The sequence below is a fragment of the Myxine glutinosa genome, chromosome 3 (genome assembly GCF_964187855.1).
Source record: "Myxine glutinosa chromosome 3, kmMyxGlut1.1, whole genome shotgun sequence".
In the NCBI taxonomy this organism is placed as follows: domain Eukaryota; kingdom Metazoa; phylum Chordata; class Myxini; order Myxiniformes; family Myxinidae; genus Myxine; species Myxine glutinosa.
In genome coordinates, this window is record NC_136263.1 from 134,007,698 (window position 1) to 134,079,786 (window position 72,089).

Here is a 72,089-nt window from a genome sequence, read left to right on the forward strand (position 1 = left end):
GTGGCGTTCATACGCACGGTGTTGCAGGTTGTGCAGTGCCGCTGCAGTGATTTGATGAGCTCTTCTTGTGCGGGTGACGTGGGCAGCTCGCAGGAAGGAGTCGGCCGTCCCTGGCGTTGCAATCTCAGCTTGCAAATCTGCAAAATCTGCAAATCTTGCAAAAATCAAATCTCTGAATCTGAGATGGCCCAATATGCAGATCTTTTCATAATATGAAAGTCTACTAGTGTGCCAAAATTTGGTGCTTTCCTCCCAAAATGCACAATTGTTATGCTATATTTAGCTTAGCTGCCGGACTACCATGCCAATCTTCTCCATTTTGCCCTATTTTCTGCATCTCCCCTTGTTAACCCCCTTGCCCGCATTTCTTCTTCGACCATCTTTAGCCGAGTCTTTCTCGGTCTTCCCCATCCTCGACTTCCTTCTACATTCATTTCCATCACTTCTCAACCAGTCACTTTCATCCTTCCTCAACACATGACCAAACCATCTCAACGTGTTTCTCTTCACAGCATCCATCACAGGCTCTATTCCCATCATCTTTCGCAATTCATCATTTGTCTTCCTCTCTCTCATCGATACTCCACACATCCACCGAACCATTCGCATTTCCACCCTTTCCAGCCTTCGTCGCTGCTCTACGTTCATTACCCATGTCTCGCTCCCATAAATCATAACACTTCTCACACATGCAGCATACACCTTTCCCTTCAGCTTCAACGACACTCCCCTCCTCGTCAGCACGCCACTCAGTTCCCGAAACTTCTTCCATGCACATCTCACTCTAGCAACCGTTGCCTAGTCTGATCCACCTTCTCCATTCAGCATGTCTCCGAGGTAACAAAATGTTTTCACACCTTCCAGCTTCACACCGTCTCCAAGATCCAACTCAACATTTCCTCCATCTGCAGCTCCCTCTGTGCACACCTTACATTTGAATGTAGCTGCCACACTGGTTAATGACTCTCTCAAACCACTACATTTTTGATGAACCCACTCAGCGCACATTGTACATTGAATGGAATTCACTCTGACACCCTTCCTGCACACAGCACACGGCCACTTCCCAGTTCTTTCCACCCCACCACATGCTTTACCACTTGCCATCACCTTCGTTTTTACGATATTCACCTTCAGACCTTTTGTCTCCATACATTCCTTCCACTTGTTCATCTTCTCCTTCAGTCCATCCATACTTTCTGCACTCAACACCAGATCATCTGCATACAACAACTCCCACGGTAAACCCTCCTTTATGTTCTGAGCCAGCAACTCCATCATAGCTACAAATAGTAGTGGACTTAGTACCGACCCATGATGCACTCCCACCTTCACCTCAAACTCACCACTGTTCCCGTCCTTCGTCCTCACAGCTGTGCGCGCTCTTTTGTACATTGCCATCACTACTCTGTTCAACCATTCCTCCACTCCTAACTTCCTCAATGCCCACGTCACTACTTCACGTGGAACCCTATTGAATGCTTTCTCCAGATCAACAAACCCAAGAAACAACTTCTTCCTCTTCTCCATGTAATTCTCCTGCAACTGCCTCACAATAAAAAGCATGTCTGTCATTCCTCTTCCTGGCATAAATCCAAACTGCATTTCGTCAATCTTCACTTTCTTCCTTATCCTCCTCTCCAACACCCTTTCCAATACCTTCATTCCATGCTCCAATAACTTTATCGCTCGATACGAGCCACAGTCCAGAGGGTCACCTTTCCCCTTGTATAGAGGGACGAGGGTACACCTTTCCCAATCCACTGGAATGTGGCCTTCTTTCACCACCAGATTACAGATCTCTGTCATTCTCTTCACACCCCAACTTCCTGCTGCCTTCAACATATCTCCCACAACTCCCGTCGGCCCTCCCGTTTTTCTACTCTTCATTGCTTTTCTCGCTTCCTCAACTTCCTTCTCAATTATCTTCTCTGCTGGTCCTAAAACTGGGTTACTCTCTATGTTGCCATCCCATTCATTCTCTGCATTCAAATGTATTTCCATAAGCTCTTCCATCTTCCTTTAATTCCATCTGGGTCCACAACGATTTGTCCCACTTCATCCTTCAAGCAACTCACCCCCATCACATCACACCTCTCTTTCGCTATCTGCTTTACAATCCTGAATACTGCTTTCTGACCCTCTTCCGAATCCAAGCGTTCTCCGAACATTTTCCTACATGCCTCCTGCGTCTTTGCCACCTCTTTCTTTGCAGCCTTCTTGGCTGCCTTATAACTTTCATCCTCTGCCTTTTCTGCCCCCGTACCCTTCACCTTCTGCCACTCCTTGAACTTCTTCCTCTTCTCGTCAATCTTCTTTCCAACTTCATCATCCCACCACCATGTTTCCGAGTACCTCGGTGGTCCTTTTGTCCATCCACATACCTCACCAACGGCTCCCAACAGACTATCTTTCATTGGCATCCAATCACTTTCAAGCTCAACCACATCATCCTCCACCATACTCAGCCTCTCTTTTAATGCGTCCCTCACTGTCTATGCTCTGTGGGGAGCCTTAATAAACAACAACAAGCCTTCCCATATGCTGTAGGGGGAGTTCTAATAAACAACAACAACAAGCCTTCCCATAATGTGCTGTAGGGGGGAGTTCTAATAAACAACAACAACAAGCCTTCCCATATGCTGTAGGGGGAGTTCTAATAAACAACAACAACAAGCCTTCCCACATGCTGTAGGAGGGAGTTATAATAAACAACAACAACAAGCCTTCCCATATGCTGTAGGAGGGAGTTATAATAAACAACAACAACAAGCCTTCCCACATGCTGTAGGAGGGAGTTCTAATAAACAACAACAAGCCTTCCCTCATGCTGTAGGAGGGAGTTATAATAAACAACAACAAGCCTTCCCATATGCTGTAGGAGGGAGTTATAATAAACAACAACAACAACAAGCCTTCCCATATGCTCTGGAGGGAGTTATAATAAACAACAACAACAAGCCTTCCCATATGCTGTAGGAGGGAGTTATAATAAACAACAACAACAAGCCTTCCCATATGCTGTAGGAGGGAGTTATAATAAACATCAACAACAAGCCTTCCCATAATATGCTGTAGGGGGGAGTTCAAATAAACAACAACAACAAGCCTTCCCATATGCTGTAGGGGGAGTTCTAATAAACAACAAGCCTTCCCACATGCTGTAGGGGGAGTTATAATAAACAACAACAACAAGCCTTCCCATATGCTGTCGGAGGGAGTTATAATAAACAACGACAACAAGCCTTCGCATATGCTGTCGGAGGGAGTTATAATAAACAACAACAACAACAAGCCTTCCCATATGCTGTTGGAGGGAGTTATAATTAACAACAACAACAAGCCTTTCCATATGCTGTCGGGGGGAGTTCTTATAAACAACAACAACAAGCCTTCCCATATGCTGTCGGATGGAGTTATAATTAACAACAACAACAAGCCTTCCCATATGATGTCGGGGGGGAGTTCTAATATACAACAACAACAAGCCTTCCCATAATATGCTGTCGGAGGGAGTTATAATAAACAACAAGAACAAGCCTTCCCATATGCTGTCGGAGGGAGTTATAATAAACAACAACAACAACAAGCCTTCCCATATGCTGTAGGGGGAGTTCTAATAAACAACAACAACAAGCCTTCCCATATGCTGGCAGAGGGAGTTATAATTAACAACAACAACAAGCCTTCCCATATGCTGTCAGAGGGAGTTATAATAAAGAACAACAACAAGCCTTCCCATATGCTGTCGGAGGGAGTTATAATAAACAACAACAAGCCTTCCCATATGCTGTCGGAGGGAGTTATAATAAACAACAACAACAAGCCTTCCCATATGCTGTCGGAGGGAGTTATAATTAACAACAACAAGCCTTCCCATATGCTGTAGGGGGAGTTCCAATAAACAACAACAACAACAAGCCTTCCCATATGCTGTAGGAGGGAGTTATAATAAACAACAACAACAAGCCTTCCCCATATGCTGTAGGAGGGAGTTATAATAAACAACAACAACAAGCCTTCCCATATGCTGTCGGAGGGAGTTATAATAAACAACAACAACAAGCCTTCCCATATGCTGTAGGAGGGAGTTATAATAAACAACAAAAACAAGCCTTCCCATATGCTGTAGGAGGGAGTTATAATTAGACAACTCTTGTATGGTGCTGTTCTCTATTGCGTTCTCATCTTGTGTAATACTGCGCATTGTTATTTGCATATTCTGTATCTATTATCTTATTCTAATATCTACCATCGCTTTCTTTGTCTTGCAGATTGATTGTTCATCGTTGTTGCTAATAAACCTGCATTCAATTGATACATTCTTGTTTATGAACAATCAACTCATCTGAAGATGCCTGCTGCAGTCTGCCCCTTCCCGAGCTGTGTCTACGTTACTGACAGCACTGACAATGCCGTTGCTGCTATCCAGCTCTCCATCCACGCCATGACCCACACGTCCATTGCACCAGCCAAACCGGACAAAGTCAGCCGTCCTCGTATCCAAACCGGCGGTACCAGCGAAGATTGGCAATATTTCACCAGAAGATGGGATGGTTACAAGGCAGCGACCCAGATAATCGGCAATGATGTTCGCGTTCAACTCCTTGAATGTTGTGATGATAATCTACGACGTGACCTCCACCGCAGCAACCCACGCATTGAAATCAAGGACGAGGCAGCTATACTACAAGCCATTCGGTCCCTTGCTGTCCGAGAGGAGAATACCATGGTGTCCCGCGTAAACCTCCACAACATGCGACAGGACCGAGAAGAACCAATTCGTACCTACGCAGCCCGTCTGGCTGGTCAAGCTGAGATCTGCAAGTTTTCTGTTGTATGCTCATGCAATCCCCCTACTGATGTCAACTACACCAAGGACATGGTTCGCGATGTCCTATGTCGGGGACTCGCCGATCAAGATATACAACAGGACATTCTCGGCGATCAAAATCAGAACATGAGCTTGGAGGAAGTTCTCATTTTCGTCGAGGCCAAGGAAGCAGGGAAACGTTCCCAGAATGCCTTGCTCGATAGTGAAGGCGCTCATGGCGCAAGCCAATACAAAAACTGGAAGAACAAAAGAGCCCTGATCACTACCGACAAGCAGGCGGCCATTTGTAGTTATTGCGGCAAAACTGGTCATGGCAAACAGCCGAACATCGACCAAAGGCGTCAATTCTGCAATGCCTACGGGAAAACATGCAGTAAATGCGCCACTCGCGGCCATTTTGCACATGTCTGCCGGGGAGGCACGAAAAAGGCGGACAACAAACCTACGGACAAATCAATGGATGCTCATGATGTGGAAGAAAGCAGCCAGGTCCACGATCTCCTCTGCTCTGTCACGGAACGAGAAACGGCCATTTGGAAGCCGCAAATTAAAAGGGCCATGGCCACCTTGTCAACTCCACTACACCTCGACCACCATATATTTGACCACCTCTCTGGCTGGACCAAGAAGAAGTCTCAACCACAGCCGTACATAAAACTCATAGCACGGATCGATAAGGAATCTTATGACCATTTCGGCCAGCCACTGTCATCCCGACCAAAATCGGCCAGGCTCCAGGCCATGGCCGACACTGGCTGTCAAAGCTGCCTCACAGGACTTAATATTTTCCACAAACTCGGGCTGCGTAATGAAGACCTGTTACCTGTCAACCTGAAGATGAATGCTGTTAACAGTGGAAGGGTCCGGATTATCGGCGCCATGCTCCTACACCTGTCTGGTCGCACAGCCAATGGCGACATTATTGAAACCCGACAAATCTGCTACATCTCACCTGACACACGGAACATGTATCTCAGTCGTGAAGCATGCGTCGATCTAGGCCTCGTGTCTAGTAGCTTCCCAACCATTGGCGAATCCAACACAGTTGGTGCTGCAGTGGCAGCAGTTATCGATGCAAATTGTAACTGCCCGGAAAGATCGCTTCCCCCTACACTGCCTACATCTATCCCATTTCCGGCCACTGACGAGAACCGAGAGAGGCTGGAGAAATGGCTACTGGAGTACTACAAAAGCAGCACATTCAATGTCTGCGAACACCAGCCACTACCCCACATGGAAGGTCCGCCTCTCACACTGATGGTTGACCCCGAGGCAACACCAAAAGCGGTGCACACCCCAGTGCCTGTCCCCTTACACTGGCAGGCAGAAGTCAAGGCTGGTATCGATCGCGACATCAGGTTAGGGGTCCTGGAACCGGTGCCAATTGGTGAACCAGTGACATGGTGCAGCAGAATGGTCGTCTGTCCAAAGAAGGATGGGACCCCACGGAGGACAGTTGATCTGCAACCACTGAATGCGCACTGCACACGTGAGACCCACCACACCCAGTCACCCTTCCATCAAGCAATGGCGGTGCCACATAACACCAAAAAGACGGTAACAGACGCCTGGAATGGCTATCACAGCGTTCCAATCAGAGAATGTGACCGCCATCTGACAACGTTCATCACACCATGGGGCCGATACCGTTACTGCACCACTCCCCAAGGTTACATCGCTTCAGGTGATGGATACTCCAGACGATTTGACGAAATTGTATCGGACTTCAAAAACAAGTCCAAATGTATTGATGATACCATCATGTGGAGCGACACATTGGAAGAGAGCTTTTTTCAGGCATGCAACTGGCTCGACCTGTGCGGCCGTAATGGGATTACGCAAAATCCGACGAAATTCCATTTTGGTCAGGACACGGTCGAATTCGCTGGATTCGAGATCACCATGGACAGTGTACGACCATGCCAAAGGTATCTCCAAGTGATACAGGACTTCCCCACACCAAAAACAATTACTGACATTCGCTCCTGGTTTGGGCTAGTCAATCAGGTAACATACTGCTTCAGCATGACCGAGAGGATGCGACCTTTTCGGGACCTCCTAAAACCATGCACCCCCTTCTACTGGGATGCAACACTACAATCCCTATTCGAAGAATCAAAACGACTCATCATATCTGAAGTCGCAAATGGGGTCCGGATCTTTGACAAGGAACGGACAACATGTCTCGCAACTGACTGGTCGAAGGATGGGATTGGCTTCTGGCTCCTCCAAAAACACTGCAGATGCCCTGGTGAAACCCCACAGTGCTGCCCCGATGGCTGGAAAATCACCCTTGCTGGAGGCCGCTTCACCCATGCAGCGGAGTCGCGCTATGCTCCGATAGAGGGTGAAGCTCTAGCAGTGGCGGACAGCCTGGAAAAAGTAAAGTATTTTGTGTTGGGATGCAAGAACCTGATTATTGCCGTCGATCACAAGCCCTTAATCAAGCTTCTTGGTGACAGACGATTAGAGGACATCCATAACATGCGGCTTGCCAACTTGAAAGAAAGGACCCTAGCATATCGTTTCCGAATTATCCACATCCCGGGAAAACGACACTGCGTACCAGATGCGATTTCACGACATCCGTCGGGTGCCAGACCATCGGAAAGACTGCCACTGGTGGATGACATTTCCTCCATTATGGATGTGGCCACATCGACTACACTAAGACAGCACACCTTGACTGGGCTGTGGACCACAGATGACGACACTGGCATGGAAATGGCTATTTCTATGGCAGCCATCAAGACACTCGATTCTGTGCGGTCCGTCACTTGGGACGATGTTCGGGACGAAACAGCAAGTGACACTCAGATGCTGCAGTTACTCAATTCTATTGAGCAGGGTCTACCTGCCAGTCGGGACGATTTCCCTGTGTCCATTTTGGAATACTTTCCCTTCCGTGAACACCTCTACACTATTGATGGCATAGTGGTCTACAAGGGGAGGATTATCATCCCACCGAAGCTACGGAAGCTTGTCCTTGAGAATCTTCATGCTGCTCACCAAGGAGTCACGGCTATGACCACCCGGGCCAGCAGCTCGATCTTTTGGCCTGGAATCACTCCCCAGATTCATGAGATGCGCAATCGCTGCTCACACTGCAATCGGATGGCCCCATCGCAACCAAGCGCTCCACCTACAGCCTCAGCTGAACCTGCCTACCCTTTCCAGTACGTTTGTTCAGATTACTTTCATCACAAGGGTCGGAGTTATTTGGTCACCGTTGATCGTTACTCTAATTGGCCAATCATTCAGCTAACAACTGGCGGGGCACAAGGCCTAGTGAAATGTCTGCGGTCGAACTTCGCCACTTATGGTATCCCCGACGAATTGGCATCTGACTGTGGGCCAGAATTCACGGCACATGACACCCAAGACTTCTTGCGTCGGTGGGGCGTTAACCATCGGTTGTCATCCACTGCCTTCCCACACAGCAACTGTCGTGCCGAGATCGCAGTCAAAACATCGAAAAGATTGATCACCGATAACACTGGTTCCAATGGTGAACTAGACACTGATCGGTTCCAACGTGCAATACTCCAGTACCGGAATGCACCGGATCAGGACACTAGGTTGTCTCCAGCCATGATCATCTTCAAGAGGCCAGTCAAGGACTTCATACCCATCATCCCAGGCAGATACTTGCCATCGGACACCTGGCGGGAAACACGCAACAATCGTGAGGAAGCTTTGCGCATTCGGCATGCCAGGGAGATCGAAAGACTCTCTGAACACACGACAAAACTACCTCCACTGGCCGTCGGGGACCATGTCCGGATCCAGAACCAGACCGGCCTGGAACCACGAAAATGGGACCGGACCGGAACCGTGATTGAGGTAAAACAATTCGATCAATACGTTGTCAAGGTGGATGGCTCCGGAAGAATCACTCTCCGGAATCGTAAGTTCCTGCGACGTTTTACGCCTTTCAGCATGACAACTCCCACTACGACTGGCAAAAGTGGCATGCTGCCAACCGTTATGCCAAGTGTTATGCCAATCGTACCGAAATACTTAATGTCTGGTACCCAACCCATCGCCGCTCCAAGAGTCTGTCTCAATCCTGTTACCACTCCCCAGAAGGGTGAACCCCAACATGTCATTGCGCCGGGCTTACCATCACAGACACTCCGCTCCACCACCGCGATGACACCACCTGCGAGAGTCGCTAACCAACCACATGTGCAGACCACCGCCACACCTCCACGGTCACTGCCTATTTCTGCCCCCTTGACGGTTCGGGTGATGATGGACCAGCTGGAGGGGACTCCGGCGTCGGACAGGGCGATAGTGAACCACCCACCGGAGACTCCCACAATGGACCAGGAAATTACGAACTGCCCTCAGAGGACTCCGACGATTGATCGGGTGGTGACGGGCCGCCCGAAGCGGATTATCAAACCACCAGCCCGATTCAATTCAGAAGAATATCAATTATAAACTCATGTGATCCTTTTTCTCGGTCTCCAGTTTCGTTCTATTCTGTGTCACAATTGAACGTTTTTGGGAAAGGGAGATAGACAACTCTTGTATGGTGCTGTTCTCTATTGCGTTCTCATCTTGTGTAATACTGCGCATTGTTATTTGTTATTTGCATTTGCATATTCTGTATCTATTATCTTATTCTAATATCTACCATCGCTTTCTTTGTCTTGCAGATTGATTGTTCATCGTTGTTGCTAATAAACCTGCATTCAATTGATACATTCTTGTTTAATAATAAACAACAACAACAAGCCTTCCCCATATGCTGTAGGAGGGAGTTATAATAAACAACAACAACAAGCCTTCCCATATGCTGTAGGAGGGAGTTATAATAAAGAACAACAACAAGCTTTCCCATATGCTGTCGGAGGGAGTTATAATAAACAACAACAACAATCCTTCCCATATGCTGTCGGAGGGAGTTATAATTAACAACAACAACAAGCCTTCCCATATGCTGTCGGAGGGAGTTATAATAAACAACAAGCCTTCCCATATGCTGTCGGAGGGAGTTATAATAAACAACAACAACAAGCCTTCCCATATGCTGTCGGAGGGAGTTATAATAAACAACAACAACAAGCCTTCCCATATGCTGTCGGAGGGAGTTATAATAAACAACAACAACAAGCCTTCCCATATGCTGTCGGAGGGAGTTATCTATCTATAATTCCAGTAATCTCTGTGTGTTTGTTACTTGCCGGAAAAGATTCCGGCAAGTATGTTGATCTGTTCGTTTGTTACTTGCCGGAAAAATTTCCGGCAAGTATGTTGATCTGTTCGTTTGTTTGTTACTTGCCGGAAAAATTTCCGGCAAGTATGTTGATCTGTTCGTTTGTTTGTCTGTTTGTCTGTCTGTCTGTTTGTCTGTTTGTCTGTCTGTTTGCAGCACTGCGTCTACACCGTTGCACGGAGAATCGCCAAACTTTGCACACATATTCGTCTTGCCCTGGAATAGACTGTGCCCAATTTATGACGTCATCGGTCAGGTGTTTCGGCCGCCATCTTGGAAAAACCGAAAACCTTTGCACCTCCATATCTCCGAAAGTCCTGAATAGAAAAAATTGGAACGTGGCTCATTGTAAAGAACTCTCCATGGGGAATAAAATATGTTAATGATTACGTCATTGGTCACGTGGTTCGGCCGCCATCTTGGAAAAACCTGAAAAATTTACACCTCCATATCTCCGAAAGTCCTGAATAGAAAAAATTGGAACGTGGCTCATTGTAAAGAACTCTCCATGGGGAATAAAATATGTTAATGATGACGTCATCGGTCACGTGGTTAGGCCGCCATCTTGGAAAAACCGAAAACTTTGCACCTCAACATCTCCGAAAGTGCTGAATTGAAAAAATTGAGACATGGCTCATTGAAAAGAACTCTCCATGGGGAATAAATGTTTATGATGACGTCATCGGTCACGTGGTTCGGCCACCATATTTGTCCTAAATGGCCGATAAAAATGTACATTGCGGCAAGTCCTCGGTCTCTGACCGATTTTTCATCTGTCTGTCTGTCTGTCTGTTTGCAGCACTGCGTCTACACTGTTGCACGTAGAATCGCCAAACTTTGCACACATATTGGTCTTGCACTGGAATAGACTGTGCCCAATTGATGACGTCATCGGTGACGTGGTTCGGCCGCCATCTTGGAAAAACCGAAAACATTTGCACCTCTATATCTCCGAAAGTACTGAACAGAAAAAATTGAGACAAGGCTCATTGTAAAGAACTCTCCATGGGGAATAAAATATGTAAATGATGACGTCATCAGTCACGTGGTCAGCCGCCATCTTGGAAAAACGGCAAAACTTTGCACCACAATATCTCCAAAAGTGCTGAACAGAAAAAATTGAGACATGGCTCATTGTAAAGAACTCCACATGGGGAATAAAATATGTTAATGATGACGTCATCAGTCACGTGGTCGGCCGCCATCTTGGAAAAACGGCAAAACTTTGCACCACTATATCTCCAAAAGTGCTGAACAGAAAAAATTGAGACATGGCTCATTGTAAAGACCTCTCCATGGGGAATAAAATATGTTAATGATGATGCCATCGGTCACGTGGTTCGGCCTCCATCTTGGAAAAACGGCAAAAACTTTGCACCACTATATCTCCAAAAGTGCAGAATGGAAAAAATTGAGACATGGCTCATTGTAAAGACCTCTCCATGGGGAATAAAATTTGTTAATGATGACATCATATGTCACGTGGTTCGGCCGCCATCTTGGAAAAACCGAAACCTCCACATCTCCGAAAGTGCTGAATAGAAAAAATTGAGACATGGCTCATTGAAAAGAACTCTCCATGGGGAATAAAATATGTTAATGATGACGTCATCGGTCACGTGGTTCGGCCGCCATATTTGTCCTAAATGGCCAATAAAAAAGTACATTCCGGCAAGTCCTCGGTCTCTGACCGATTTTTCATCTGTTTGTCTGTCTGTCTGTTTGTCTGTTTGTCTGTCTGTTTGCAGCACTGCGTCTACACCGTTGCACGGAGAATCGCCAAACTTTGCACACATATTCGTCTTGCCCTGGAATAGACTGTGCCCAATTTATGACGTCATCGGTCAGGTGTTTCGGCCGCCATCTTGGAAAAACCGAAAACCTTTGCACCTCCATATCTCCGAAAGTCCTGAATAGAAAAAATTGGAACGTGGCTCATTGTAAAGAACTCTCCATGGGGAATAAAATATGTTAATGATTACGTCATTGGTCACGTGGTTCGGCCGCCATCTTGGAAAAACCTGAAAAATTTACACCTCCATATCTCCGAAAGTCCTGAATAGAAAAAATTGGAACGTGGCTCATTGTAAAGAACTCTCCATGGGGAATAAAATATGTTAATGATGACGTCATCGGTCACGTGGTTCGGCCGCCATCTTGGAAAAACCGAAAAAATTTGCACCTCCATATCTCCAAAAGTACTGAACCAAAAAAATTGAGACATGGCTCATTGTAAAGAACTCTCCATGGGGAATCAAATATGTTAATGATGACGTCATCAGTCACGTGGTTCGGCCGCCATCTTGGAAAAACTTTGCACCTCTATATCTCCGAAAGTGCTGAACAGAAAAAATTGAGACATGGCTCATTGTAAAGAACTCTCCATGGGGAATAAAATATGTAAATGATGATGTCATATGTCACGTGGTCGGCCGCCATCTTGGAAAAACGGCAAAAAATTTGCACCACTATATCTCCAAAAGTGCTGAACAGAAAAAATTGTGACATGGCTCATTGTAAAGAACTCTCCATGGGGAATAAAATTTGTTAATGATGACGTCATATGTCACGTGGTTCGGCCGCCATCTTGGAAAAACCGAAAAACCTAACACCTCCATATCTCTGAAAGTGCTGAATAGAAAAAATTGAGACATGACTCATTGTAAAGAACTCTCCATGGGGAATACAATATGTTAATAATGACGTCATCGGTCACGTGGTTTAGCCGCCATCTTGGAAAAACCTAGCACCTCCATATCTCCGAAAGTGCTGAATAGAAAAAATTGAGACATGGCTCATTGTAAAGAACTCTCCATGGGGAATAAAATATGTTAATGATGATGTCATATGTCACGTGGTCGGCCGCCATCTTGGAAAAACGGCAAAACTTTGCACCACTATATCTCCAAAAGTGCTGAACAGAAAAAATTGAGACATGGCTCATTGTAAAGAACTCTCCATGGGGAATAAAATTTGTTAATGATGACGTCATATGTCACGTGGTTCGGCCGCCATCTTGGAAAAAAATTGCACCTCCATATCTCTGAAAGTGCTGAATAGAAAAAATTGAGACATGGCTCATTGAAAAGAACTCTCCATGGGGAATAAAATATGTTAATGATGACGTCATCGGTCACGTGGTTCGGCCGCCATATTTGTCCTCAATGGCCAATAAAAAAGTACATTCCGGCAAGTCCTCGGTCTCTGACCGATTTTTCATTACTTGCCGGAAAAATTTTCCGGCAAGTATATTGATCTGTTCGTTACTTGCCGGAAAAATTTTCCGGCAAGTATGTTGATCTGTTCGTTTGTCTGTCTGTTTGTCTGTCTGTCTGTCTGTCTGTTTGCAGCACTGCGTCTACACCGTTGCACGTAGAATCGCCAAACTTTGCACACATATTGGTCTTGCCCTGGAATGGACTGTGCCCAATTGATGACGTCATCGGTGACGTGGTTCGGCCGCCATCTTGGAAAAACCGAAAAACTTTGCACTTCTATATCTCCGAAAGTACTGAACAGAAAAAATTGAGACATGGCTCATTGTAAAGAACTCTCCATGGGGAATAAAATATGTTAATGATGACATCATCAGTCACGTGGTCGGCCGCCATCTTGGAAAAACGGCAAAACTTTGCACCACGAAATCTCCAAAAGTGCTGAACAGAAAAAATTGAGACATGGCTCATTGTAAAGAACTCTCCATGGGGAATAAAATTTGTTAATGATGACGTCATATGTCAGGTGGTTCGGCCGCCATCTTGGAAAAACCGAAAAATTTTGCACCTCCATATCTCTGAATGTGCTGAATAGAAAAAATTGAGACATGGCTCATTGTAAAGAACTCTCCATGGGGAATAAAATATGTTAATGATGATGCCATCGGTCACGTGGTCGGCCGCCATCTTGGAAAAACGGCCAAACTTTGCACCACTATATCTCCAAAAGTGCTGAACAGAAAAAATTGAGACATGGCTCATTGTAAAGAACTCGCCATGGGGAATAAAATATGTTAATGATGACGTCATCAGTCACGTGGTCGGCCGCCATCTTGGAAAAACCGAAAAACCTAGCACCTCCATATCTCCGAAAGTGCTGAATAGAAAAAATTGAGACATGGCTCATTGTAAAGAACTCTCCATGGGGAATACAATATGTTAATGATGACGTCATTGGTCACGTGTTTCGGCCGCCATCTTGGAAAAACGGCAAAACTTTGCACCTCTATATCTCCGAAAGTACTGAACAGAAAAAATTGAGACATGGCTCATTGTAAAGAACTCTCCATGGGGAATAAAATGTGTTAATGACGACGTCATCAGTCACGTGGTCGGCCGCCATCTTGGAAAAACGGCAAAACTTTGCACCACTATATCTCCAAAAGTGCTGAACAGAAAAAATGGAGACATGGCTCATTGTAAAGAACTCTCCATGGGGAATAAAATATGTTAATGATGACGTCAGATGTCACGTGGTTCGGCCGCCATCTTGGAAAAACGGCAAAACTTTGCACCTCTATATCTCCAAAAGTGCTGAGCAGAAAAAATTGAGACATGGCTCATTGTAAAGAACTCTCCATGGGGAATAAAATATGTTAATGATGACATCATCTATCACGTGGTTCAGCCGCCATATTTGTTCTAAATGGCCGATAAAAAAGTACACTCCGGCAAGTCCTCGGTCTCTGACCGATTTTTCATTTGTACGTTTGTACGTTTGTACGTTTGTTTGTTTGTCTGTGACCGCTGTTTCTCGACAACCACGGGTCCGATATACTTTAAACTTGCCAGGTATATTGCTGGGGACCCGAGGATGTGCCTTTTCAAGGTTTGAAATTAATCGGACAAGTACTTACCGAGCTATGGCGATTTAGCCGTTCGCCGTTCGCTTTGGCGTTGCGAATGGACCAAACCATTGCATGTAAATAGAGGGGGGGGGTTCTGTGGTCGTTGCGAATGGACCAAACCATTCATGTAAATAGAGGGGGGGGGGGGTTCTGTGGTCGTTACTGCCACGTGGTTTCAAAGTTTTTTTTTGTTGTTGTTTGCACGCATGTTTTTTTGCACCCACGTACGGGCACGCCCTAGGATGTTTACACACACACACCCCTACACAAATTTTTTTTTTTTTTTTTTTTGGCAAGGAACGGGCACCCACGTACGGGCACGTCCTAGCTTATATATAGTACGGGCATGCCCTAGTAATAAACAACAACAACAAGCCTTCCCATATGCTGTAGGGGGAGTTCTAATAAACAACAACAACAAGCCTTCCAATATGCTGTAGGAGGGAGTTATAATAAACAACAACAACAAGCCTTCCCCATATGCTGTAGGAGGGAGTTATAATAAACAACAACAACAAGCCTTCCCATATGCTGTCGGAGGGAGTTATAATAAACAACAACAACAAGCCTTCCCATATGCTGTCGGAGGGAGTTATAATAAACAACAACAACAAGCCTTCCCATATGCTGTCGGAGGGAGTTATAATAAACAACAACAACAAGCCTTCCCATATGCTGTCGGAGGGAGTTATAATAAACAACAACAACAAGCCTTCCCATATGCTGTCGGAGGGAGTTATAATAAACAACAACAACAAGCCTTCCCATATGCTGTAGGGGGAGTTCTAATAAACAACAACAACAAGCCTTCCAATATGCTGTAGGAGGGAGTTATAATAAACAACAACAACAAGCCTTCCCCATATGCTGTAGGAGGGAGTTATAATAAACAACAACAACAAGCCTTCCCATATGCTGTCGGAGGGAGTTATAATAAACAACAACAACAAGCCTTCCCATATGCTGTCGGAGGGAGTTATAATAAACAACAAAAACAAGCCTTCCCATATGCTGTCGGAGGGAGTTATAATAAACTAACAGCAACGGAAGTAGAAGCTGCAGAATCTCTCAAAGCGGAAGTGATGCTGTCGGAGCGCGCGCGTATGCACATGAGCAATGGCGGATAAACGGCGCAAAGGAAGAAGTCATAAAGTTGAAACGGTGACGCGAGTCGCTGCGGAGCGGTCTGAAGGCGCGAAAATCGCAAAAGTTGAAGTGGAACCGGTACCGGTGCGGATCAAGGTAGGAGAGAACTTGTCAGTTTGGTAACCGGTGGAAGGGCACGAGCTGAGTACGAATTCCGAATGGTAAATCAATCCAGTGGGGGCAGGTTCATGAAAGGCCTATGGATGAAAGAACATGAAATGTACACTTTCCACACGTTAAAGCTTACGCACCGATAATTAACTCGTATACTATGTAGTGCTGGATTTACTGGTTCGTAGCGCAGAAATGCTTTGTTAATTGTTGTCATCGGTTTTTCTCCACCAGTTCGAAGCAAGCTTTCACAAGTTTAAGTTACCCTGTGTATTACACATTTTAACAAAGGTCATGACCAAATGATTCGTTCTTTGGGGTGACGTCAGTAGCTAGACCACGCCCATATCATGACTATATTTGCTACATTTTCAAAAACGTTTTGGGGTAAAAAGATGAGCCGTCAGTTTTTTTACATTCTTTGGCATAACTATTTTACCATACATTAAAAACACCAGAACATGCAGAAATCACTACAAATCAGTATGGAATAGCTCGTCCATTTGCTTCCTTTAAATAATCCAGTCTTTTGGTCAAACTTTCGCAAAGCTTCTTGCACCGAGAAATGTCAATATTGTCCCATTCATGTTTGACAGCTCCCCAAAGTTGATCGGAATTTGCAAATTTCCTTGCAATAACTTTGTGCTGAATATCGGCCCAAAGATTTTCCATGGGGTTCAAATTGGGACTCTGACCAGGTCAGAACATAAGTTTCAGGGACTTTTTCTCCAACCACTTTTTGGTGGCTTCTGCAGCATGGGCAAGGAGGGGCGTTATCTTGTTGAAAAATGATTTATTTGCTTTTCTCTCCAGGGAATAACTTTTAGAGGCTGGGCAGTCATCCTTTCTCTAATATTTTCTGGTATTCCTTGGCAGTAATTGTCTGTTCACACCTTATCAGCTCACCAACACCAGCAGATGAAAATGCACCCCAGACCACGATTCCACTCCATGATTCACAGTTGTTGAAATGCATTCATGGTTGAATCTCTCACCAGATCTGCGAAGGCAACGTTCTGGGGCGTCACTGCAAAGCTGAAACCTTGATAAATCACTCCGAAGAACTCTGAAACCAGTCTGAATGACGGTTCCCATATTTGGCCAAAAAGTGCAATCTGTCCTGAATGTTTTTCTCGGATAAGGCCCCATAAAAAAGGTATTATCTTATCACCCTATCCAGGCTGGAGAAGTGATGAGGGAGGGTGGTTTTTTTTTTTGGTTTTTTTTGCACACAAAGGATCGAACAGTCATTGTGGTAACTGCGCATGCGCATAAAGTAAAAACTATCGATCCGATAACTTCCGGAGCGCGAAAGGAATCGTTCGTTATTCGGAAGGAATCGTCCGCTTTTCGAGAAAAAAAGTCTGCTTTTCGAGAAAAAAAGTCCGTTTTTCGAGAAAAAAAGTCCACTTTTCGAGAAAAAAAGTCTGCTTTTCGAGAAAAAAAGTCCGTTTTTCGAGAAAAAAAGTCCACTTTTCGAGAAAAAAAGTCTGCTTTTCGAGAAAAAAAGTCCGTTTTTCGAAGAAAAAAAAGTCCACTTTTCGAGAAAAAAAAAGACCGAAAAGATGATCGGGGAAAAAAAAATCGGAATTCTACCAAAAGTGATGTGCGCGGGGGTTATAAGATAATACTTTTTTATGGAGCCTAATAGAGGCTTCTCAGCACATCTGCTTGAGGCAAAATCGGCATCAGTCAACCTTCTTGTGATGGTCCTGGAAACTCTTGTTTGCAGCAGTTCTGAACTCCCCTGACAGTTTCCATAGGTTTTTCTTTCTTTCCTGGAGAACTAAGAATTTCAGTCGCCTGTCATCTTTACTTGTAGTGGCTCTAGTCCTGCCAGATCCTTTCTTCCTGGCAGTAGAACCATTTAGAACCGTGTGTGTGTGTGTGTGTGTGTGTGTGTGTGTGTGTGTGTGTGTGTGTGTGTGTGTGTGTGTGTGTGTGTGTGTGTGTGTGTGTGTGTGTGTGTGTGTGTTTGTTATCTTGCCAAAACGAAGTTTTTGCAAGATGTATTAGTCAGCTTGTATGTTTGTTTTTTTGTTTGTTTTTTTGTTTTTTTGTTTTTTTGTTTGTGGTTAATCATTTTTTTTCCACGTTTAGATCACTCTGTAGACCACAGTTATTATTGGAAACTCCTGTAACTTCGCATATCAGAGTCCTATAGAGATACCCTTCAGCACACAAAATTTTGAAGGTCAAGGTCAAAGGTCAAGGTCACTTTGTGGTCAATCATGGAGGTCGACGAAACCCTTATTTTTTGAGTAACTTTGATCGGATCGTCTCCAAACTTCATGGGAATCTAGTATATGGTCCGGCGCTCAGCTGATTAGTTTTTGGTGGCTATCGGCCTTGACCTTCATGGTTAGCGCTGGAGGTCGAAAATTATTGACCCCAAGGTCAAATGTTGAAACCCTTATTTTTTGAGTAACTTTGATCGGATCGTCTCCAAACTTCATGGGAATCTAGTATATGGTCCGGCGCTCAGCTGATTAGTTTTTGGTGGCGATCGGCCTTGACCTTCATGGTTAGCGCTGGAGGTCGAAAATTATTGACCCCAAGGTCAAATGTTGAAATCGTAGGTACCATATCTTCGCATATCTTCGCATGTAACTTCGCATATCAGAGTCCTATAGAGATACCCTTCAGCACACAAAATTTTGAAGGTCAAGGTCAAAGGTCAAGGTCACTTTGTGGTCAATCATGGAGGTCGACGAAACCCTTATTTTTTGAGTAACTTTGATCGGATCGTCTCCAAACTTCATGGGAATCTAGTATATGGTCCGGCGCTCAGCTGATTAGTTTTTGGTGGCGATCGGCCTTGACCTTCATGGTTAGCGCTGGAGGTCGAAAATTATTGACCCCAAGGTCAAATGTTGAAATCCTTATTTTTTGAGTAACTTTGATCGGATCGTCTCCAAACTTCATGGGAATCTAGTATATGGTCCGGCGCTCAGCTGATTAGTTTTTGGTGGCGATCGGCCTTGACCTTCATGGTTAGCGCTGGAGGTCGAAAATTATTGACCCCAAGGTCAAATTTTGAAATCGTAGGTACCATATCGAGTAATACCTCATATGAATGCCCTTGATGAGTGCTTCCCAGATCTGTAAACAGTTTGACGCTATGACGTCATTTGATGACGTCATGACGAAAAAACGGAATTTTCATGAAACAATTATTTCCTCAGTTCTCATCAAAATCTTTCAATATCTCGTGGGCAGACATTCCTCAAAGAGTCGCTTCTAGTGGATAGCAGTTCTGTTCACCTCAGTGTGACCTGAAGCAAGTCACTCATGTTCACATTTTGGCAAGATACGGTTCACCCTGTGGGTGACATATGTTTTTATTATCTTGCCAAAACGAAGTTTTTGCAAGATGTATTAGTCAGCTTGTATGTTTGTTTTTTATCTTGCCAAAACGAAGTTTTTGCAAGATGTATTAGTCAGCTTGTATGTTTGTTTTTTTGTTTGTTTTTTTGTTTTTTTGTTTTTTTGTTTGTGGTTAATCATTTTTTTTCACGTTTAGATCACTCTGCAGACCACAGTTATTATTGGAAACTCCTGTAACTTCGCATATCAGAGTCCTATAGAGATACCCTTCAGCACACAAAATTTTGAAGGTCAAGGTCAAAGGTCAAGGTCACTTTGTGGTCAATCATGGAGGTCGACGAAACCCTTATTTTTTGAGTAACTTTGATCGGATCGTCTCCAAACTTCATGGGAATCTAGTATATGGTCCGGCGCTCAGCTGATTAGTTTTTGGTGGCGATCGGCCTTGACCTTCATGGTTAGCGCTGGAGGTCGAAAATTATTGACCCCCAAGGTCAAATTACGAAACCCTTATTTTTTGAGTAACTTTGATCTTATGATCTCCAAACTTGGTGGGTATATAGGGTGTGGTATGGCGCTCAGTTGATTAGTTTTTGGTGTCGATCGGCCTTGACCTTCAAGGTCATTTTGAAGGTCATTCAATTTTGACCAAAAGGTAAAATTTTCAAGTTTCAGTTACCATATCGAGTAGTACCTCAAATTGAAGCCCTTGTTGAGTGCTTTCCAAACATATAACTAGTTTGACAATGTGACGTCATTTGACGGCGTTATGACGAAAAAACTGCACTTTTCATGTATATTGTATTGCTTTAGTTCGCATTGTTTAGGTCACTCTGTAGAGCACAGTTCCCTTCTGGAAACTCTTGTAAGTTCGCATATCAGAGTCTTTTAGAGATACCCTTTAGCACACAAAATTTTGAAGGTCAAGGTCACTTTGCGGTCAATTTGTCAAGGCAAGATACGGTTCACCCTGTGGGTGAGTTTTATTTGTTTGTTTGTTTGTTTGTTTGTTTGTTTGTTTGTTTGTTTTGTTTTGTTTTGTTTTGTTTTGTTTTGTTTTGGTTGTTGGTTGTTATCCCCAGTTTCAGGAGGTGGAACGGAGTTCTCCCAGGACCAAAAGTGTCCACCTCCTCTTCATTAAGGGATCATGGTTCATGTACCAAGCTGTTCCACTTTTTCAGAGTTTTGTTCCAAGGGCTCTTTTCAGGATCGCCACCGAACCCCGGATTGCCTCCAGTTGTAGTGCATTTGTGGTAATATTCCCGGGGATGGTTTTTAAAATCTCAGTGAGGTTCTTCTTCATCATTCCTGTTGCTCCTATTATCACTGGTACAAGATGCTCTTCAGCTTCCAAGATTTCGATCTCATTTTTGAGGTCCTGGTATTTGGTCATTTTCTTGATTTGTTCCGGTCAAAATCGCTGGGTACTGATATTTCAATAATCAATGCTGTGTTTTCCTTTTTGTTCCCGAGTACAATATCCGGACGCAATGCTTTGTTTTTTATGTTCACGCTCGATGGAATCATCAGGTCGTATGTGAGCATGACGTCCTCATTTTCAATGATTGTCCTTGATTCGTATTTCAATGAGTTTTCTGGAACTGGGATGTTTCAATTTTTGCAGATATGCCAATGAATCACTTTGCATACTTTGTTGTGTCGTTGTGTGTAAAGTTGTTCTGATAGTTTTTTGCATCCCGAGAGCAGGTGACTAGTATTTTCTGTTTCTGTCTTGTATAATTTACACTTATCTGTCTGGCTCAGCCCCGCCATCTTTTTATATCCATTAATGCAGTGTCCTTGATCTTTGGGATTTATTATGATTAGTTTGCTGTCCCAGTTGAGCTGATCTCTTCTTAGCCATTCCCCAAGGAGCCTCCTTTGTCTATCCCCACTCTGTCCAATTCTTTTTTGTATTTTCCTGCTCTTTTGTCATTCTCCCAGTTGTTGGTGTATTTCTTGATATTTCTTTTTATATATTTCTTTTGTCTTTTTTGCAATTGTTGAATCTGTATTTGTTGTTTTAATTTTCCTGTGTGGCATCTTCTATTCACACCTGTTTTTGGAAATTATTTGCAAGGTGAGTTAGGGATACTTTTTCGGGTTTATTGTGTTCATGTTTGTTTACAAATTGCATCTGATAGTCTGTTGAGCATTTCACATGCTCAGCTAGTCCAACACTCGTCGCTCTGTGCACTTGGTTGAGTTCCATCAGGCCGCTCCCTCCCTCTTGTCTTGGCAGGTACATTCTGGAGATGCACTGGTTTTTGTAAAACATTTTGTGGATTGTAAGGAGTTTTCTTGTTTTGATGTCTAACTTGTTCCTTTCTGATTGGGGCCAGTTTATTATTCCGCAGATATATTGGAACACTGGTACTGCGAGCTGGTTTATGGCTTTGATTTTGTTTCTTGGGGAATGGTATGTTTTCTGGATCAGCTTTGTTCTATGCAGGTATTCTTTGGCGACTGTTTTGCGCATTTGTTGGTGACAAATTTGGTGGCCCTCTTCTACTCCGAGGTATTTGTGTGATGCTTTGTTTTCTAACTCCTGTGTTGGTGTTTCAAGGGCAATTTTTATGTTGTCTGTTTTTGTTGGTTTACCATGTACAAATGTACACTTGGTGCACTTGTCTAGTTCAAATTCCATTTGAATGTCCTCAGAAAACTGTTTTAGTAGTTTTAGTTGTTCTGTCAATTTTTTGTCATTTGGCGAGAAGAGCTTTAAAACATCCATGTATAGTAGATGTGTCCATTTTCCACACCTTTCCTATTTCTTTGGATGTTCGTGTATTGGTTGTTGGGGTGAATCTGTGTCCTTGTTCATTAATGAGGTTACTTAGTGCATCCGGAGCCAGACAGAACAGAAGGGGGGAAAGACTGTGTCTCCCTGGAAGATCCTATGCCATATCTTTACATCTGGTATTTCGATATTTCCTTCTGAGTGCTGTAATATCAATGTGGTGTTCCAGAGCCATTTCCTCCCTCTTGACCAACCCTTTCCTCTCTTTTTGCCTTTCCATTTCCTCCCTCTTCTCCAACCATTTCCTCCCTTTCGTCCTTTCCATTTCCTCCCTCTTGCCCAACCCTTTCCTCCCTTTCGCCCTCTCCATTCCCTCCCTCTTGTCCAACCCTTTCCTCCCTTTCGCCCTTTCCATTTCCTCCCTCTTGCCCAAACATTTCCTCCCTTTCACCCTTCGTTTTACCTCCTCTCGCACCTCTCACCTCTCTCTCTTCCCCCCTCCCCCCCCCCAATTGCCTTTTCTCCTCTCTGCCCCTCTTGCTTTCCCCTCTTGGCCCTCCCTATTTTCCCTCTATACCCCTCCATCTTTCTTCCCTCTGCCCCTCTCTTGCCCTCTCTCTTTCTTCTCTCTGCTCCTCTCTCTTTCCCTCTTCTTCTCCTCTCTTTCCCCCTTCTGCCCATCTATACTTCCCTCTTCTTCCCCTTTCTTTTCCCCCTTCTGCTCCTCTCTTCCCCTTACCCCTCTGCTCCTCTCTCTTTACCCCTCTGTCCTGTCTCTTTCCACTTCTCGCTCTCTCCTTGTCTATTTCTACTCCCTTTTCCCTTCCACTCTATCCCTTCTGGTTTTTGTAAGTTTCGTTTAGCATTTCTTAAATGTTATTTTAAATAATAATTGAGGTTTTTTTTCCTCTACAAGAGTGGCTCATGGAAGAGCAAGGTTAATTGAGAATGGGGTGGTGGTCCTAACAAGAATATGTCACGACCAACAACGGAATTAGATTACCAGGGTGTGGTGGAGGGGGGGGAGAGAGAGAGAGAGAAGAGAAAGGGGAAGAACACTGAAACCAACCAGTAAGAGGGTTGAGTTATGAAAGCGTAATGGAGGTAATAAAGATTGTACGTCAGGATGGAGGATGCCATGGGGAGGCGGTGCACTGTCTGGTTTAAGCCCTGGAGGGAAATTGGAAGGGAAAGAATGCCCTCTGGAAAGTGTTTGGAGTTTGCATGGAGTTTGTGTACAGTTAGCCTGGATTTTGTAAGTTTAACCAGAAGTGGTTTACTGGGAGAACTCATGGATGCTGGAGTTGCTGGTGATGGTTCCATTCATGATTCATTTTATTTCTCTACCCCACCCACTCATCTAACCACCCAGCATACATTTGGGTACAATGAGGAGACAGAAAGCATTGCAAGAAATCCAGAAAAAGACGCTGAGCTCTTTTCTTCTGCCTCCCGTCAACTTGCTGCTGTCATGTCGGACATTCACACCCTGAAAACCAGCGGCCTGAGTAACAATGTATGAATGATCTCGCTTTTAATCTGCATTTTGCCCCAATCCATGCACCGCTTTCTCACATGCAAACATTTTGAGTTGACAAATACCTTTTACGGTAGTTAGTTAGAATTTAAACTGTTAGTTAATCACCACGAAAATGGCCTCTAAAGGTGTTTTTTTTTTAGTTAATCACCACGAAGCCAGAAGTGCGCTGACTTGGTTTTTTTTTTTTTTTTTGGATGTAGAGTTTAGGCTCGATGAAGAGCCAGAACACAGAATGGATCAGGCCGCAACATAACAAAAGGAACAGCAGGATAAGGGGGAAGTTCCAACTGCAGGGCGGAGGGAGAAAATAGACAAGAGACGGATGAACAAGGGATGCAGGCAACAATGAGGGTTTGGGGAGAACACAAGGGGTGGAGAAGATGGATGCAGAAGCAAAATTTTGTGAGGAGAGGGGGATGGGTGGGGTGGGGGAGAGAGGGATGGGTGTTGTTTAACAGGTGTATAAAAGATCATGGCTGTGGATGGGGGGGTGGGGGGGGGGTGGTCTGAGATGGTGTTGAACAGCTGTATTGAAGACCTGGAGGGAGGAATGAGATTGACGAGTGTGGAAGTTCATTCCTCAGGTGGGAAAAAAGGAACAAATGAGTAGAGGTGAGCAGTAATCCTGGATTTAGGCAGTTTCATCAGAAGGGGTTGTTGGTGGGACTGCGTGGGGTTGCTGGTGGAGCGCTTGCATCCTGCAGATACCTAGAGGGGGTGGGGGGGACAAAACACGGAAAGCAGAGAGGGTTCAAGACCATAAAGGAGACAGAAGAAGACAGAGACCACAGACCTGTCTGCAATGGCAAAGTGAGAGACCAATAGACTCAGCTTCAGACACAAGATATTCCAATGATCTTGAAAGCTTTGGATTCTACGGCATCAAGCTGAGCAAGGTGTGAAGCAGGGGAGCCAGCCCAGAGGGGAGATTTTTTTTTTTTTGTATACTGAATCGAGGCTCGTGAAAGAGCTGACATTTACTTCACAAACAAATCAACCAGACAAACAAAATATATAAAAAGAGGGAGCGGAAGACAAGAGAATGGGAAGCACACACACACTTGAGAGCACACAACATTTAAGAGCAGGGAGATGTTTGGGGGGAAGAGGTGTGGGAAGGGGGGGGGGGGGGTTGGAGAAGTATAAAACACAAGGACACCAAGGACTTCCAGGACAGAGGTTGGTATTTCAAAAAGTGGAATTGGGGTGAAATTATCGGGGATAGAAAAGATCAAGGTTTTGGATGGGGGAAGATAAGAGATGGTGGTGAACAGCTGTTTTAAAGACCTGGAGGGTGGAGTGGGATTGAATAGAGTGAGGGAGTTTGTTCCAGAGGCGGGAGAAAAGGGGAATGAAGGAGTGAAGGTGAGCAGAGAGTCTTGATTTTGGCAGTTTAACCATAAGAGGGTTGCAGGCAGATCTTGTGCGACCTGTAGGAATATTTGCGGGACAGAGCCCAGAGAGAGCTGGGGGGGGGGGGGGCAAGGCCAGAGAGGAGTCGGTAGAAGACGGAAAGACCACCAACCTGCCTGCGGTGAGTGAGTGAGAGGCCCTTGGAGTTTGCTTCATCGCGGGAGATTCCAATGATTCTGAATGCTTTGCTTTCAACAGCGTGAAGACGAGCCAGGTGTGAGGCAGGAGCACCAGCCCAGAGGGGAGAGCAGTATTCCATTGAGCTGCGGATGAAAGCCTTGTACGTGGTGAGGAGCTCAGGTGTGCCAAGGAAGGACTTCGCACGACGGAGGATGCCCAGTCGGCGACTGGCTTTGGAGGCCAGATTTGAAATGTGGTTTTCGCAGGAAAGATCATGGCAGATAGTGAGACCCAAAAGTTTGAGTGACAGAACTTCTTGGAGAGGATTATTCAGAAAGTAGATGGGAGGGTTGTCCAGTCGGTCTTTTCGGAGAGACATCGTAAGAGTGTGAGATTTGTCAGGATTGAAAGACATGTTCCACTTGTTTGCCCAGTCTGTGATTTTGTCCAGGTCTGCAGAGAGTGAGGAGGCTGCAGACTGCCGATCTGAGGGATGAAGAATGGAGCGACAGAGAGTAGTGTCATCAGCAAAGAGATAGAGAGGATTTTCAAGAGAGTCGGAGAGATCATTGATACAACAACAACAACAACAACAACATGCATTTTAAAAGGCCATTTTCCCTGCTAGAGCCGGGGTTAGCCAAGCGGGGAGAGATCATTGATGAAGACCAGAAAAAGCACAGGGCCCAGAACACTGCCTTGGGGAACTCCAGCCTGAACAGGAAGAGGAGATGAGAGAAACCCATTCAGGGCCACACGTTGACTGCGACTCGAGAGGACGTCCGCCAGCCATGCGTGGAGATTTCCATGGATACCAACAGAGGAGAGTTTGGTGAGCAGAGCGGGGTGCCAGACCGTATCGAAGGCACGTGATATGTCAAGGGAGACAGCTCTAATTTCCTGTTTGGCATTGAGGACCTCCATCCATTGCTGAGAAAGCAGTAGCAGCATGTCCAGAGTAGAGTGACCAGGTCTGAAACCAAATTGATGATCAGAGATCAAGCCATTGGAGAAGAGGAAAGATTTCATATCTGAAGCAATGATGGATTCCATGACTTTGCTGATAATTGAGAGAAGGCTGATTGGTCTGTAGTTGCTAGGATCTGTTTTTGCACCTTTTTTGTGCAAAGCGGTGATGTTGGCAGATTTCCAAGCAGATGGCAGATGACCTTGAGCAAAAGAGAGTGTGAAGAGAACAGAGAGAGGGAGTGAAAGAGCGGAAGAACAAGATTTTAGGACCCGTGGGCTGATGCCGTCAGGTCCAGTTGCAGAATCAGAGTCGAGGGTTGACAGAAACTTTTCCACCTTGTCAGGAGGAAAGGACAGAGTCCAGGAGCAGCTGGGTACGACTGGGTACGGTGGGTACAGAGAGGGATGGGTTTGGGACACAAGATTTAGAGGCAAACACAGAGTTGAGTCATTCAGCTTTTTCACGCGCGGAGTCAGCCGTGTGGCCGTTTGAGGTGAGGGAGGGTATGGAGGGGGAACAAACACCAGAAACAGATTTGACCAGATGCCACCAGGATTTGGAAGAGGGAGACAGATAAGAGAGTTCTGTCCTGAGAACGGAGAGATATTGTTTCCTGGCTCTCCTGAGGGTGGACACACACTTGTTTCGAGCTTTGTGAAAGGAAATGAGATTTCCTTCTGTTCGATTTGCTTTCCAGGAGACGAAAGCAAGTTGTTTCTGGGCAATAGCCTCACCACAAGATCCCGTGTACCATGGACGGGAGGAAGGGTATGACAACTGAAGACGAGATGGGATAAATCTGTGCATGAGAGAGAGCAGTTTACTTTGGAAGAATTCCCAGGATGAGTTGATGTCAGAGGCGGTAGAGATGGGAGATCTTTATTCCATCAAGCTTTGGATGAAAGCCTTTTAGGTGTATATGTTTCAGGTGTGCCAAGGAAGGACTTTCACGGCGTTGCCGAGTCGGCGTCTGGCTTTGGAGGCCAACTTTGAAATGTGGCTTTCCCAAGAGTGATCATGGCTGAGAGTGAGACCCAAGAGTTTGGGTGACTGCAACCTCTTTGAGAGGGTTATTGAGAAAGTAGATTGGGGGGGGAGGGGGTTTGTGGTACTGCCATTTTGGCAATTGAGAGAAAGGGAGAGAGTGTGTGGGATCTCTCAGGGTTAAAAGACATTCCAAGTGTATTACGCAACAAGCACTTTGAAACAACCCTCAAATAGTTTTTGCTGTCTAATCCAGGATTGAAGGTAGTCATTGCACTGCAAATCCATATATTCTCTGAGGAATCGAAAGCCTTTGCTTGTCTCCAAACAAAACATTTATTAGCTGGTGGTGAGAAAAGTTATAAGGTGCACGGCCTTTATAGGTGGTTGATGGTTTATTATTATTATTATTATTATTATTTATTCACATTCCTTCATTAACTTATTGCTGTTCCTGCAGGCGGCAGTTGAGGAAAGAAAGGCTCAAGCATGTGTGCTCTTCACAACACTTAAGAAGTTGAATCGAATAGCTCACACACGGTGCAAGAATGCTCGAGACAACACCCACGAAGTACTGAGCTTGTGGTTGTATTTATTGTGGTTATGTGGTTGTACTGAATTTTGTCATCAGTTGCATTGCTGTTTGTCACCAATGTGTCACAGTTAATTATTTCCTTTCGATAAAGAATAAACTCAAGCTAAATTGCATTGTTGGTTCGTGCTACATGCTACATAGCGCTGATTGCGTATCTTTGTGTGCAGGCAAAGCTGCGGGGAGACATCAAATATTTAGCTCTACAAAACCTGTTGTATGAGCAATTGCATCTGCAGCGAGAGATATCACGGTGCCTTGAATTCAGGTAATGACATAGAGAAGGTGTGATAGATGGAATGAAAATATGACGAGCCCTTCTCCTTTTGTGGCCTCTGCCACCAAAGGTGGGTGGAAGTTAAGTTTTCACCACTCCCTGTCTGTCTGTTGTCTGTCTATGAACAGGATATTTAAAAAGGTTGTTGACAGAGCCAGACGAAACTCGGTGGACAGGTTGGATGTATGACAAGGAAAAAAATGATTAAGTTTTTGTGAAGATCAGGATACTATAATTTTAAAAGTCATTGTTCACAATTGAGAGATGGGGACAAAAACGATATATGGCATCTTATATTGAAGAAGTTGTGGAGGGGGTTTGACAAAACTTTATGGATGAGTTGGGTATGTGACAATAACTAGCCGATTCGATTTTGGTTCAGATCCGGTCCATCAGTGGGATACAAAACGTAAACTGTTCGGCCTGGCAGAGGTATGTGCTCCACCAAGTGCCGTTCTCGTTTCTGAATGCTTGTGTCATAAGGATAATATTCCAATTTTAAAGAAGAAGAATTTCAATACATTCATGCAAAATTTGTTGCTTTCATGCGCAATCGCCTCTACGATGTGTAGTCTAGGTTCTAATCTCGACCCAACTATAAACTGTTATCCCGGTGTTTCATAGGCAGGGTGACTCATCAATGTGTGTGCCATGCCTCGGATGGATGGTAAACTGGGCGTCCCCTCTGCCGGCATTGGTTGTTGGACATTAAAGATCCCACGGTGTCCTTCGTGAACAGTAGGCGAGCCATCGACGGCACCATGACAAAATTACTAATTGCTGCCCTGATTATTGCTGGGAAGGCAATGGCAAACCACCCAGTATAACCCTTGCCAATAAATAGCTTCGGCAGCACCGACGCTCTGTAAGACTACATATGATACATCAGAATCATCATCCAAATTTACTCACAACTCCTCCATTACTTCTGTTTGGCCTAGTCAAAAGCATACATATACAACAACAACAACATGCATTTTAAGGTCATTTTCCCTGCTAGAGCTGGGGTTAGCCTTGTGGTCCCCATGACAATCTTCCCCATCTTGCCCTATTTTCTGCATCTCCCCTTGTTAACCCCCTTGCCCGCATTTCTTCTTCCACCATCTTTAGCCAAGTCTTTCTCGGTCTTCCCCGTCCTCTACTTCCTTCTACATTCATTTCCATCACTCTTCTCAACCAGTCACTTTCATCCTTCCTCAACACATGACCAAACCATCTCAACCTGTTCCTCTTCACAGCATCAATCACAGGCTCTATTCCCATCATTTTTCGCAATTCACCATTTGTCTTCCTCTCTCTCAACGATACTCCACGATTTATATCCCTGGTGTTGGCTTAGCGGTTAGGGTGCTGGCTTAGGATCCGAGGATCCTGGGTTCGAATCCCGGTCGATCGCTGAATTAACGCCAGGGGGGTTGACTCAGCCTGTCATCCTTCCGAGGTCGGCAAATTGAGTACCAGCTTGCTGGGATGAATGATCCCGGTGTGTACCCCGGTTTAGAATAGGTACACCGTATCCCTGCGCAGTGCGCATCGTAAGAGGCGACCAAGGGTTGGCGTCAGGAAGGGCATCCGGCCTTAAAAACATTGCCTCAAACAGGGAACCATGATTGTCATGGGGCCTGCAAGGCTAACCCCTGCTCTAGCGTGGAAAATGGCCTTAAAACGATCATTCATTCATATATGCTCTCAACGATACTCCGCACATCCACCGAACCATTCGCATTTCCACCCTTTCCAGCCTTCGTTGCTGCTCTGCGTTCATTACCCATGTCTCGCTCCCATAAATCATAACACTTCTCACACATGCAGCATACACCTTTCCATTCAGCTTCAACGACACTCCCCTCCTTATCAGCATGCCACTCAGTTCCCGAAACTTCTTCCATGCACATCTCACTCTTGCAACCGTTGCCCAGTCTGATCCACCTTCTCCATTCAGCATGTCTCCGAGGTAGCCCGACCTGTCTCCTAGGCTTCCCGGTACGTGATGCATATTATGCAAAACCACATGGATGTAATATTTAAGATGTAATAATATAAGCTTTTGTCAAACCTCGAATCTGATTCTGCAACTGGATCAGACGGCATCAGCCCACGTGTCCTAAAATCCTGCTCTGCCGCTCTATCTCACTCTCTCTGTTCTTTTCACCCTCTCTTTTGCTCAAGGTCATCTGCCATCATCTTGGAAATCAGCAAACATTACCGCTTTACACAAAAAGGTGCAAAAACAGATCCTTGCAACTGCAGACCAATCAGCCTGCTCCCAATTATCAGCAAAGTCATGGAATCCATCATTGCTTGGGATATCAAATCCTTCCTCTTCTCCAATGGCTTGATCTCCGATCATCAATTTGGATTCAGACCAGGTCATTCTACTCTGGACATGTTGCTTCTGCTGTCTCAACAATGGATGGAGGTCCTCAATGCCAAACAGGAAATCAGAGCTGTCTCCCTTGACATATCACGTGCCTTCGATACGGTCTGGCACCCCGCTCTGCTCACCAAACTCTCCTCCTATGGTATCCATGGAAATCTCCACGCTTGGCTTGCGGACTTCCTCTCTGGTCGCTCGCTCGCTTGCGGACTTCCAACACCCAGATTAATTGCCAACTTTCATTCACGCATCCCCTTGGTCTCATGATTGTAGAATCGCACTTCATCTATCTATAATTCCAGTAATCTCTGTCTGTACGTTTGTACGTTTGTCTGTGACCGCTGTTTCTCGACAACCACGGGTCCGATATACTTTTAACTTGCCAGGTATATTGCTGGGGACCCGAGGATGTGCCTTTTCAAGGTTTCATATTAATCGGACAATTACTTACCGAGCTATGTCCAAAAAACGATTCAACCAATCAGAGAGCTTGCAGAGGGCTTTGCGAATGGACCAAACCATTCATGTAAATAGAGGGGGGGGGTTCTGTGGTCGTTGCGAATGGACCAAACCATTCACATCGAATCATCGAATCACATCGAATGGACCAAACCGTTCGCTTTGGACCAAACCATTGCATGTAAATAGAGGGGGGGGGTTCTGTGGTCGTTGCGAATGGACCAAACCATTCATGTAAATAGAGGGGGGGGGGGTTCTGTGGTCGTTACTGCCACGTGGTTTCAAAGTTTTTTTTTGTTGTTGTTGTTTGCACGCATGTTTTTTTGCACCCACGTACGGGCACGCCCTAGGATGTTTACACACACACACCCCTACACAAATTTTTTTTTTTTTTTTTTTTTGGCAAGGAACGGGCACCCACGTACGGGCACGTCCTAGCTTATATATAGTACGGGCATGCCCTAGTTCTTTCAAATGCGCTGATCCTCACTACCTCATACGTAGTTCATCCATGCACATGCACAATTCCTTCTACAAATGCCTATTCTCTGCCATTTTGTTCCTCTCCAGGCCATTGTTATTCGTTTTGTGTCATTCCTCCTTCCTGCTTGTGCATGCCCAAGCCCCTCTCTTCCTTATCCTCTGCTCACCCCATTGCCTTTTGTAGTTTGTAAACCTGCCGTCCTTTGTTGTTCAGCTTCTGCATAAGCCTAGACCTTTGTATTTAAAAAATCATTCAAAAGGTTTTGAGGCTAAGGTGCTTATCTGCCTCGAGTGCATTTTTGATCTGTCATATTACCTTTGGAGTAGCCTAGTGTACAATAATTGATAATACTGAACAGGAATAAAATTCATCCGGATTTTTTTGTCATGTGATCAGTGAATGTTGCTTGACTCTTTTACAACATAGTGTTCAGTGTTCTATGATGCTTTATTATTTTCAATGCTCCCATAATCATAATGCCCATAATCAAATGTTTGTGTGCTTCCCCTTCTCTTGTCTTCCGCTCCCTCTTTTTATATATTTTGTTTGTCTGGTTGATTTGTTTGTGAAGTAAATGTCAGCTCTTTCACGAGCCTCGATTCAGTATACAAAAAAAAAAAAAATAGAAAGTGAACTCTGTTGTGACAGATCGAGACATGATGACATCACTCTGGTGAATGAAGAGGAGTTTTTCACCAACGCCCCTGTCTCTATCTCTCGGCCTGAAGTCACTCGTCAGGATTCGCACCAATGCATGCTGGCACGCCTCGATTGGGAACTCGAGCAGCGCAAGAAGTATTTCTCTTATGAATTGCTCCCTTCCTACGCACCTCATTTCGGTTGTACATCGCTTAGCCTCAATGTTTTGCTGCCCACTATGCTCCTCTTGTGTCCAGATTGACAGCAGAATACAGCGAGAGTGTGGGGGAGCAGGAGAGAGTGACTAAAGAGATAGAGGAAAAGAGAGAGCAACTACAAAGTCTCCAGCCACAACTCAGTGCCATTCTCCAGGTGCCACATAATGATTGCTGCCTCTGAACTGTATTATACATCACTTATCACATTGTTTGCTTCCCTTACATAGGTGTTAAAAAAATGCTGACTTTCCGGTAACCCGACCTACGCCAACAATTCCTGCTGACCCCAATTTATGTTACGCAGTGATTTCAATAGTTCTTGCCATTTTGGATGTTTTCGGCACAGAAGGGGGACAGATTCCAGGCGGCCATTTTAATGCCACTGTCAAGCGACGCCATGGATAAGTTTGGATGTCTACAACTAGTGGAAGTCTGGATGTCTACAACTAGTGGAAGTCTGGATGGATCAGTGATGTGGTTGCTGTTGTGAAGAATGGCTGTCACATTGTATGAGCAAAAGTAGGCCTGTAATGCATCATTGACATGGACTCATGTTGGCAGAGCAGATAAGCATGATGTTATATACTGTATTTTATAACATCATGTTCTGACTTCTCCTTGAATACTCCTGGATGTTTATCCGGCCCCATAGCTCTATCTTCTTTCATCAATTCAAAGAAAGAAACCAACTAAACAAATAATGCTGGCAGACCAGATACCCAGCTTTACGTCCATCCATGGGCACTGACTAGACAGCGTATCGGCGAGTGTGCGTACCGCTTGTCCATCCTACCAGCCCTTACCACATGGTACTAAAAAAAATTAAAACCTCTTTATTTCTTAAAATATGTGGCTTTGTCGAAAACAGTGACTTTTTATTAAAACTGGGGATTCTTGTGGATGTGTGCATGTGAATGAATCTTTTGTTTATTATGGTAAAATGTGTGTATTTCATTTACCGCTCATTTTGGGAACTAAAATGGTCAGTCTTGTTACAACTTGATGTGACGGTCGATAAGATCTGGCGATGACGTCACGGCCGACAAACGCATTTTTGCAGAGCTCCGGTATCTCAAAATTTGGCACTACACTGCTGTATCTAAACACAGCCTCGATTGCTCCTGAAATATAAAAACGCGGGTGGTGTATAAGCACAGCCTTGTTCGCTTTCGAAGTAATTAACCCAAAAAGCACGGGTGATGTATCAAAAACGTTGTCTCAATGGCTCCTTGTTTCGAAAAATACAACTCGAGTTATGTATTGAACCCAAAATTTGGCTATTGCTTATGTGCATATATAACACAACGTGCTTGTATAGCTTGGATAGATTGCAATTCCACTGGGCCTGAAGGAATGATCCTACAGGCCGGAAGGCTTTTGAAGCCTGGGACCTAGACAAACTGTGTGCCTCGGAATGCCTGTGACGCTGATGGGCTGCAACCTTTCCACATTTGATGATGCTTTTAACAGTCGTTTTTGGTCTTTTTCACACTGAAGAGAAAACTTATAGGGGAGGGGCAAGGCCATTGTGAAAACAGTATAACATTTCTGAATGTCTTGGGCCAAATGGAGCAGCAAAATGGCAGACATGCAATTAATTTTTGCAGGGGAGGATTCAAATTCCAATTGTGGGTGGATTCAGGCCACCTGTCCAACCAATTGTTGTAATGAAACGTACATACACATTTTGAGGTTCGGCTAATTAGCTCACCTGGAACGAAGTTCAAGGGAGCTTACGCGATGGCGCCTCGTCCGTCCGTCCGTCAGTTCGTAAACACTTGAAACTTATCCGAAACCGCTGATGGGATTGCGACCAAATTTGGCACAAATGATACTTGTTGTGTTGTGACTAAAGTTTGTTCACAGCATTAAAAAAAATTGGGGTTTCAGGGGGTTTACCGGGGTCAAAGTGGATCCAGGTTTGACCCCCCCAAAATAGGAATTTGCTTTTTCCTCTGAAACTACACACACAATTTCGATGAAACTTTACCACAACCTTAATCACCCGTGATGTACCAAAGTTTGTTCATGGCATTTAAAAAATCTTTCCCTTTGGGGGTGAAAGGGGGGAGGAGTCAAAGTGGGTCCAGGTTTGACCCCCCAAAATAGATATTTGCTTTCTTCTCTGAAACTACACACACGATTTTGATGAAACTTCATCACAACCTTCACCACCCGTGATGTACCAACGTTTGTTCATGGCATTAAAAAAAATCTGCCCCTTTGGGGATCTACAGGGGAAGGTTGCCCCCCAAAATAGGTATTTGCTTTCTTCTCAGAAACTACACATGCAATTCTGATTAAACTTGACCACATCCTTAATCGCCCTTTCAGTGTTGTACAAAAGTTTTGTTCCTGGCATTTAAAAAATTGGGGTCTAAGGTGGTCTATGGGGGGGGGGCTTGCCCCCCAAAATAGGTATTTGCTTTTTTCTCAGAACCTACACACACAATTTTGATGAAACGTCACCACAACCTTCATTATCTGTGATGTTCCAATGTTTGTTCAAGGTATTGGAAAAATTGGGGTCTAAGGAGGTACACTGGGTGGGTGGGGGGGGGGGGAGATTTCCTCCCCCAAAATAGGTATTTTTTTTGCTTGTTTAAAGTCTTATGATTATGTTCGTATGATTCTACATGCTGCCCTGTCTTCTAGCAAGCATTCAAATTAGTTTAAAATACCTTTAGTCAGTCCAGTATACTGTTTATTCTACCAGGTGAGTGCCAGGGGTATTGCCCTATGTTTTTTGGTTATTTCGTAGTACAGTATTTATCCGAAGTAACAGAATGGGTCCCGGTGTCAGGCCTTCCGTCCGTACATACGTACATTAACATTTGATTAAAACATCTCACAAACAACCCAACCGATAAGGACCAAATTTGATATGATGCATCAGGGCAGCAAGTTCACATGGGGTTGTTCTCTCCAGCCAGATGCACCCCTAAAGAGAGGGTGCAAGGAGGGAGGGGTTGCCCCAAATATTGGTATTTCATTCAAAAATCTTCTCAGAAACCGCCAGACAGTTCCAGACGAAACTTGTCACGAGGCATCGGGACCATGCCCCAACCGTAAGTTGTGTTCTTCGTGGTCGTATCTCCCCTGGAAATGGAGCCACGGGTCCCCTCTCTGAATCCCTCATTTTCACTAAAACATCTCCACAACTATCTGAGTGATACAGACCAAAATTTGGTACAATGCATCAGGACAGTAAGCTCTCATGGGTTGTGCTCCCCATCTGGATCCGCCCATTTAAATGAGGTTAAAGAGGGGTTTTGCCTCAAATTCAAGTAATTGTTTTTGAAATGGGGAAATTAACCGTCAGTCTCCCACGGGGTGATTTTTAGCTCACCTGGAACGAAGTTGAGGGAGCTTATGTGATGGCGCGTCATCCGTCCGTCAGTCAGTAAACACTTGAAACTCCTTCTCCTAAACTCCTGAAGGGATTGTGACCAAATTTGGCACAAATTATAATTGTTGTGTTGCAACTAAAGTTTGTTCACGGCATTAAAAAGATCGTGCTCTTAGGGGGTTTACCAGGGTCAAAGTGGATCCAGGTTTGACTCCCCCCTCTCCCCCAAAATAGGAATTTGCTTTTTCCTCTGAAACCACACACAGTATTTCGATGAAACTTGACCACAACCTTCACTTCATCACCTGTGATGTACCAAAGTTTGTTCAAGGCATTCGAAAAATTGGGGTCTTAGGAGGTATATGGTGTTGGGGGAGGAGGGGGTTGCCCACCAAAATAAGTATTTATTTCTTTGTTTGTTTAAAGTCTTATGATTATGTTAGTATGATTCTACATGCTGCCCTGTCTTCTAGCAATCATTGAAATTGGTTTAAAATACCCTTAGTTGGTGCAGTATACTGTTTATTCTACCAAGTGAGCACCAGGGGTATTGCCCCTATGTTTGAGTTTGAGCCCCTGTCGTGTCATTGAAATAACACCAGGTGGGTTGACTCAGCCTGTCATCCTTCCGAGGTCAGCAAAATGAGTACCTGCTTACTGTGGTAATATAATCCGTTCGAGTATCCTTCGTCAGAGTGGCGACCTGTCGAGAATTGTACTCCTTAGCCAATTAAGCTGCCTTGACAACCCAATGCGCCTCATTCCATGAAAGGAATGGTTATTACTATCAAGAGGTCAGAGGTCATGTCCTGTAAAAATGTAATACTTGAGAACAGCTGGAGATTTTAAAAATCAAACTTGTTACAAATATGTATTAAGATGTAATAATGTTGGCGGAGGCATATTGGTCAACATCGTGACTTTGGAGAGTGCCATTCTAGTTTTATCAAATTATGATAGGTCATTAGGTCATTAGTCGGCTGTCGCTGTCGATAGGTCATTAGTAGGTTCTTATTCAATGACGAGCATGAATATGTGAACAAAGTTCAGGAGTTTGTAGGCTTGTGTGACCGTCGTTATTTTGTTCTTAATGTGAACAAGACAAAGGAAATGATTTTTTATTTTCGACACTTAGCAGGTGTCCATGACGCTTTGATTGTTCATGACCATAGTATAGAGGAAGTCCCTGAGAATAAGTATTTGGGTACAGTGATTGATAACAAATTGAAGTGGATCAGGAATTCCCAAGTGTTGGCCGGTAAAGCACACCATAGATTGTACTTTTTAAGGAAACTGAAAAAGTTTAATGTCGACAATAGCATTTTGATTCTTTTTTTTAACCATTCCTTGGTTCAAAGTATTCTTTCCTTCAATTTTATGTGGTGATTTGTAAAAAGAAAATGTGAAAAAAGCTGGAAATACCTATGAAGATTGCCCAGTGTGTGATACAAACAGATCTTCTGTAAATTTGTACCTTGCAAGAGAAGCGTGCTGTGTTGAAGGTCCACAAAATAATGCAAGACCCCTCATACCCACTTCACCATTGTTTTTGTTTAAATCATTCAGGCATTCATCTTTGTGTTCCATATACCTCTTCTTGTCGCTTTCAACGATCTTTTGTACCAAATTCAATTCACATGTTTAATGCGAGTGTGGAAAAGGTGGGATGCTTCCCCCTTCTCTTCTTTGAATTTAATTGAATTTGAATTGTATTGAACTGAATGGCAAGTGGAAGGAAAATTTCCACATTTTTATGTGGACAACAATAAAAGAATATCCAATTTTCAAGAACACATTGTGTTAGGAAACCTGGGACTGCCTGTAGTACAACAAGACTAAGCAAGCTTAAGGTATGCATTTGGTTGTCATATTTTGTCTTCTCATTTTGAAACGTCACTGAATATTTCAAAACAATTCACAGCGGGATAAAAGTATTTTTGTTTAATATAAACTGCAGCTGTTGCAGATGTGGGTTTCTAAAGGCTTGCACCTCTGATCACAGGCGATGGAGCCGCTGCAAAAAACGCTAGCAACACCTGATCTCAGCCCTTTGGAACCAACACCAGCTGCATGTAGCCTGCCCTCACCGCTTTACTGCCTGTATGTACAAGCCTCAGCCTATGCCTGTGCCTGTGGTAAGTACATTCATTTTTGTGTTCCTGGAAGTCAAACAGATAGGGGTGCCTTTTGTAGACCTTCATTGGGTGTGGCATTTGAGAGTTTGCAGTATCAGAGTGAAGAAGAGACTGCCGATATGGATATGTACAGTGCCGATTGACTGCGTTCTATGGGTTTTTTGGGGTTTTTTTTTTGGTATACAACATCAAGGCTCGTGAGCTAACATTAATCACACAAAAAGTCAAACCGACACATAAAACACAAAATAAGGGGAACGGTAGACAAGATGGGGAGAGAGGGGGAAGGACACAAACACAACATTTGAGAGCAGGGACATCGAGAGAACTGTGGGAGGGAGAGGGCTTGGGGGGAGGTGGGAGAGGTATAAAACATATGGACACTGCAAGGACTTCCAGGAAAGAAGTTGGAATTTCGAAAAAGTGCATCTGGGGTGAATTAGCGGGGATAGAAAAGATCAAGGTTTGGATGGGGGAAGATAAGAGGTAGTGGTGAACAGCTGTTTTAAAGACCTGGAGGGAGGAATGGGATTGAAGGGAGAGGGGGAGTTTGTTCCAGAGGCGGGAGAAAAGGGGAATGAAAGAGTGAAGGTGAGCAGAGAGTCTTGATTTTGGCAGTTTAACCATAAGAGGGTTGCTGGCAGATCTTGTGTGGCCTGTAGGAATATTTGGGGGACAGAGCACAGAGAGAGCTGGGGGAGCAAGGCCGGAGAGGAGTCGGTAGAAGACAGAAAGACCACCAACCTGCCTGCGGTGAGTGAGTGAAAGGCCCTCGGAGTTAGCTTCATCACAGGAGATTCCAATGATTCTGAAAGCTTTGGCTTCAACAGCGTGAAGCCAAGCTAGGTGTGAGGCAGGAGCACCGGTCCAGAGGGGGGAACAGTATTCCATTGAGCTGCGGATGTGGTGAGGAGCTCAGGTGTGCCAAGAAAGGACTTCGCACGACGGAGGATGCCCAGTCGGCAACTGGCTTTGGAGGCCAGCTTGGAAATGTGGTTTTCCCAAGAAAGATCATGGCAGATAGTGAGACCCAAAAGCGTGAGCGACAGAACTTCTTGGAGAGGATTGTTGAGAAAGTAGATGGGAGGGTTTTCCAATCGGTCTTTTCGGAGAGACATCGTAAGAGTGTGAGATTTGTCAGGATTGAAAGACATGTTCCACTTGTTTGACCAGTCTGTGATTTTGTCCAGGTCTGCAGAGAGTGAGGACGCTGCAGACTGCCGATCTGAGGGATGAGGAATGGAGCGGCAGAGAGTGGAGTCATCAGCAAAGAGATAGAGAAGATTTTCCAGAGAGTCGGAGAGATCATTGATGAAGACCAGAAAAAGCACAGAGCCCAGAACACTACCTTGGGGAACTCCAGCCAGAACAGGAAGGGGCGATGAGAGAAATCCATTCAGGGCCACACGTCGACTATGACCAGAGAGGAAGTCCGCAAGCCAAGCGTGGAGATTTCCATGGATACCATAGGAGAGTTTGGTGAGCAGAGCTAGGTGCCAGACAGTATCGAAGGCACGTGATATGTCAAGGGAGACAGCTCTGATTTCCTGTTTGGCATTGAGGACCTCCATCCATTGTTGAGGCAGCAGAAGCAACATGTCCAGAGTAGAATGACCTGGTCTGAATCCAAATTGATGGTCGGAGATCGAGCCATTGGAGAAGAGGAAGGATTTGATATCCGAAGCAATAATGGATTCCATGACTTTGCTGATAATTGGGAGCAGGCTGATTATGTGTAGTTGCAAGGATCTGTTTTTGCACATTTTTTGTGTAAAGCGGTAATGTTTGCTGATTTCCAAGATGCTGGCAGATGACCTTGAGCAAAAGAGAGGGTGAAAAGAACAGAGACGGTGAGATAGAGCGGCAGAGCAGGATTTTAGGACCCGTGGGCTGATGCCGTCTGGTCCAGTTGCAGAATCAGAGATGAGGTTTGACAAAAACTTATCCACCTTGTCAGGAGAGAAGGACACAGAGTCCAGGAGCAGTTGGGTTTGACTGGGTCAGGTGGTAACAGAGAGAGATGGGTTTGGTACACAAGATTTTGAGGCAAACACAGAGTTGAGGCATTCGGCTTTGTCAGGTGCGGTGTCAACTGTGTAGCCATTTGAGGTAAGGGAGGGGATGGAGGGGGAACAATCACCAGAAACAGATTTGACCAGGCACCACCAGGATTTGGAGGAAGGAGACAGGTTTGAGAGTTCAGTCTTTGAGAGTGGAGAGATATTGTTTCCTGGCACTCCTGAGGGTAGACACACACTTGTTCCAAGCTTGTTGGAAGGAACTGAGATTGCCTTCAGTTGGATTTGCCTTCCAAGGGGCAAAGGCAAGTTGTTTCAGGGCAACTGCCTCACCACAAGATTCAGTGTACCATGGACGAGACGAAGGGTAAGACAACTGAAGACGAGATGGGATAAATGTGTGCATGAGAGAGAGCAGTTTGCTTTGGAAGAATTCCCAGGAAGAATTGATGTCAGAGGCAGTAGAGATGGGAGACCAGTCCAGATGATTGATGGCTGCTTGCAGACCGTGCCAGTCAGCCTGAGTGAAATGCCAGACTCGTCGATGCTGAGGAGGCTCTCTGAGAATGGCCAGAGAGATGACCACTTTAACAAGCACATGATCAGAAGAACCGATTGGAGCAGAAGAAGAGCAGCAGACATTTGCAGGGAAGTTTGTCATAACCAAGTCTCGAAGAGAAGATACTCCATTGACTGAGATCCGGGTCGGGAAATTGACAGATTGTCTCAGTCCCAATGAGTCACAGAAGTCCTTTGCTGCAGTGCCATGGCTGGTGAGAGAGGAACCCACACCCAGCCAGCTGGCATGATGACAGTTGAAATCGCCACATATGAGGAAGAGAGAGTTGGGATGAGTTGACAGAAGTTGGTCCATGTTGTCAGACAGCGACATGTAAATGGAGTCATCACTGTTTGGAGGACGGTACAGAACACACATGAACAAAAGGTGGGAGCGGAGAGGACGCCGTAGCCAGAGGTACTCCTGGGGTTGGGGTGGAGAGAGGGCAGTGCAAGGAGAGTGAGGAAGAGAGTTTTTGATAAAGATAGCAACCCCACCACCAGGACGACGCTCAGGTCTATTATACCGGAGGAGGGAGTAACCAGGAAGAGATATTAAGGAATCAGAGACATCTTGAAGGAGGAAAGTTTCTGTTAAGCAGATCAAGTCTGGATTGTCAGAAGCAACCTGAATGGAGAGATCAATCAGGTTTGAGCGTAGGCCCCGGATGTTTGAGGTCCATATCGTTAATGAGAAGAGAGGAGGAGTTTCGGGTGCAGGAGAGGGGAGGGGACGGGTTGGGGCAGATTAAGGATGAGAGGGGGAGGTGGTAGGAAGAGCAGTTGATAGTGTGTCAGAGATTACAGAAGAGTTACAAGAAAGGGAAGGATGAGGACGAAAGGTTTGACGGTGATGGGATGAGGCACAGCGAGGGGTTCTTTGAGGGGTGGCAGAGCAAAGTAGAAGGTTGGGGGAGGTGGAGGTATGAGATAGAAGGGAGATGAAGTGGGGAGGAGGCATCTTTGAGAAGGAGGTGTGAGGGGGGAGAATTGGAGAGGGATGGTAGGGGGGAGATTTGAAGGGGAGGGGTCTGCGGGGGGAGTTTTGAAGGAGAGAGGTTAGGGGGGAGTTTAGGAGGGGAGGGGCAAGGGGGACATTTGGAGGGGAGGGGCAAGGGGGGACATTTGGAGGGGAGGGGCAAGGGGGGAGTTTAGAAAGTGGATGATTAACGAAAGACGAACATTTATAACAAATTGGGTTTTGTTGTGATTTTCAAGTTAGCGATCCGTTTAATAACGATGGAGGAGGGGTGGAATGAATGTGAATTTAGAGCATGTGGTGATTTCGAATTATAAGAGATTAAATTTTTTTTTGAAGTGGAATGAGTTGGAGAGGAAATTGAAAAGAGCCTTTTAAATAGGAAGAAAACAGCATGTTGTAATATACCACTGAATAAAACTGCAGGGGAAAGTTTAAACATATTTAAACAGAACCGTGAAGAAGAACAATGTAATATTCACAAAAATACCAACGGGGAGAGGGAGCCTAGAGGGACAACCATGAGTCACGTGAACAGGGTAAAAGGTGTCAGCAAAAGGAACAGGGCAAAACACATCTGGGGAATGGCGTGAAAATGGGGGTGAAATGGGGGTGAAACACGTGGTCGAAGAACGAACGAACGAAAAGAACAAAGAAGGAAATGTTTATTTTTAAAATCTTTTTTTTTTAAGTTAAGAATTTTATACAAGGAAGTATGGGGTGAAAAGACTGGGGAAAAACTGAGAGAACGAGAGTAGAAGGACCACAATCGACCACTGAGAGAAAACAAGCCTCAAGGTAGGAAGCTTCAAGAACTGAGCTGCAAATTACACGGCACGAAATACTGGACTATTATATACAGGTATGAAAGATTAACACCGATAATCTTCCAAGGGATGAACTATAGGTGGTACACACATGTAAGATAAATACAGTTTCGACAAAAATACAATTGTGAACAATTACTTAACTTCGAGCGTGCGTGAAGATCGGGACAGTTTCGAAAAACCATGACCTCCCCCCCAACACATGCGACTCAACATCTTATTAGTGTAGAAGGGTGGTGTATATTCTGTATAAGAAAGGGGTGGTGCTTCAGTTGCACTGAACCTCTGGATTTTTTTAAACGACATTTAAAATCATTATTGTATTAAAATTGAAGTGTAGACTTGAGCACTGCTTGGGGTATCATGTTCTATGAACTCTCTAGTTTCACATGCATCATTTTCTGTCCAATAATGTTGTTGACAGTCATGTCAGTACTGTTGTTTTGTTAATCGTTACAAATTCAGTTCTGGTCCTTTGCCTATAGACAAACGCCTGATTGTGAGGGTTGCTGGCAATGTGGAAGAGGCACGTAACCTGGACAAGCAGCGGGACACTTCCCCAGGTATCTTTTCATTGTAACCCTGGGCTTCTCAAAGGTCATTCAATGTATTCGCACTTGTGTGGTGGTGGAAAGCTTGGTTGGTTGTGCTGGAAATCCACCTTTTGCACTGACACCATTGTGATGTATGATGTGGTTGTACAGAAGAGGAGAGTGAGTCTGAGCAGGAAGAGGACGCACCACAGCCGGTAACTCATCTTTGTATGACCACCTTGAATCATTAGCATCATTCCTCAGCCATTGTTGTACATTATATTCTCCTTATGACATACTGTATTTTATTCACAGTGGCCATAATAACCTATCCTTCTCCTGATTTACAAACAAGAGACTTGCCTTGTGAAATATTAGTGGACCACTCCCATTCGTGAGTGGGGACTCTCATGATGGGGTAGCAGGACTTGTGGGGTTGCAGTATGTGTCGAGGTATATGAAAAGGTTAATGCCCATAAGCCGGCTCTTGCTGCATGCTGGGTTTCTGTTCTGGATTCAGTGTTCTAACAAAGACAGACATCACAACTAGATTGAAAGGAAGAGTTGTTGAAAGTATGAATGAAATAGTGCTGAAGTGATACCATCGACTGGACATGAATTGCCTGCTTGTGAGCCTCACTGAAAAATAATCGAAAATTGGTGATCGCTGTCTGGGTGCCAGGCATTTGGAAAGGACAGTAAAATTAAATGAAGGATATATAATGTCTCCACACACACATATGTATGAATTAATGTCTCCACACACATATATGTTTGCATATGTTTTTACATATATGTATATTGGTTCACGAGTTATCAAGTGACCACTATATTCGTCATGTGTGTGCATCTGTCTGTGTGTGTCTCTGTGTATCTGTGTGTCTGTCTGTCCACAGCATAACTACCCGATGATGTCATCTGATCTTGATGAAACTTGGGTGGGAGGTTGATATCATGATCGAGTTGTGTCCTGCCTGTGTTCTGTCCTGTATAAAGTGTACTTGTGATTGATACGGTCAGACTGGATAAGGATAAGGTCATTGATAAGGTATAAAGTGTACTTGTGATTGATAAGGTCAGACTGGTTAAGGATTACCATCGAGTTATGTCGAGGTACAATCTGGGGAAGCCTACAAAAAAATTCTGCTGCATTGAAGGTTCCCAAGAGCACAGTGGCCTCCATAATTCTTAAATGGAAGAAGTTTGGAACAACCAGGACTCTTCCTCGAGCTGGCAGCCCGGCCAAACTGAGCAATCAGGGGAGAAGGGCTTTGGTAAGAGAGGTGACCAAGAACCCGATGGTCACTCTGGCTGAGCTCCAGAGATCCTGTGTGGAGATGGGAGAATCTTCCAGAAGGACAACCATCACTGCAACACTCCACCGATCTGGGCTTTATGACAGAGTGGCCAGACGGAAGCCTCTCCTCAGTGAAAGACACTCGAAAGCCCACTTGGAGTTTGCAAAAAAGCACCTAAAGGACTCTCAGATTGTGAGAAACAAGATTCTGTGGTCTGATGAAACCAAGATTGAACTGTTTGGCTTCCGTCTGGCCACTTAAATATGTGTTTCACACGCAGCATGTGTGGGGTCCGAAATCAACCATAAAGGAGACGGGATTTATTCACAGGCTTGAACAGGCCCCCCCCCCCCCCCCCCCCACCCTCACCTCATGGATTCACAGGCTTGAACACAACAAAATTAATTGAAAACCACAAAACCAACATCACAGTCTGTCCCTGTGGTGGGTAAATTATCTGATGCTCTTGGAATAAAACTTGTTGAAACTTTTGGACTTCAAAACCTTTTTTAAAGAGGGTAAAACTTTTAACTTCCATTCGTATGTGTTGCTTTACTGAAGGATTTTCCCTGGAATTCTCTTTGACCACTAATTCTCGTGCACCCTTTCTTGCTCTGCAGCGAAGACGCACAACTCAGGACCAGCAGGTGAGCACTCGGCATCATCTACTCATGTTGCACCCCTTGTGTGTCGAGCTGGAGATAAATTGCCAAGGTGGGTTGTCAGATGAATACTTATTGAACATTTTAAAATAAGTAACATCTGTTTCTTGAGTATAAGCTAACAGTTTTCCTGGTTTAAACTCATTGTCTGCTTTGCTTGTGTGTGCATTGTTGTCAGATGGCAGTCAGGTCACCCTCACTTTTCATTTTCTGGTTAACCTTGGGGTGCTAACAGTTCGAGTCCAGACATGTTGCACTCCTAAGCATTCATCCCTCTCTGGCAGGTAAGATTTTTTTTAAATTGAGATTAATCATCTGCATCACATGTAATCTTGAGAATTGTGTATTTTAAATTATTGACATAGTGGCTGAAAACAAGCTGCCTTCATCTTATTCTCCTTTTAGCTGCCATCAAGCTGCCATCAAGTAGTCTAGTAGGAAGACTAGGTCCCCCTGCACCCCCCGGAGATATACTTCTAATCAGTGTTTCTAGATTGGAAAAAATGTGTAGAAAATGACTAGCTATGGCCCCAAGCTGAAAAAATGTCCCACATACCATTTTTATGCAAATTACTGCTGCAAATTTTATGCAAAATTATGCAAATTTTATGCAAATTTTTGATGAGGAGTAGAGTTGAGGGGTCTTTGAGGGCTTCATCGAGGTGCTCTCGGTTGCAAGACTGGGTCATTCTGAGAAGCACAGCAGGGTCAGAGATCATGATGTTCTCCTCCTCAGTGAATCTCTCCATCAACAGCCTCTCCATTGCCTCACACACTGTTTTGAGGCAAAAGAGGGACTTTGCGTAGGCCTTTCCACTGAGAACACCTTTGAGAGATCCACTTGTTACTAGTTGTGCCTCAAAGAGAATCTCTGCATATCCAGAACCACGCATCTTGTGTCCAGTGAGCATCCCGATGTAGTTCATGGATGTGTGGAAGGGTCCAATCGTTACTACATGACTAGCAAATTCATTTGGCCAGCGCCAGATGATGGGAAGGGCTTTCATGCAGACACCCAGATCAAATGTATTCAGGACCCATCTCTGACCCACCTCAGCAGTTGCTGCCTCGGAACGCTTCAGTAGCTCACGAACAACTGCGTTGTCTGTGATCGGTTGGTGGATAGGCGTGCAGTAGTCGACTGTTGATTTGCTGGGTGGGGGAGAACCAGTTGCAGAGGTGAAACCCCCTAGCCCAGGCACAGGCTGCAGGCCATTGCCATGCCATGCAGGCACCAGGCACAGACCGATCACAGACAACGCAGTTGTTCGTGAGCTACTGAAGCGTTCCGAGGCAGCAACTGCTGAGGTGGGTCAGAGATGGGTCCTGAATACATTTGATCTGGGTGTCTGCATGAAAGCCCTTCCCATCATCTGGCGCTGGCCAAATGAATTTGCTAGTCATGTAGTAACGATTGGACCCTTCCACACATCCATGAACTACATCGGGATGCTCACTGGACACAAGATGCGTTGTTCTGGATATGCAGAGATTCTCTTTGAGGCACAACTAGTAACAAGTGGATCTCTCAAAGGTGTTCTCAGTGGAAAGGCCTACGCAAAGTCCCTCTTTTGCCTCAAAACAGTGTGTGAGGCAATGGAGAGGCTGTTGATGGAGAGATTCACTGAGGAGGAGAACATCATGATCTCTGACCCTGCTGTGCTTCTCAGAATGACCCAGTCTTGCAACCGAGAGCACCTCGATGAAGCCCTCAAAGACCCCTCAACTCTACTCCTCATCAAAAATTTGCATAAAATTTGCATAATTTTGCATAAAATTTGCAGCAGTAATTTGCATAAAAATGGTATGTGGGACATTTTTTCAGCTTGGGGCCATAGCTAGTCATTTTCTACACATTTTTTCCAATCTAGAAACACTGATTAGAAGTATATCTCCGGGGGGTGCAGGGGGACCTAGTCTTCCTACTAGACTATTTCATTACCATTTATATTTCTGCCTTTTGCCTTTCCGATCTGTAATAATAACCTCTCTCCTCCCCCACATCCCACTTCATCTCCTTCCCACAAAGTGATCTCATGATTCCCAGTGCTCTACTTTGTTCACTATATCCTGGAGACAGTGGGGATGAGAGTCCCAATCCTGCCAATCGCTACCAATTCAACAAGCTGGGGTTTGTTGATCTAGCTGACAACTTCGTATGTCTTGTTTCTCTTCCCAATCACTGTGCCACACTCCACTCTCCTCAATAACTCCCGCTCTCTGTCTGACATCTCCCTTTGTTGTCTTACCTGCCATTGCGTATTAAAGACTTACTTGGTTGCTGTAGTGATCTGAGTTTGCCTTGATATGCAGAACACAGGAACACACCTTGTATCAAATTAATGTGAAATGATGGCATTCATCGACACGACACCAGGGGGAGTGCTTGTCTTACGATGAAATGTTAGGCAAAGGCCTCAGTTCATTTCTACATTAGATATTATTGTCATATTGTAAACTTTGAATCGATTTCTTTATCAATCCCATGGCCTGCAGTTTGACGTCCTTGGCGGATTATATTGACGACGTTGGCCGCCCTTACCTTTGGGCTCAGTGGCTCGGTGGCATAAAATTCCCACCAAAATGTCAGGTATGCCAACTTGGGTCAGCAAAATGGCATTTTTCGTCATACCACCTCCGTTGCACCTCCCCCTCTCCAGGTCTTATTTCGTGTTTTTTGTAACTTTTTTTTGTTTGTGTTTGCAGGCTGTGACGGACCAGGATCTCAGCTCAAGCTCGATGCGAAGCACAGTGCACAGAATCAGACGACGACTCTCGGCCAGGATTGCATTGCAGAAGCAATTCTCGGCTTTTGGTAGAATTACTTGGTCTATGCCTTCTCAGATTACTTGGCTAGGCCAAATGACATCATCTGAACCATATACCAATAAACTTGTGATTCTTTTATTTTTAACCCTTTATAGTGTTGCGATTTTTGCCTGCACAAGTAATTTGTTTATCTTACATAATGCAACTCTCATCTGTTCTTGTTCTCCCAGAGCGGGGCTCCTTTGCTGTTCCTGTGTCCACTCCCCCACTTGTTCCGTCCAAGCTGCTATCACATTTGTCCCACTGGGTGTCTGTCTCTCATGCAGAGTATGAGGTACAGTATGTTATCATGCTTTATTGCTCATCGTCATTTTCTTCATCCTCATACCCTCCTGTCTCCTCCTCTTAGATCCACTTCCAAATCTTCAGTTATCCATCTTCACAACTTTTCACTACCCACTTCTTCCTTCCTTTGTTTCCTTGAGCCTTTTACTTTAACTAGGGCATGCCCGTACTATATATAAGCTAGGACGTGCCCGTACGTGGGTGCCCGTTCCTTGCCAAAAAAAAAAAAAAAAAAAAAAATTTGTGTAGGGGTGTGTGTGTGTAAACATCCTAGGGCGTGCCCGTACGTGGGTGCAAAAAAACATGCGTGCAAACAACAACAACAAAAAAAAACTTTGAATCCACGTGGCAGTAACGACCACAGAACCCCCCCCCCCCCCTCTATTTACATGAATGGTTTGGTCCATTCGCAACGACCACAGAACCCCCCCCTCTATTTACATGCAATGGTTTGGTCCATTCGCAACGCCAAAGCGAACGGCGAACGGCTAAATCGCCATAGCTCGGTAAGTACTTGTCCGATTAATTTCAAACCTTGAAAAGGCACATCCTCGGGTCCCCAGCAATATACCTGGCAAGTTTAAAGTATATCGGACCCGTGGTTGTCGAGAAACAGCGGTCACAGACAAACATACAAACACACATACACACATACACACATACACACATACACACATACACACAGAGATTAATGGAATTATAGATAGATTACAATTTAATCACTGGAATTTATTCCTGCTCATTTGGCTTCAAATTTTACAATAATTTAGTGAGGCCTCACCGAGAATATTGTGTACGGTTTTGGATACCACATCTGAGGAAGTACGTAGCTGCTATAGGGAGGGTCCAGCAAAGATCGACTGGATTTAATCCTGGCCTAGCTAGACCAAGCTATGAGGAGTGACTGAAGGAAACCATTTTTACGTTAGAAAGGGAGGGGATCTGATATAAGTGTTTGAGATAATGAAGGGTATCAACAAAATAAATGCAGAAAGGTTTTCTTTTAGCAGAATGGGCAGTGACAGAACCAGAAGCCACAGCCTAACAGTGAGGAAGAGGAGAGGTAGGACGGGAGCAAGGCAGAAATCTTTCTCTCAGAATAATAAATGCATGGAACAGTCTCGTGGGAAAGTTGTGGCAGCAGAAACAGTACAAGGGTTTACAATTGAATTATATAAGTACTTAGAATATTTGGGGATAGAGGGGTACATCTACGTTGACAGTACTGGTAGGTTGCTTAGGTATGGATGGGAGATTGTAAACGGATTGTGATGTCTGTGCTCGGGTCTTGTCAAAAGGTCAATCTGCTGTTCGTGTTTGTTTATTCCTCAACCTTTGACCTTCTTCATCTCCTGCCTCCCCTCCTCCTCCTCTGCCACCCCACCCTCCTCTAATTTTTTTTCCATAAAAATCCCCCCAATATATATATATATATATTACCCTGTTGAGTGTCTGCCCACCCCATGGTTGTCCTTGCCCCTCCTCCCCCCACCCTCCCATAGGATTTGATGAACTACTAAATTGGTTAATGAGGTCATGATGTAGTGGAGGCATGTTGGGCCAAATGGCCTCTGTCATTACAACAGCCTCCTCTTGTGTTAAAATTCCTTTTATTAGTCCCCTACCGGTGTACACCGGTAGGGGACTATAGGTTTGCACTCCGTCCCTCTGTCTGTCAGTCTGTCCGTCTGTCCGTCCGTCACGCAAAGAACAGTTTTCCGGACTTTTTTTCTAAACTCTTAACGCTAATGATTTCAAACTTGGTACATGGTTTCCTCATGATAAGTTACAGATCAAGTTCGAACTTCACGACGTTTCGATCATTTTTGACAAAGTTATGGCACTTTGAACTTTGGTAATTTCCACAACAGTTTTCCGGACGACAGACTGCCGGTAGGGGACATGTATTGCAGCGCAATACTCAGAATGCTTGTTATACCATGGTATTCTCCTGTCTTGCTCTCACCATCACTCACATCTTCCTCCCACTTGTGGTCTTTGCTTTTTCCAGGCTTTGTCCTACACTCGCCACCACTGGGAGTTGTGTCCCTCCCCGCCCACATCCCTGTATTACCATGGGTGCCTTGACAGAGGACCAGGTACGTGTTCTCACCATGAAGTCTTTCAGCACTCTGTATCAGTGCTGTCTCTCTTCAACCAGTCTTTTGTTTGTTTGTTTCCAGTCTTTAAAAAAAACTTTTTTCTTTATTTTTCCTTTCTTTCCAGCCCAGATGCATATTGCAGTGTGGTTGGATTGCAATTATCCCAAACCACCTCCTATCCTCTCTCTACACCTCATGTGGGAGGGACAGCACACAGCGCAGGATGATATCAACATCCTGGTCAGTTCTGCATTCTCCACTTTTTCCATGCAATCCTTCCGTGTTGAACCTGAAACATTTGTCTTTGGAATAGCCTGATCTCCCAGACGTCTATACAGTATGTGCATTTCTGGAACGAATTAACCCAACTCTTGGACTTGCAGGCCATGGAGAAGGAGGTGAATGTGTTCTGGGCAGATTTTGGTTGTCAAGGATCTGAAATTTTGTCTCTTCAACTTGCTCATTTGGCTGCCTGCCTGGATGTCTACCTTGAGACATCAGACATTCGACCATCTCACAAAGGTTGCACAGCATTTCCCAGAGACAAGATGCTTCTGAGAGTTACGCGGTGCGTCATGTGCAATCCCTCTTTGAGACACTGTATTTTTATATTAACCATACAGAATGACTTTATTACGTTGATGTAATCATCTCGTCTTGTGTAATGCTTATAGTTTCACATCTTATGAAAGAGTTTATATTGAAGTTACAGGATATCTGTGTGGAGTGGGGATTGGAGCATATGGAATTTGAACTTTCACCATTAAGAGTGGGTTGGCTGTTTGGCTATCTCAATTGATACTGCGATCCCAGGTTAAAATCCCTTGTACTATTAGCAACCCTGGGTGCTCGATGCCCACTTTTTGTTTTGTTATTTGGAGCTCCAATTCTGAAATTCTAAGAATGGCGAGATTGTAAATAACTAGAACGGCACTTCAGGCAGGCTGAACAGTTTACGATTTGTATCCCATTGATAGGCCGGATCCGGATGTAGATCTTCATCAACAAAGAATCAATTTGTCCTTGTCACACACCCAACCTCTTCACCAACTTTCGTCCGAATCCATCCACAACTCTTCGAGATATCAAGCTATACATTGCTTTTGGCCCCATCTCAATGGTAAAGAATCCTTTTTTAAAATTAAAAAGTCTTGGATCCAGATTTGGATTTTCACCAAAATTGAATCAATTTGTCTTTGTCACACACGCAATCTGTCCACCAAGTTTCGTCCAAATCCGTACTCAACTTTGAGATATCCTGCTCACAGACAGACGAGTAAAAACATAACCTCCGTCCACCTTCAGTGTGTACCTCCTTTATAACGTGGCTCCAATGGAGATGCGTTCCGAACAGCACTATTTCTGACATATGCATGATATATGAGCACTTTGAGCAAACATTCAGTCAAAGCAGCATATGACAGTGGTGGGTAATGAGGTGGGAGGAGCATTACCAGCACTATCACCTGCAATCCTTTTTACAGACATTATGGGTCAATTGGGCTCACAAAATTATGCACAAATAAGGAGAAATTAGGAGTTACCACGGTGTTGTAAACACGAGTGTGAGGAGAGCGTTCAAAACTGGCATAGAGAGGCGCTGATTGGCTGAGCACTGCTCAGCACACGGTATTCTCATTGGCTGAGTGCGCAGCTCAGAGAACAGACGAGACCCCCACACGTGTGTTGCCTGTTTTCGTATGGGACTTTTGTAAAGCTCGACAGTATTTAATATTTTTTTCTGGTTTTAAACCAAATTGCGACAGCAGAGAGAGCGTTATAACAGATCAGCGCTAAACAAAGCAGTGTTATTCAATGTATTACTGTATATGGCTGAATATGAAAAATAAAACTTTTCAATTTCCTAATTTATTTAATATACCGAACAGTAACTGTGATATTAAATTGACTTTCACAGAAATTCGAATTACTATCCCTCTACGAGTATATTGCACACTTCTAAAAATGGGAATAGGAGCCAATAAAAACGGGGTACCACCCCTAACAATCTCCCGGTGTGTACCCTGGTTTAGAATAGGTACACCGCATCCCTGCGTGTCGTAAGAGGCGACTAAAGGGTTGGCGTCAGGAAGGGCATCCGGCCATAAAAACATTGCCTCAAAAAGAGAACCATGACAATTACAACTACATATGGGCAGGGTACAGCCCGAAGTGGAGATCGGTTTCTGAGGTTTGGGACATGGAATGTAGGGACAATGACAGGGAGATCAGGAGAAGTGGTGGAAGTATTGATTGGTCAGAAGAAGAGTGGACATATGTTGTGTGCAAGAGACCAGATGGAAGGGGGAAGTGGTGTGAGAATGGTGAAGGGTAGGCAGGGACAGAAATACAAGTTTGTGTGGCAAGGGTGCCCAGAGGGCGTGAATGGTGTTGGTGTCCTGTTTTTTTGAGGAGTTTGTAGACAGTGTGGTGAGTGACTAGAGTGAGTGATAGGTTGATGATTGGAAAGCTCTTGGTGAACGTCATCTCGGGATATGCTCCGCAGGTTGGTCAGAGCGATGAAGAGAAGGACAAGTTCTGGTGTGCAATAGAGAAGCTGATGGAAAACGTGAAAGATGAGGAAGTTGTTGTGGAAGGAGGAGACCTAAATGGACATGTGGGAAGGAGTATGGACGGTTTTGAGGGAGTTCATGGGGGTTACGGATATGGTGTGAGAAATGGAGAAGGTGAAAGGATTTTGGAGTTTGCTGATGGAGCTGATTTGTTGATTTGTAATACTCAGTTCCAGAAAGGGGATAATAAGCTTGTTACATACATGTCAGGTGGGTCGACGACAACCGTTGACTACCTGATGGTGCGTAGGCGAGGTAGGGGGCACCTCCGGGACACAAAGGTGATCCCGGGGGAGGAGGCTGTTTCACACCACCACTTGGTTGTCTGCGACATGAGGGTGAAAGGTGCGAGGAGAGCTCGGCGGTTGAAGTACCAACCGAGAATTAAGGTGTGGAGGTTGAAAGAGGTGACAGTAAGGGAGGCATTAAAAGAGAGGCTGAATAGGGTCGAGGATGATGTGGTTGAGCTTGAAAGTGGTTGGATGTCAATGAAAGATAGTCTGTTGGGAGCCGTTGGTGAGGTGTGTGGATGGACAAAAGGACCACCGAGGCACTCGGAAACATAGTGGTGGGATGATGAAGTTGGAAAGAGGATTGACGAGAAGAGGAAGAAGTTCAAGGAGTGGCAGAAGGCGAAGGGCACGGGAGCAGAAAAAGCAGAGCATGAAAGTTATAAGGCAGCCAAGAAGGCTGCAAAGAAAGAGGTAGCAAAGGCGCAGGAGGCATGTAGGAAAATGTTCGGAGAACGCTTGGATTTGGAAGAGGGTCAGAGAGCGGTATTCAGGATTGCAAAGCAGATAGCGAAAGAGAGGTGTGATGTGATGGGGGTGAGTTGCTTGAAGAATGAAGTGGGACAAATCGTTGTGGACCCTGATGGAATTAAAGGAAGATGGAAAAGATATATGGAAATGCTGTTGAATACAGAGAATGAATGGGATGGCAACATGGAGAGTAACCCAGTTTTCGGACCAGCAGAGAAGATAACCAAGAAGGAAGTTGAGGAAGCGATAAAAGCAATGAAGAGTAGAAAAGCGGGAGGGCCGACGGGAGTTGTGGTAGATATGTTGAAGGCAGCAGGAAGTTTGGGGTGTGAAGAGAATGACACAGATCTGTTATCTGGTGTTGAAAGAAGGCCGCATTCCAGTGGATTGGGAACTTAGTACCCTCGTCCCTCTATACAAGGGGAAAGGTGACCCTCTGGAGTGTGGCTCGTACCAAGCGATAAAGTTATTGGAGCATGGAATGAAGGTATTGGAAATGGTGTTGGAGAGGAGGACAAGGAAGAAGGTGAAGATTGACGAAATGCAGTTTGGATTTATGCCAGGAAGAGGAACGACAGACGCGCTCTTTATTGTGAGGCAGTTGCAGGAGAAGTACATGGAGAAGAGGAAGAAGTTGTTTCTTGGGTTTGTTGATCTGGAGAAAGCATTCGATAGGGTTCACGCGAAGTATTGACATGGGCATTGAGGAAGTTAGGAGTGGAGGAATGGTTGATCAGAGTAGTCATGGCAATGTACAAAAGAGCGCGCACAGCTGTAAGGACGAAGGACGGGAACAGTGGTGAGTTTGAGGTGAAGGTGGGAGTGCATCAGGGGTCGGTACTAAGTCCACTACTATTTGTAGCTGTGTGGAGGTGCTGGCTCAGAACGTAAAGGAGGGTTTACCGTGGGAGTTATTGTATGCAGATGATCTGGTGTTAATTGGGGAGAGTTTGGATGGACTGAAGGAAAAGATGAACAAGTGGAAGGAATGTATGGCGACAAAAGGTCTGAAGGTGAATATCGGAAAGACGAAGTTGATGGCAAGTGGTAAAGCATGTGGTGAGGTGGAAAGAACTGGGAAGTGGCCATGTGCTGTGTGCTGGAAGGGTGTCGGAGTGAACTCCCTTCAATGTACAATGTGCGCTGAGTGGGTACATCAAAAATGTAGTGGTCTGAGAGGGTCATTAACCAGTGTGGCAGCTACATTCAAATGTAAGGTGTGCACAGAGGGAGCTGCAGATGGAGGAAATGTTCAGTTGGATCTTGGAGACGGCGTGAAGCTGGAAGGTGTGAAAACATTTTGCTACCTCGGAGACATGCTGAATGGAGAAGGTGGATCAGACTCGGCAACGGTTGCTCGAGTGAGATGTGCATGGAAGAAGTTTCGGTTACTGAGTGGCGTGCTGATGAGGAGGGGAGTGTCGTTGAAGCTGAAGGGAAAGGTGTATGCTGCATGTGTGAGAAGTGTTATGATTTATGGGAGCGAGACATGGGTAATGAACATAGAGCAGCAACGAAGGGTGGAAAGGGTGGAAATGCGAATGGTTCGATGGATGTGCGGAGTTTTGTTGAGAGAGAGGAAGACAAATGATGAATTGCGAAAGATTATGGGAATAGAGCCTGTGATTGATGCTGTGAAGAGGAACAGGTTGAGATGGTTTGGTCATGTGTTGAGGAAGGATGAAAGTGACTGGTTGAGAAGAGTGATGGAAATGAATGTAGAAGGAAGTAGAGGACGGGGAAGACCGAGAAAGACTTGGCTAAAGATGGTCGAAGAAGAAATGCGGGCAAGGGGGTTAACAAGGAGAGATGCAGAAAATAGGGCAAAATGGAGAAGATTGTCATGGGGACCGCAAAGCTAACCCCTGCTCTAGCAGGGAAAATGACCTTAAAATGCATGTTGTTGTTGTTGTACCCCTAAAAATCGCAATGTCGTGACGTCACTTGCATGACGTAATCAAAGACAAGGTTGTATCATCACGCAATGGATAATTGCCGCACGGCTTGCTTCAGACTCCTCAGAAAATGAATTTGATGAAGATTTTTCTGATCAAGAATCCTTTGATAGTCAAAATCATCATAAAAATACCCGCATCAAAACTATGCTTGAGATGACATAGCGGGTTACGTGGGTACTCAAATCGCCACTTTTGGGGGGCGGGGCCAATCAAGCGTTAAAGGACACCAAAAACACTAATATCTTCCTTCTGAGATATTTATCCCAGAAACGAATGATTAAATGTTAGGTTAAGCCATATCTATTAATTAAACCAAACATGATTTTCTGCGTCTGTGGCCCTTTGAAGCTCTTATTATCTCTGCCACCGAAGGTGGACGGAGGTTATGTTTTCACCCCTGTCTGTTTGTTTGTGTGTATGATATGTCAAGAAGTTCTGGACAGATTCGGATGAAATTTGTTGGAGAGGTTTGGTGTTAGAGGGATGAATTTATTCTTATTTTTGAAGATACAGATCTGAATACTAGATTTTTAATGTGATTCTTCACCATTGAGAGAAAGGGCCAAAAACGGTATATAGCAGCATATCTCAAAAGGTTGTGGATAAATTCGGACAAAACTTGGTGGACAAGTTGGGTGTGTGACGAGGACAAATTGATTCAATTTTGGTGAAGATCCGAGATGTTTTTAATTTCTGAAGTGATTCTTCAACAATGAGCGATGTGGCCAATAACGATGTATAGTATGGTATTTCAAAAGGTTGTAGACGAGTCATGACAAAAGTTGGGGTTCGAGTTGGTTCGGTGACAAGAACAACACGATTAAATTTTGGTTCAGGTCTGAATACAGATCCAGCCTATTAGTGGGATACATAATGTAAACTAAGCCTGTTGCAGATGTGCTCTACCGAGTGCCCTTCTAGTTCTATATGTGATATTTATATGTCTTCCATGAGCCTCTTCACGAAGGCCGTTTCATGAGCATTATATGATCCCTCTGTAAAATGCATAGTCCTGTCATTGTGACCATTGTAACTTTGCTTGGATCATACCAATATATTCATATCCCCGTGCTGTCATCCCACAGAGGGCCCAGCAGGGTGAAACCTTTTCACTACGATACTCAACATGGTGTCTTCTCTCATCGCTAATGGCCTGGATGCACGTGTTGCTGACAGTTTCATTAATTTCCTTGACACACACTACACTGGGGCTTTCTGGGAACATAATTTGAAAGAAGGGAGTTGGAATTTGAAAGTCCGCAAATAAAAGTCTGTCAAGTCCTTTTAATCATTTTGTAATGCTACATTTTTACAGCGTAGCCTGTACAGCAATGCCGTCTAGAACAGTGTTTGTCTGTCTGTATGTCCCCATAAATATGTCCCCATAAATATGTCCGCTTGAACGGCTTCGTTCAAGCGACGACTCTATGACCTTAGAGCCGCCGCGCACCAGCACCAAGTCATTTGGCGAGAAATCCTTTTCCTTTGCTGCACCTCTGCTCTGGAATGATTTGCCCTCCTCTGTTCGACATGTTGACTCTCTTCCTGCCTTTAAAACCTCCCTCAAAACCTATCTGTTTCACAAGTCTTTCAAAGTCTAAGTCCTGTTTTCCCTTTGGTTTGAGATGGGACAGAGATCGAGAGTATGTCTGTGTACATGTGCGGGGGAGGGAGGAGAGGAGGAAGGGGAGTACACATCTGTGGGTTTTGAATGGGGAGGGAGAGGAATAGGGCAAGAGTGAAGGTGTGTCTGTGTGTGTGTATGTGTGTGCGGTGTGTGTGCGTTCGCATGATAATGTAAAGTGCCATGAGGGTAGTTTACTCTGCTTGATGGGGCTATATAAGACTCCTATTATTATTATTATTATTATTATTATTATTATTATTATTATTATTATTATAAACCTACACCAATCAGAGCTGAGGATCTGGTCACATGACAGGGGGACGCATTTAATAACCATTACATACAGTTGCATATTTTACTAAAAGGAAATATAATAAGCTTCTGTGGAACATTTTGGGGTCCCAGCGGGTGTCGTAAGATAAGTAGGAGGTTTCCGAAATTCCTCAATACAATAATTATGATTTTGAAATGTGATCGACACGGACCTTGCTCCAGAATCCGGATGTGAACAGATGACGATGGTTTGCTGGTTTGATAATGTCTCAACACAATCGTGATTTAACATTATATTTTGATATATTAACACTAGAGTATAAAATTTGTGATTGGAATGATGCTATGATGCTGTTTGGAATGAAAATATAAAGAATGTGCTGTCAATGCCTGACGTTCGACTGAAGGTGGCACAAGAATTTGGAATTTATTGTTCATCGTTCGCCATGTTGAGTTGGATCTTGGAGACGGCGTGAAGCTGGAAGGTGTGAAAACATTTTGCTACCTCGGAGACATGTTGAATGGAGAAGGTGGATCAGACTCGGCAACGGTTGCTCGAGTGAGATGTGCATGGAAGAAGTTTCGGGAACTGAGTGGCGTGCTGACAAGGAGGGGAGTGTCGTTGAAGCTGAAGGAAAAGGTGTATGCTGCATGTGTGAGAAGTGTTATGATTTATGGGAGTGAGACATGGGTAATGAACGTAGAGCAGCAACGAAGGCTGGAAAGGGTGGAAATGCGAATGGTTTGGTGGATGTGCAGAGTATCGTTGGTGGATGTGCGGAGTATCGTTGAGAGAGAGGAAGACAAATTATGAATTGCGAAAGATGATGGGAATAGAGCCTGTGATTGATGCTGTGAAGAGGAACAATTGAGACGGTTTGGTCATGTGTTGAGGAAGGATGAAGGGGACTGGGTGGTAAGAGTGATGGAAATGAATGTAGAAGGAAGTAGAGGACGTGGAAGACCAAGAAAGACTTGGCTAAAGATGGTCGAAGAAGAAATGCGGGCAAGGGGGTTAACAAGGGGAGATGTAGAAAATAGGGCAAAATTGAGATCGTCATGGGGGCCGCAAGGCTAACCCCCGATGTCGCATGGAAAATGGCCTTAAAATGCCTGTTGTTTGTTGTTGTTGTATCATTTGCCATTCACGGTTTTCTTTTTTGGTTTTTTTTTTTACCAAGTCATTCACGAACCGGGTGTCCATGCCTGAAGTCAAAAATATATTAATATCAGTACTTGCATTATTTGGTAACGTATCGCCACCCAGATCATACTAACCTTTTCAACTAAAGTATAAAATAAGCCTGGCTACGCCCTTGTTAGACTATTGGTCTTGCACTGGTAATCTTTAGCTAATTTTTTTGTTTTATTGCTCATTTTTAACCTGATTAATATATTCATGATTTTAACAGTTGGCGTTCTCCTTTATTCAGATCTCAACTCTATATTGGCCACCATTTATGTCTGCTAATGGCAACAGTTAAAAGGCTATGAAGAGTCTATGTAGATCTTGGTAGATGTGAAGAACAACGTTACAAGCACAAGATGAATAAGCTTGTGTTTGCATCTCAAGAAGTGTAAAATTGTGTTATTTAGAGACTGCATTGGCCAATCTGAAAGTATAACATATAGAGAGAGACTTTGGGGGTGGCAATGCAAGTAATGGCCTCTCAGGATATGCAAATGGCTAATGACCAACTTGATGCTGGGGGCATCACTGCTCATTCCACCAGATAAATGGTTTGGGCTCAGTTATCTTTTGATTGTCACACCAAAAGTCATTGATTGTCACACCAAAACTCAAGATTTAATCGAAAGTGCTCTGCGAGCAGACATGAAGAGTGATGACCTGTTTGCACGAGCCCACAGTTGCCCGTAATGCAACGCCATGCTTTGACAACACTGATACAAAAGGCTTGTTTGTGTGCAATGGTCCCTGGAACACAAGACTCCGAGCTTGGTGCCACGCTTTTTTGTTTTTTGTTTGTTTTTTGTGTACAAGATCGAGGCTCGTGAAAGAGCTAACATTAATCACACAAAAAGTCAAACCGACACATAAAACACAAAATAAGGGGAGTGGTAGACAAGATGGGGGAGAGAGGGGGAAGGACACAAAAAAAAACATTTGAGAGCAGGGACATCGAGAGAACTGTGGGAGGGAGAGGGCTTGGGGGAAGGTGGGAGAGGTATAAAACATATGGACACTGCAAGGACTTCCAGGAAAGAAGTTGGAATTTCAAAAAAGTGTATTTGGGGTGAATTAGCAGGGGTAGAAAAGATCAAGGTTTTGGATGGGGGAAGATAAGAGATGGTGATGAACAGCTGTTTTAAAGACCTGGAGGGAGGAGTGGGATTGAAGAGAGTGAGGGAGTTTGTTCCAGATGCGGGAGAAAAGAGGAATGAAAGAGTGAAGGTGAGCAGAGAGTCTAGATTTTGGCAGTTTAACCATAAGAAGGTTCCTGGCAGATCTTGTGTGACCTGTAGGAATATTTGGGGGACAGAGCCCAGAGAGAGCTAGGGGAGCAATGCCGGAGAGGAGTCGGTGGAAGACAGAAAGACCACCAACCTGCCTGCGGTGAGTGAGTCAAAGGCCCTCGGAGTTATCTTCATCGCAGGAGATTCCAATGATTCTGAAAATCATTGATTCTTCAATCATGAAAATGATTCTGATTCTGGTTCTATGAAATCTCTCATCACATGATGTCGTTTTTGTCTTTATATGATAGTTCCCTCTTCTATCTATCCAAATGACAGTCCTTATAATCTATCACATGGTTTTCTTAGCTCTTGAGATTTATTTTTGATAGTGTGCCAGATCTATGATAAATATTGATGTTGCCTGTCGTCTTCACCTCCCTTGTGATGTTATCCTTGATTCTGGAAATGATTTATAGAAGGGTCAAAGGTCAAAATTGGTCACAAAATTAAGGTTTTTGGCATGCCGTGCCTCTGTATTTTAAAAAATCCAGACCAATATTCAGCTCTTTAAGACTAGAGCAGGTAAACATTTGTCTGGTGTCTTCCTTTTCATTAGACAAAAGTCAAAATGGATTGTATGGTGGGGGGCGGAGGCGGGGTGTTCCATTTGCTTGCGAATGTCTGTAATTCTTGTTGATATTGTTTCTGGATATGGATCAGCAACTTTTCACAGATATTAAAGACATGAGGTTTTTAAAACAGTGAAGGAATTTGTGCAATCCATTTCTGCAACACCGATTTTTGGATCGGTAAAATTTCCACTCGTTTATAGCATTGTTTTCTCTCGACCTATGGCATCCAATGCCAACTCCTCATGTCTTACTGACTTCCTCTACTCTCGTAGCCAACGTGTGGCTCTCACCGTAATCCTTTCATCTTTTCATCTCCTCTCTCTATCAACGCTGGAGTGCCCCAAAGCAGTGTTTTCGGCCCAGTCCTATTCCTGATCTTCATCAACGATCCATCTTATCCTCTGTAAAACCCTCTTTATATATTTGCTGATGACTCCACACTCTGCTGTGACATCCCTCGTCTGCCAGACAGGCAGCTGAAGCCTCTTTCCTCTCTTCAGACCTTGACAAAATCACAAGCTGGTTAAACACTTGGAATACGAGGTGTGTTCAAAAAGTATCCGACCTTTGTTCATAAAAAATACTCGTATCCAGATACAACAAACGTACACTAATCTCCTTCAAAGTAGTCCCCTTGGGCTGCCACACACTTCTCCCAACGGTTCTGTCACTGTCGGAAGCAGCGCTGGACCGCCTCTTTTGGGATGGTGCGCAGCTGGTCCGTCGCATTCCGCATGATGTCTTCTCTGGACTGAAATCTGGTCCCTTTCAGGGGCATTTTCAGCTTGGAGAAAAGCCAGAAGTCACACGGAGCCATGTCGGGAGAGTAGGGAGCCTGACGAAGCACAGGTGTGTTGTGTTTGGCCAAGAAACTCTGTATCAAATGTGAAGAATGGGCGGGTGCGTTATCGTGACGGAGCTGCCAATTGCCCGCTGCCCACAGGTCCGGCCGTTTGCGTCACGAAGGCGACGCAAAACCTCTCAGTAATACTCCTTGGTGATGGTTGTGCCGTGTGGTGCGTACTCGTGATGAACCACGCCACTGGAGTCGAAGAAGACGGTCAGCATGACTTTGACATTGCTGTGGACCTGCCTTGATTTTTTTGGCCTCGGGGATGTTGGATGCTTCCATTGTGATGACTGCAACTTGGTTTCTGGGTCGTACCCATAAACCCAGGACTCATCGCCAGTGATCACTGTGTTGAGGAAGCTGGGATCGCTGTTCACAGTCTCCAGCATGTCCTGTGCGATCTCCAAACGGAGTTGCTTCTGCTCAATCGTTAGCAGCTTTGGTACGAACTTCGCTGAGATTCTCCTGAAGCCCAAATCCTCCTTCATAATGGAATGAACGGATCCAATGCTGACGCCCACCTCGTCTGCAAGTTCTCTGATCGTGATTCGACGAGCCTGCATCACCAGGGTCCTCAATTGGTCAATGACGATCTCATTTCGGGATGTTGAGGGCCTACCTGAACGTGCTTCACTCTCCACTGATGTGCGGCCATCTTTGAAGCGGTTGTACCACTCCTTTATCTGTGTGGTGCTCATTGCTTCGTCCCCGAAGGCCTGTTGAATCTTGCGGATCGTTTCCACTTGGGAATCGCCAAGCTTTACACAAAATTTGATGCAGTAGCGTTGTTCAAGTTTTTCCGTCATTTTGTCAAAAACGAAAATCCGACGGCGCTCACTTACACTTCCTCACTCATCGGCGGTCTGCCGTCGAATGACAGCTTCTGCAGGTGGGAAAAAATTCACGCGTGCGCATTTGGATCGCCTACATACGTGCACCAATCAACGCCTCCCTAGCTTCATTTGTTTACGCACGACAAATTAAGGTCGCATACTTTTTGAACACAATATGTCTTCAATCCTGAGAAATCCCACGCTTTCACTGTCACTCTCCAAAAGGACCGTCTGGCAAATCTTCCTATCTACTTTCTTAACAATCCTCTTGAGGAAGTTCAATCACTCAAACTAGTGTCTCACTATCAGCCATGATCTTTCTTGAACAAATCACATTTCAGTTGGCCTCCAAATGGCATCCTCCATCATTCAAAGTCCTTTCTTGGCACATATGAACTCATCCATCTACAAGACCTGCATCCGCAGCTTGATGGAGTACTGCTCTCGCCTGGCTCCCCTGCCTAAAACCTTACTCAGCTTGATGCCATGGGGACCAAAGCTTTTAAGATCATTGTATTCTCCCACGATGAAGCTGAGTCGATGGGTGTATCACTTCCGCATCACACAGAGAGAGTGAGAGGGAGAGTGAGTGAGTGAGTGCTCAAGGTTGGAAGAAGGGGAAGAGGCTGCAGCCCACCTGAACGATGTCTGAAGTCTGAAGAACGACGGATGTCACAGCAGAGGGTGGAGTCATCAACAAAGAGATAAAGAAGATTTTCCAGAGTCAGAGAGATCATTGATGAAGATTAGGAAAAGGATGGGGCCAAGAACATTGCATTGGGCCACTCCAACCTTGACAGGGAGAGAAGAAGAAAGAATTATTTTTGAGAGCCACATGTTGGCTACAAGAGTGGAGGAAGTGAGTAAGCCAAAAGTGGAGTTGGCCTTGGACACAGCTGTTCACCACCATCTCAGATCATCCCCCATCCACAACCATGACATTTATACACCTGTTAAGCCTCCCAATCCCACGTCTTTCCAGGTTGAACGTTTTTATGCCTCCACCGACTACGTTTTCAGGTTATCCGTCCATGGTAGGTTTTCGTTACCGCGATAACTTGAGAACGGCTGAAGGGATCTTTGTCAAACTTGGTGCAGGTATGTATAATGATGTAAAGATGAACTGATTACATTTTGGGGTCACGAGGTCAAAGGCAAAAGGTCAGGTGTCATGTTACGTAAAAATCCTGTTACCACGATAACTTGTGAATCAGTGATGGGCTTCCAACCAAATTTGGTACACGTATGTAGAATGAGTCATCAGGGTATTTTTGGTCCTCAGGAACTTTTGGGTCATCTGGGTCCTTGAGGACTTTTGGGTCATCAAGGACTTTTGGGTGATTTGGGTCCTCAAGGACTTTTGAGTCATCTGGTTCCTTTGTGTCATCAAGGACATTGTGTCATCTGGGTCTTTATGGTCCTTGGGGACTTTTGGGTCATCTGGGTCTTTTTGGTTTTTTGGTCTTCGGGGACTTTTGGGTAGTCTGGGTGTTTTGGGTCCTCGGAGGGTGGGGGGGGGGGGGAGGATATTTTGGGTCCTTGGCGGCTTTTGGGTGTCAAGTGTTAAAGGTTCTTCCAAGGTCTAAGGGGTCTCAGCAGTCTAAAGGGTTAAAAGGTACATTTGAATAGTACTTAATTAATTAATTGACGTCAAAAAGTATCTCTCACACACACACACACTTCATCCATTTATATTAAGATAGCTTGTGATCTGGCTCGCTACCCCTCACTTGTGGTAGGGCTGTACTTGCCCTCATTCCCAAGAAAGGAGACCGACAGTAATTGCACAATTGGCGTCCAATTTCATTCCTTCTGGAGAGTTTGCTTCTGTATCCATCTTGTCCATCCCCTGTGTCCTCCCCCTTTCCCCATTCTTTCCCCCATCCTTTATTTCTCCAAGTCTTCCTCTATTTTGTCCCTCAGCCCTGCTGTTGGTGTGCCCACCCTTTCTCATTGTACTGTTTCTTTTTTTTATGTTATGTCCTGCTTCGTTCTTTGTTCTAGCTTGTCCATGAGCTTCGACATTGTACAAAGCAAGAATGACTGCACTGTGATCACAACCTGCAACAAAATTCGGTAACTAGTCCGGCAGCTAAGCTAAATATAGCATAACAATTGTGCATTTTGTGAGGAAAGCACCAAATTTGGCACACGAGTAGACTATCATATTATGAAAAGATCTGGATATTGGGCCATCTCAGATTCAGAGATTTGATTTTTGCAAGATTTGCAGATTTGCAAGCTGAGATTGCAACGCCAGGGACGGCCGACTCCTTCCTGCGAACTGCCCACGTCACCCGCACAAGAAGAGCTCATCAAATCACTGCAGCGGCACTGCACATCCTGCATCACCGTGCGTATGAACGCCACTGTATGACATGCTGATGATGCAGAAGACCTGCCTGAGTTCGAAGACTGGTGTCACCAGAGAGGAGAAGACATTCCCAACTTTCAGTACTGGGCAACTGTGCTGGAACTAGAGATGTTGGTACTGGTCTACGTGCGTTCTCTGCGGCAGGCTTCATTCACGATGTACCTTGATGCCCTGACGGAACTGGTCCCATGGTTCCATGCCTTAGACCACACACACTATGCCAGGTGGGTCCCTGTTCACCTGAGGGACATGGTTGCACTCTCAATGAAGCACCCAGATGTAGCCAGAGAATTCAGGGCTGGCAACTTCACTGTACAAAAGACGAAGAAGGTGTTCTCTTCGATCCCAATCGAATCGAAATCTTGCAAAAATCAAATCTCTGAATCTGAGATGGTCCAATATCCAGATCTTTTCATAATATGATAGTCTACTAGTGTGCCAAATTTGGTGCTTTCCTCACAAAATGCACAATTGTTATGCTAAGTTGCCCCACTAAACGGGCCGATTGGGAAACACACTTTTAATGTGCTATTGAGAGATTAACTTGACACTTATCATCCATGACACTCTCCACCACGGTTATATCAGAACGAGCTGATTCGTCACATGGTAACGGATTGTTTAGCTCCAATGTGGGGCCGTTCAGAAATTAGGCTATTTCTTAAGGAGGCACATACTGTGCATTCTTGATTAAACCTTACTATTAATTTTTATTCGACATTGATTACATTTTTCGGAGTATCTCATCGTGAGTAAGACTCGGCCAAAACAAAAGTAATGGAAATCTGACAAAAACAAACCTAGGCAGTATATAATCAGCAGAGGCCTACAGGCCTGATGTCTTAGGCCCACCAGAAAACCAAGATGGTGGATGTATTATTTGGTTTGGGTGCCATGGTGGGTGGAGTCAAGAAAATATGTGGGTGTGGTCCAACAGCTTTCCGACCAATGGGTGCACATTTCAAAAGTCGGCCCCAACAACAACAACCACGCAGAGGTCTTGTGGGTCGGTGAGTAAAACTGGTGTGGTGTGGGTGGGTAAAAACTGTTCTTGCTGAGTCCACGTACTCCCGAGAAGGGTAGTGGCCCCAGAACGAGTAGACTGGTTTAAACTGGAATTAAATAATACTAGCAACGGTACCCGCCCTAATGGGCGGGGCTTCAATTGGGAGGCCCAAATGAAAAGGTAAAATATCAGAAATGGAAGGCTTTTTAAATTTTAAACGATTCATATAAACATCCGTTAAATCATATCACACGCAAATCATCAAAATCTAAACAGTATCTTACTATAATTCACCAAATGTCTACCCAGAAATGTCTACTACCTAGATACATTGGAGTTGGAGGGGTATAAAAATTGTATCCATGTCCAAAGCCAGTGACCAATTGCAAATTATTATTTCGTATGAAGCTCGTCACCTGTGACTGCTGGTTGCATCATTGCTGGGAGCACGGCTGTGCTGCTGCGCAGTGCCTGTTATCAGTAAGCTGGTACTCGTTTTGCCGACTTCAGAAAGATGACAAACTGAATCAACCCACCTGGTGTTATTTAACGGAAGACAGGAGCTCAAACGCAAGACTCTGAGATCTTAAAGGTAAACAGAAACAATTTTTAGCTCACCTGAAACGAAGTTCAGGGGAGCTTATGCAATGGCGCATCCTCAGTCAGTCCATGTCCATGTCCATAAACACTTGCAACTTCTCCGAAACCCCTGTAGGGATTGTGACCAAACTTGGCACAAATGATATTTGTTGTGTTGTGATTAAAGTTTGTTCACGGCATTAAAAAAAGTCGGGGTCTAAGGGGTTCACTGGGGGGTCAAAGTGCATCCAGCTTTGACCCCACAAAATAGGAATTTGGTTTTTTTCTCTGAAACTACACACACTATTTCGATGAAACTTGACCACAACCTTCATCACCTGTGATGTACCAAAGTTTGTTCATGGCATTAAAAAAAATTGGGGTCAGAGGAGGTATATGGGGTTGGGGAGGGAGGAGCGGGGGTTGCCCCCCAAAATAGGTATTTTTTTGTTTGTTTAAAGTCTTGCGATTTATCAAAGGGAGGCGCAAGCGCCCCTCCCTTTATATATGGGAATCGTTTCTTTGTATGCAGCTTTAACATGGGGACTGAAAATGCATTTATTGGCTTCCACTGTATGAAATCGGCTGCAAATTTCAGAAGTAAATGAAATTTCAGATAAAGCATCAGACTCCCAATCTGGGGATTCTGGGTTCGAATCCTGTCTAGGTTGAATATTTTTTTCCCCCTTACTTTTTCAAGTCTTTTATATTTTATTGAATAAAGTCTTGTACGATGAACAAATGCATTTTTTTTGTATTTAAAATGTATCTTGTAAAAAATGCCAGGGACATAGAAAAGGTCCCTTTACATGGGATTTGTCATGTGGCAAACTATAGAAAACAAAGGGACATTATAGGGTAAAATGCCAAGGGCATATAAAAGGCCCCTTTATATAAGGGTATGTGCCATGTGGCAAAGTAGAGAAAATAAGTTTATTTGAAAAGTTAATAGAAAGGGACACCCTACATCTGGCAAATAAAATACATTTACCTCTTCATGCAGGTGTATGAATCAAATTGGTGCCCTTTTATATGAACTTTTCTAGAGCATTACTCGGTTCCTCCTAAGAACACAAGAGTAGTGCAGCATGCCCACCAGATTTTTTGAATGTTCCTTCTTTTCTATTGTTCAACATTTTCTATAAGCTATCGAATGTCCCTACTTTTCTCTACTTTGCCACATGGCACATACCCTTATATAAACGGGCCTTTTCTATGCCCCTGGCATTTTACCCAAGAATGTTAGTATGATTCTACCTGCTGCCCTGTCTTCTAGCAACCATCGAAATTGGTTTAAAATACCTTTAGTCAGTGCAGTACAGTATACTGTTTATTATACCAGGTGAGTGCCAGGGGTATTGCTCCTATGTTTTTTGGATGTCATTATATTGATTTTAAATAAATCCATGAAGAAGTGAACGTGGTTTTTAATTCTAACAATTTTGAGCTGTTAAAGTTAAAAAACAAAATACCTATTTTGGGTGGCAATACCTCCTCAGACCCCACTTTTTCTAATGCTGTGAACAAACTTTGGTACAGCATGGGTGGTGAACGTTGTGGTCAAGTTTCATCCAAATAGTGTGTAGTTTCAGAGAAAAAAGCAAATACCTATTTTGGGGGGTCAAACCTGGATCCACTTTAACCCTCTTAGACACCGATCTTTTTTAATGCCTGAACAAACTTTAGTCACAACATAACAAATATAATTTGTGCCAAGTTTGGTCACAATCCCTACAGGGGTTTCGGAGAAGAAGTTGCAAGTGTTTACGGACGGACGGACTGAAGGACGGACGGACAACGCGCCATCGCATAAGTTCCCTTGAACTTTGTTCCATGTGAGCTAAAGAGCAAACCCGTCGGGTACCGCCCCTAAAAAATCCTGAAAACCATGATGGTCATGACTTCATCTCCGTGACGTAGTCGAGGGAATGTTGTTTCAGCACGCAATGGATAATGGCCACACAGCTCGCTTCAGACTTGTCAGAAAGTGAATTTGCCAAAGATGTTTCTGAGCAAGAATTCCCTGATGAAGACGATCGTCAAAATCATTATGTGGAAGATGCTGTAAGACTGGCACATGTGACATCGTTCATGAAATACCTGGGGACGAAGTCGAAGAAAGAAAGACTCGGCAAAAACAACTTGTAGGTTAGAGTCGTGAATCATAGACGTGGTAGATGTGTTTCAGTGTTCAGTGGTATTTTCATGTAATACTTCTCTGTAATTATTGTAGTAATTGTAAGAGGGATAGCGCCAGGGGCGCTAGAGAGAGAGAGTGCGGGTGTCTGGGTGGGGGAGCTACATCTTGTCGAGGGACGCGAACCGAGGAATAAAGGTTGCTCCGTGTATGTGAACCCGAACAAGTTGTCCATGAGTCTTCTATCCAGCAAGACGAGGAATATATTACATGGTGTCAGAAGTGGTAGGAGCAATCATTTCGAGTGGTCAACTGTGGATACCAAACAAAAGGGCGAGAAGCCTCTCCGGCCTTGTTCTGAGGTACTCGTGTTCGAGTAGACGTTTCTCTCTGGGGGATGGGTTTACCTCATTAATTGGGTGTAAAAGCCTTTTTTTTGGAGAGTAAGTACCCGGAGTAGAGGTGTTTATCTTGATCACTGAATGTTAGAGGTTATGTGAATTGATGATGGAGTCGCTTAAGCCACCGCAACAACTTGATTAGGAGGCCAGAAACCTCCCACAGGCATGGAGTCTGTGGAAGCTTTTGAGAATGTGTTAAAGACATTTGATACACACTGTATCCCACCCAATAATGCGACGGTGGATCGCTACAGATTTTTCACAAGGAATCAGGAAGAGGGAGAATCCTTCGAGGCATACCTCACAGAGCTCAAGACTCAAGTTACTGGCAATAAATTGCAACTTCGGAAATTTGCAAGACATTCTGATTTGGGATAGAGTGATCTGCAGAATCAGGGAGGCAGCATTGAGAGAGAGGCTTCTCCAAGAAATTGACCTCACAATGGAGACGTGCGTGCAGATTTGTCGCGCATCGGAGTTGTCAAAGAACCGGCTTGGGATCATTAATGGACAGGCGGTAAATACAGTGAATCACCTGCCCACGAGGAGGAAAGGTAATGGCACACAGAAACCATCTTCATCGGATGATCCATCTTGCTCGAAGTTACACAAGTGTCGCTATTGTGGAACCGCACATTCATTCGTCAAAGAGAAGTGCCCAGCATATGGATGCAAGTGCCACAAATGTGGTAAGAAGAACCACTTCTCATCTCGATGCAAAGGGAGACCAGCCCACAGTGTGGACCAAGCAGACGACAGCTCTAGTGAGATGTCTGAGTATGAACAGATAAAGGTCATGACATTAGATCCAGAGAGAGTGGACATGGAGCAAATTAACAGCCTGGAGGAGTCAAAATACCCAAGGCAGATCTATGTGACAATGGAAGTAGAAGGAAGAGAGGTCCGCTTTCAGGTTGACAGCGGTGCAACATGCATTATTATTCCAAGGAAGTATGCCAGGAAGCTATGGAAGACTAACCAAGTTTTATCCATGTACAATGGTATGACGGTAGTCCCACTGGGGAAATCCAACCTCAAGATTTAAAAAAAACTCCAAAAAAAGGAAGAAAATACAAAGCAGAATTTGTAGTAATAGGAGAGGACTGCATACCAATTCTTGGAAGCAGGGCAGCACAGCAAATGGAGTTGATAACAGTGCACACAGAGAACCTGAGGAGCATACATGCCAGAAACGAAGAAAGTTTCCTTCTCAACAAGAGACAGCTGCTGGAGGAATTTGCAGATGTGTTCGAGGGGACTGGAAAGCTGGAAGGGAAATACCATCTGATGCTAGAGATTAAGAGGCCTGTAGTGCATCCGCCAAGGCATATTCCAATTGTGTTGAAAGGAAAGTTGAAAGCAGAATTAGACAAGCTGACTGAGGCAGGGATAATAGCCCCTGTAGACTTGCCGACTCCCTGGGTATCCAGCCTTGTGTGTGTGTGTGGAGAAATCCAATGGGAAATTGAGAGTTTGTATGGATCCGAGAGACCTTAATCAAGGACTTAAGAGATGTCACTATCCAATGACGACAATTGAGGACATACTGACAGAATTGAATGAGACGAAGGTGTTCAGCATAATTGATGTCACGAATGGTTTCTGGCACATTGAACTAGATGAGGAGAGTTCATACTTGACCACGTTCAACACCCAATATGGTAGATATAGATGGCTGAGGATGCCATTTGGGCTCTCGATGGCCCCAGAAGAATTTCAGAGGAAACAAAATCAAGCACTAGAGGGTTTGTAGGGAGTGAGGTCAGTAGCAGATGACATCCTGGTGTTTGGGAAAGGAAAGACACAGTCAAAGGAAGAGCAAGAGCATGACAGGAAGGTGAGAGCACTGATGGAGAGATATAGAGAGTGAGACCTGAAGCTGAACAAGGAAAAGGTGAAATTCAAACTCAAAGAAGTGACCTTCATTGGTCATGTCGTCACTTCAGAGGGTCTGAAACCAGACCCAGAAAAAGTGAAAGCAGTTGTGCAAGGGGTACAGCGATTCATTGGGTTTGTCAACTATCTCAGCCTTCCAGGCCTTAGTGACAAGTGTGAGCCCTTACGCAGACTGACACAGAAGGATGTCACCTGGTGGTGGTCAGAAGTACATGAGTAAGTTATGCAGGAGATCAAGAGGCTGATTACTGCCGAACCAGTGCTCAAGTACTGTGACCCATCGAAGGAGCTGACACTGCAGGTGGATGCTTCAGACACTGGACTTGGGGCTACACTGATCAAAGAAGGACATCCCATAGCATATTCCAGCAGGGCTCTATCGGATGCAGCAGTTGTGTTTGGTTTGGAAAAGTTTCATCTGCACACCTATGGAAGACAGGTGAAGGTGCAATTGGATCACACACCGATGGAGATCATTGCAACAAAGCCTCTCCACAGAGCACCAAAGAGGCTGCAGAGAATGCTTGTGAGGATGCAAACATACAATGCTGAGATTCACTATCGGCCAGGCAAAGACATGCAACTGGCTGATACGCTTAGTAGAGCCTACCTCAAGGACCCAAGAGTCGACAAGGAAATCGAGTTTGAGATGGTAAACATGGCAAGACATGTCCCAATCTCTCAACCATTAATGAGGGAGATTGAAGATCATACCAGACGAGATGGTATCATGCAACAACTCAAACTAATGATACAGACAGGATGGAAAGCGACACAACATGAGGTTGAGCCAGTCCTTAGACCATACTTCCATGCAAGAGACGAACTGAGCACTCAGGGTGACCTGATCTTCAAGGGAGAAAGAGTTGTGATTCCCACATCAAAAAGGAAGGACATGGTGGAACGAGTTCACTCCTCTCATCTGGGTGTGAACGGATGTGTACGAAGAGCCAGAGAATGCATTTACTGGCCCAGAATGAATGCTGAAATTAAAGACTTTGTTCAAAAGTGCGAGACCTGCAGGTCTCTAGAGAGAGACCAGCCAAAGGAAACACTTCAGCCCCATGACATGCCAGAGCGGCCATGGGCAAAAGTGGGAGCAGACCTCTTTCACTTGGAAGGGAAAATGTACTTATTGACAGTGGACTACTTCTCAAGTTTCTGGGAGATTGACTTCCTAGAAAACACCCTCTCATCAACCATCATTCGCAAACTTAAAGGACAATTTGCAAGATATGGAATCCCAGACATCCTGATCACAGATAATGGGCCACAGTTCACAGCCGAGGAATTTGTGAGGTTCTCAAAGAAATGGCAGTTTTATCACCATACATCGTCACCTCATTTCGCTCAGAGCAATGGAAAGGCCGAGAATGCAGTGAAGATTGCAAAGTCACTGCTGAGGAAGGCAAAGGCAGCAAATTCAGATCTCTACTTGAGCATGCTTGCCTTCCGCAACACACCGACAAAAGAAATGTGGAGCAGTCCTGTACATAGACTGATGAACAGACGAACCAAGACCTTACTTCCAGTTTCTGAAAAGCTCCTAAAACAAGAGGTGCAGAAAGGCGTCGGAGGTCAACTTAGATCAACTAAAAGCAGACAGGCATACTACTATAACAGAGGTCCCAAAGACCTACGGTACCACCACTGAGAGTTGGAGACACAGTGAGGGTGAGGCCAACATCGGATAGACATCAGACATGGCAGAAAGCTGTAGTAACTGGGCAATCCTCACAACCACGATCATATGAAGTGATGACCGAGGAGGGTGCGAGGTACAGGAGAAACAGAAGACATCTGAGAAAGACGGACGAAACGGCTCGTCAGACGGAAGCAGATGTTGGGATATCAGAGGTTTTGCCACAGGCCTGGCAGAATGAACACATGGCAGATCG

The 72,089-nt window shown here is 44.7% G+C and overlaps 1 protein-coding gene across 1 annotated transcript; it reads left to right on the plus strand.

The window, feature by feature from the left end:
* Window positions 1–15,965: 15,965 nt before the first annotated feature.
* THOC5 (THO complex subunit 5) lies at window positions 15,966–56,453 on the plus strand. The gene is made up of 19 exons (XM_068110076.2): window positions 15,966–16,143; window positions 23,598–23,741; window positions 27,713–27,823; window positions 28,015–28,112; window positions 32,090–32,236; window positions 32,338–32,452; window positions 37,650–37,782; window positions 42,650–42,727; window positions 42,869–42,912; window positions 44,616–44,709; window positions 44,836–44,941; window positions 46,687–46,788; window positions 47,154–47,247; window positions 47,364–47,472; window positions 47,657–47,760; window positions 49,783–49,870; window positions 49,998–50,113; window positions 50,257–50,441; window positions 56,251–56,453. Exons 1-19 carry the CDS (start codon window positions 16,018–16,020, stop codon window positions 56,312–56,314), a joined length of 2,058 nt encoding a protein of 685 aa, XP_067966177.1. The 5' UTR covers window positions 15,966–16,017; the 3' UTR covers window positions 56,315–56,453.
* Window positions 56,454–72,089: the final 15,636 nt, after the last annotated feature.

What these genes read in the sequence shown, in the direction of transcription:
- THOC5 (XM_068110076.2), top strand. Translation starts at nt 16,018, where the DNA reads ATGGCGGATAAACGGCGCAAAGGAAGAAGTCATAAAGTTGAAACGGTG. An exon ending in GCTGGAGATAAATTGCCAAG is followed by an intron (nt 44,710 to 44,835) that starts GTGGGTTGTCAG and finishes CATTGTTGTCAG; the next exon opens with ATGGCAGTCAGGTCACCCTC. An exon ending in ATGCTTCTGAGAGTTACGCG is followed by an intron (nt 50,442 to 56,250) that starts GTGCGTCATGTG and finishes GTCATCCCACAG; the next exon opens with AGGGCCCAGCAGGGTGAAAC.